Consider the following 72,089-nt stretch of genomic DNA (forward strand, 5'->3'; position numbering starts at 1 on the left):
ACTTTTATGATGGAAATGTTCTGAATTGGGCAGTTTTGTTTCATTGTTTACTGGAAAAATGTTCAAAGCAATAGGAAGGTGTATCAAAGAGCACATGTATGTTTCATATGCAAGGGGCCTATGATTTGAAAACAGCCCAAAATTAATTTTTATATGTCACAGGTAAAATGTATTTTCTTTGAATGTGGGTTTTAATGTTGTTTCAATGAGAGTTTCAAGGGCAGAGAAGTTTTAATGCCAAGTTTGTTTAGCAGATGTCTTAGTGTTTGTGCTGTAAAATGCAAAATAAAACTTTCAAATGAAGTTCAAATCATCATAGAAGTAAATCAGTATGCACATTAGTGTTTATGGTAAATGGAGTGAAATAGCAAAGTAATGAATCATTGGAATGGCTGCAGGGGGAGGCTCCATTCGACCATGGTTTTGTGAGGGGGAAGGGCAGCAAACTTAGACAGCCCCAGCTGAACTATACCTCCCAACTGTCCAGATTTTCAAAGAATGAATAGGTTTTTTGCTTCTTATTTTTGGTTTGTTCCTCATAAAATTTGTTGTTTTCTGGCAAATCATTTAGGAATTAAGTCACTAAATAATGACACACTAGTTTCAGACTTCATAACCTACAGAAAAATGCATGCTAAAGTAAGACCTGTTCTATCAACTGTCCCAGTTTATACAAGAGCAATTTTTAGTACTGTTTATATGTTCCCCCAATATATTTGGCCTTGTCCAGATTTATTACATTAACAGGTTGAGAGGTACATGCAAATTGCTTTATAGAATTAGGCATAGCCAAACCTCTCAACTGTCCCTGAATTTGGCTCAAAATGTTGCTCTTCCCCTAATAATCCCTCTGCAAAATAGCAATTTTTGAAGAAAACATGGAGGGTTTACAATTAAGAAATAACTGTAATAATCAGAGTTATAGGTTACTTTTATTTCAGAAATGCATGTAGACTCTTTTATTTTGTCAGCTGCTCAAGTTAGCATTACTATTGTACTAATATTAAAGTGTCCCTTCTTTGACAGGTTCCCAGCTGTATTGTGTGGCTATTTTATATTGTTGCATCACATTTTTGGTTCATTTTTATAAAACTGTGTTTTTTTGGCAAATTAGTGGTAAATCATTAAAGACTGAAGTTAGAAAATAATGACAGGCATTTGAGTTTCAGATTTCATATCCTTCAAAAAATTCATACTAATGCAAGACCTATTCTATTATTTTTCTAAGTTTATAAGAACAATATTTAAAATTTGTCCTTATTTTTGGGCCTTTGTCCCACTTCTATGTATGGCTTTGCCCAGATTTCTTGCCCTGAGGGTGAGAGGTATGACAAATGTGTTGGGGCCAATCACCGTCAGCCAGAGACATTTCAAATTGTGACATACTTGTTGCACCCCACACCCCCATGTAGTGAGTCTAGATGTGTCCAAGCAAAGCAAGGATCAGTTATGCAGTGTAAATGTGCAGCGTATCCCCCCATACAAGGTAGACACAAGTACTACAGTGGCTTTTCATCTGTTCGATTTTGCAGAATGGTCTGGTTTCTGTCATATTTTTGTACTATTGATTTATGCTTATTACTCAGTGCCTGTTGCTCTGTGTTTTAAGTAGCAATGCTTTAATGGCTATCAAGTAAGCTTGTCTGAGATCATAACATGCAAGTAAGCTTTAATAAGCATACTGTTAAAGAATTGCCATTGTTGAAGCCTTTCTGTTGTTGCCATGCAGAGAATACTTAACTAGATAATGTATAAACATTGGATATTGAAATGCATATGACAGTATTTGTAGTAAAGGACAGGATTACATTATTTTAAGAAGCTCATTACACTTGTTGGAGACTTCTAGTGATCTCTGAGGGCTTTACCAGTAATCTAAACAGAATGCCATTCATGTGTGGTCCATAACCTGTACAGTAATAATTTAAGCAATGTATCTTGAGCTTGTTTCTTGATTGCTTTTCATTTTTACTTTGATCGTGTTTTCCCCATGAAACAAGTAGATAGTTGTCAGGCAGCAGGTCTGTTTTGGATAAGAAACATTTTTACAAGTGGGGACATCACAGAGATTGCTACTTTCAGCATGTTACTTGGTGCTTTAATAAAGCTGAATATAAATTATAATTAGAACTGCAGTGCAAGGTGCTTTAATAAAGCTGAATATAAATTATAATTAGAACTGCAGTGCAAGGAGAAGTAGTTTGAGTTGAGTGCTCCTTGTTTTTCTTATACTTGATTTTGACTGGCATTCCCGTAATGTATTTAAAAAGTAATTCATTTTTTCATGCCTCACAACATTTTTGCTACCATCTAGATATTAAGTAAGCTGTCATGCAGCCAATACATTTAAATATTTTTATTCTTTTACACTTCATTTGTCTTGATTGGACTCTCATAATTAGGGTTTGGCACCCAGGGCAGCATATTTAATTAAAGTTAGTTTTTGTGGTTTTGAGCATAGCTCTTCCCCTTTCTAGTTGGCCGCACCTCTTCCTATTGATCCCACCCATTCAGCTATCCCCTGCAGCCCCCCTTTGATTTGAAGTCACCAGCCACCACTGCCTTTAATATGGTGAGAAAGCCTGGAACAATACAGTTGGAGCTGGTTCTTTTGATGTGATGCTGACCAATCTCTGTACAGTTCTATTTTTTACTATGTTCAGGAAAACATGCCTGCAGACCACTTGTGAGAAACTGACATTTTCCTTTTTAATAAGTCTGTTTGTATTTTTTGCTAGCTTAGGAAGCAAACTGTTTGCAGGACAATGTTTAACTTGATTACTTGTTACAGCATTATCTTAGCATGTACTGTTAGTAAGAATATGTGTCCACTTGTCTGCATACTACATCATTGTAGTATTACCTGTCACTGTCTGAACATTCTGTGACTAAAAATGGTAGAATTACCTGACCAGAAGGGTAGCTAATTTCTTTCTTACATTTATATGCTTCTACTACTGAGCTGGAAACCATGCCCTCTGCAGGTTATATAAATGTACTTCACAAATGATATCCAAGCCATTTGTAGTTACCTTCTGGTTTGGGAGTAGAGGCATGTGAACAAGACTTGTACTCAGTGACAATTTCTGAAACCATCCCTGCAATTCCTTTGTCAGTGATGGCAGCAGAGGAGGTCTGAGGACTGAACTTTAGCCTGATTCCATGATTTTTCTCATGTAGATCCTTGCATAAGTAGCCATCAGGATGAAAAAGAATATTAACACCAGAATATTCAGGAACATTCTGTCTGTAAATAGATTTGTTTACATAAAATATCATTTTAACCCTGTCTTGCAGGAGAGAGAATGCAAATCTTTGTTTTCATCTAAGCTCCTTGAAAGCTCTTTATCTGAGATGGCATCAGATCTTTTATCCACATGTTTGAGATAGTATTCATGCTAAAAACATTTGAATCTTTTGAAGTACACATTGGAAGACCACTAGGGATTCTGACTGAATTAGGCAGTCATTCATGTAAGGATATATTTAGCATCCCTTTAGTTTTAGGTTGGTAAACACTGTGACTAAACAATTTATGAAGACACTAAGAGTTGTAGAAAGATATAAAGGAAAGATAGTAAAATGAAAATAAGATATCCTGATCCAGAAACTTAGAAATGTTCTGTGGGTTGTCAAGGCAAGGATTTAAAGGTACATGTGCTACATGTCTGGAGTCACTAAAAAGGCTTCTTATTACAGGAGATGCAAGAGAATCTGCAGGTTTTCTGTCCTGGATTTTTTTTATTTATAAAATTGTTCAAATCTGACAATTCTAGGATAGGATTCCATTGTTTGTCTTTCTTTGGAGCCGTGAAATAACCATAATGAAACCCTACCCCCCATTTCATATTCTGCAACTAGTTTTGTGGGCTGAATTATGCCAAATCAAGAATACCATGGTAAGCTGATGTTTTGGTGTAACAAGAATATAGCCTTTGATTGGCTAATCGCAAAACTCTATGAAGTAATCCCTTTGGCCGTACCTATCTGACCCACTGGTCTGGTTTTCTGCCCCCAGTAAGATGTGAAAAGAGAAGCTTGTGCCTATTTGGCACCCTAACTAACCTAAGCAGTACAAGTGATGGTGGGTTTCTCTCTCACAAATGGGTAAGGAATGATCTATCCTGTTGTGGTAAGTCTTCTTAATGTTGTTGCATCTGATAGTGTTCTCTTTTGCCAGACCCAACAACGTAGTTTGTTGTTTGCCTACCATTATTTTCCTGAATACTGATTACAAAGACATTTTCCAAAAATACGTCTTCAGAATTCACTATTAACTCTTGACTTTAGACTCAACAAGCAACTCATTGTCGTGTTTGTGTTTATCACTATGTTTGTTATTTTAAATATTTTCCTTTTCTACAGCTTTAAAAAAAGATTCTTTGTATCAGAGGTTATATAAAATGTATTACAGAGGCAGAACGGAGAGGATAATACTCTCATGCTTATATCCACATCCTAGTACACATGGCTTGAATTTAATCTCTCGCATACTTACTTTACACCTCTTTTTTGTTAACATCTTTACTTGTGCACTTCATGGCTTTTTAAAACACAATTACTTCTACAGTGCTTCCTCACATTATTTCTCATTTCATTCATTCCCATTAAATTCACAGTAGACTTACATCCTCTTAATTTAATGCTGCGCTTTTAATTTTATTTGCTCTGCATAGATCCATAACTTTCGAAAAGATCAAGTCTGCTTTACTTAATATCCTATCCTCCATTTCTTATGCCACAATCTTCTATCTTTTAATGGTTATGCATCTCAACAAAAACACAGTCTTTCTCTTAGTTCTTCAGATTAGTAATGTAAGCATCCCTAGTCTATGCAGAACCTTGCACCATTTTAAAGGACAGACTGCAAGTTTTTCCTAGGCTTACAATGATTGCTGAACTTTTTATAATTACTTCCATTTTGTTCTTCATTTCAAGAAAAGAAAAAAAAAACTTAAATACCTCCAGTACTTCTTTTTAGCCGCTTGGGGAATACAGTACACTGCACCATTTCAGCTTTTTTGGTTAGTCAGTCAGTGAGGAATACATTTAATTTTTAGATCCAAGACTTTCATGTATCTGTTAAATTTTCTTGTACTGCTCATTAGAACAATTTGCTAACTGAAAATTATACTTGCATACTTCTAAGCACATCAACTTTCCTTCAACTATATTTCTTCACATTTGATATTATAAACTATCTAGATACTTGTCTGATTGCTTCATAAACAGCACACTGTGGATGGGTTACTAATCGCCATGAGTTATTTACTCAGACTGCTTCTGTAAAATGTACCACATGACTTCCTGCTAGTTATTACTATTTTAAAAGCTATATAACCTGTATACTACAGAGGCACTTCCTGGCAGGCTAATTGACAGTATCTAACTATGCTAAAGAGGTACCACTGATGATATTTCTAGCACAATATTTATTTATTTTATTTTACATTTGTTGGCCAGGATAGTCTGACTGGGCTAACAACCCCTTTTCAATGAAGGCTCGGGAAGAAAAGCTTCAGTAGTACTAATACCAAACAATTAACGCCAGAAGTAGTCCTAAGGAATGAACCAGATAATGTGTGTGTGTGTGTGTGTGTGTGTGTGTGTGTGTGTGTGTGTGTGTGTGTGTGCGTGCGTGCGTGTGTTTTGTATGTGTGTGTGTGTGTGTGTGTGTGTGTGTGTGTGTATAAACATATATTGAAAAATTCACTATATCAAAAGGCAGCTGATTGAACGCAACTTGTTGATCAGCAGCCTATCAAAATCTATTGCAAAAGAAACACTTTTTTTGTGGGGGAGGGGTAATCACACTGTAGTGGGGAAAGAGCATATTCTCTGAGCTCCACTCTACTGTGATGTTGCACAGAAAAAAAGCCAGCACGTTTGATCAGATGATTTTCAATTAGCTATACTGGCTTTTTTCAATTCGACAATTGGAAATTTTGACCAATTGCCTGTAACCCATATATCTTTTTCTCTCTGTATATCTATATCTATCTATCCATCTATCTATATTAGAAAAGTAAATAAAGTCATAAACACATCATAAACATATCCATATCAAGTGGGAACACTCTGCATTAGCATCATTGTTCCATCTGCCATTGATACTAGTACTGAGTCAGTCATGCTCAAATATCATTGTACTGGGCTGAATACTCTGTATAGAAATATGACTTGTAACACCCTTGTTACAGTTTGTTTAGTCATGACAAGGGATCTAGAGGGCTCTTTATTAAAATTTTAACACTTGAAATTCCAAGTGCCAATATGCCAAAAAAAAAAAAAAAAAGAAAGAAAAATAGGAAATGCAAAAGAAACGTGAATCTCAAACATCCTATTCTCCTTTAAACATCTTTTTTGCAATGTGACTAGCCCCCACTGCACCCACCAATGTGGAGATAAATCCTACACCCTCCAAACTTATATATACTAACTCCAAGATCACTATATCTTTCAGAAAAGGAAATGTTCAGAGAAATGGCCATCTCAGACGTAATATATATAAGTCTGTTTTTTTGGCAATTCAGTCCCCATGTTTTATGACTTGTATTGGGTCCTAATATTTCAAATGATTACTGATTTTTACTGAGTTTTAGAGACACATTAAAGATGTATTTAAAACACACAGGCATGGATGTCATGTTTTGAGAGGATCTGGCCACCAAGCTGTCTCAAAGGCCCTCCATCAAAAATGGCTTGCTTTGAAGACAGCCATCTTTTTCTGAATGCCAAAAGAAGAGTACATAGAAAGGAAATCTGTACAACCAGCAGCCAGATTTTTAATATGGGAGCATATCCAGGTTTTGGAGATGGAGCCCTAATATTAGGAGTAGATTACTTTGTCATTTTTAGACCAAACATGCAAATCTGTTAGAGAATATATTTGTACTAAATCTCAGTTTCTAGTGATTTTACCAATTTATGGATGTATGTCTAAAGCTAATTAGATACTTATTTTAATGCCTGCTGTATACTTTAAGCTAACCATTTGACAAATTCTGACAACTGAAATATTTCACTCTTCTTCTTCTTCTTTTGGCTTTTCCCAGTTAGGGGTCACCACAGTGGATCACCTGTCTGCTCATGATTGGCAGTGGAGTTTTACAGTGTAGAGTTGCCAGCCCAACCTTCCACAGAAGGCACACACATGCCTGCACTCACACCTAGGGCCAATTTAGAGTGTCCAATCCACCTACATGTCTTTGGGATGTGGGAGGAAACCGGAGCACCCGTAGGAAACCCACGCGACCACAGGGAGGACATGCAGACTCCACACAGAAGGCACCCCAGTTGAGAATCGAACAAGAGGACCTCTTGCTGTGAGGCGGCAATGCTAACCGCTGCACCACTGTGGCCGCCCAACTGAAACATTTCACTCTATATTATGTAAGCAGAGTACTGACAAAAATGTATTTCTAACAATGTATGCAGGCTAGCAATTCATTATCATTTTACCTCACACATTCCTGTCAATGGACTTTACTGCTATGTATTTACTTTGTTCTCTTTTTTCTCTAGTGTATTTCTTGCTCTCCTTCCATCCTTCCTCTGTCTTGTATTAGCTAATAGAATAGTGGAAACCTTGAGAAGTTTTTGCTGATCCCTACTTACATTCCAGAATTGTGCATTAATATATATACATCCGTGTATGATTATAAATGGCTACATTATGGATGGTTATTACAATGCAAAATGAAAATTACATGATAAGTGTTTGCTTCTGTTATAACTGTGCAAATGTTTACTTCTTAATATTTAAATGCATTTGTAGTCATTTTATGTTACAAACTGGTTCTGTGGAATAACTGTAGTGGCTGAAAAGAGGTTTGAAACAAGTCCGTTTACCATCTTAACAAATACATGTTTTATATATATATATATAAAGTGTGTGTGTGTGTGTGTGTGTGTGTGTGTGTGTGTGTGTGTGTGTGTGTGAGTGAGTGTGTGCATGTGTAAAGATATAGATATAGGTACAGATATAGGTATAGATATGCACACACACATGCAGAGCAGACAAGTTTCAAAGAATGGCAGCAAATTTGGCACAGGAACTACATGGCAATGTATATGAAGCTGTTAAAATGGACTATAATGTGTACTGTGTAGAAGAAAAGCAGAAAAGAAATCATAATAAAAACACATAGTTACAAAGATGATGAAGAAAATGCAAAGTACTGTAGGATGGGACGAGGGCAGATGAACTATGAAGAGTAATGTCTTCAGTGAGCATGTGATGTTTTTTGGAATATTATGCCTTTTTAAAATTTTTATGGATGAAAATATAAGAGTACTCTTCATTTCATCAACCAGAGAACTTTATATTGATATTAGCGAGCTAAAACTATTCTTTCATAAACCTTTGTATGAGCATAAGGCGCCTCATAGTCCCCATTCAGGGTATGCATCCTTGTACCCTACTCACTTATTGCAGATAATCCCAAATTTTCTGAACCTCTTTGAATATAATAAAAGTAGACATGGTTACATATTGCCATAGCACTATTTGATCAGCCAATTTTAACTAAATAGTCTCTGATAGGCTATCACATAAATGACTTATTCCCTTTTAATTTGTTAACAATACCTAGATAATTCTAGAAGTGAAGGTTAGGAGGTAACAAACTTCTGGGAAACAAAATTTAGATTGAGTGACCCATTCGCTCTTAATGGCTTTTTGTGTCTAAAATATGCATTTACAGAGAAGAATTACTGCTCTTCCCTATCCATTTTAATACAGAGTCTTACTTTTACATTGTAGTTTATTTTCACCAAGATGTGCATACTTTGTTGTTTTATCAGAACATGCATCTTGGACACAATTAAAAGGTGAAATGCAGTTGAAATGCTTATGGTATTCTGTATAAGACTCTTCTTTACCAGTAGGGGGACTATTCAGAATTACCAGTAGATGGAGCCATCACCTCTTGCTTTAGAAATTAAGATACAAAATGGATAGTACTAAGTGGTCTGTAGAATTTGCTTTAGAAATTCCAGACTGCCTTGTAGCGTACCTAAACCCATATTAGAATTTCTTAGTTTATGTAAAGTAAACTTGGTTTTAATAATAGATGTAGGACAGTTGTAATGGAGTATTTAATACATCTATTAAGTCCACATATTTTAGATAACCGTTTTTCCCTTATATATTGTTATGCAGTCAGTTTAAGATTATTATGATGCAACATTTTAAATGCTTGAAAAATCCAGGTAAAGAGGGAATGCAAACATTAAATACTGTAGTTTTAACAAACTTTTAGAAAAATAGGCATTTATTATAAGCCCACTTAAGAATGCTAAAATGTTCATTAATGCACGGTAAGCAGATACTTGCTAACAGCAGAAGATTTTGGAGTATACCTACATTTTATGTGTGTTGTGTGCACTTTCTCCTGCATCTGCATCAGTTTTCACTGTGTGTTCCAGTTTCATCCCACACCCCAAAGTGATGCTGTAGGTGAATTTGCATTTCTGCAAACTGCCCACAAGTGCTGCCTTGCGTGTGTGTTTGTGTGTGTGTGTGTGTGTGTGTGTGTGTGTGTGTGTGTGTGTGTGTGTGTGTGTGTGTGTGTGTGTGTGTGTGTGTATGTGCATGTAAATCCTGTGATAGGTAGCTCATCTGCCATGTTCCATATTTATGCTGGGATTAGTTTTGGATACCAAAACCGTACAAAAGAAGTTACGTATATAAAATAAAATAGCGAACAGCTCCAAGCTACATCCCAGATTTATTGAAGGTAACCGCTTTTGGAGCCTTCATCAGACAAAGTACAACATGACCAACACAGTTTATATAACACTCTTGATTAACAATTAATGATGATTAAACCCATTATCACCTCATTATGACTTGTAACACCATTTTAAAATACAAACCAATTTTAAAAATGCAAAACCATTTAAAAACTATTACCATAATATTATAAATTGGCATAACATGCCAATCTCTTATAAAATTTTAACTTTAAAACATTGGTTATAGAAATGGTCTCTTTCAGACCTGGTTTTACTGAAGCATTTAAAAGTGTTTGCCACCAGTATTCTTTATTTTCAAGATAGGTCTTCCATGGACCACCCCTGGGACCCACTTTAACTTGTTCTAAAACTACAAATCAAAATTTATGGTCCTGGTTCTTTTCTATATGCCTGTAAAGTGCATTAGTACTTTTCTTTTTACTAATCTCATAGAGATGTCCATAAATACATTGCTTGATTTTCCATTCTGTTTTTCCTATATAGTAGGAAGAACAGTCATGACACTTTGCTGCAAATATAATCCCCTTGGTTTTACAATTGAAAGTACCAGATATGTTAATATCCAACCCACCCAACCTGATTTTGTCGCATTCCATAATATTAACACATTGGTTACACATATTACATTTTTTCATCTTCCCTTGTACTTTATTTAATAGGACTGAACAAGAATCACACCAGTCTTTTAAAATGTTGTCTCTTTTATATATATAATATTAGGTGCCATACCTAAAATATTACTCAGTTCAATATTACTTAAAATAAGAGTCCAATCTTTCTGTATAATCTGCAAAATGGGCTCACTGACTTTGGAAAAAACAGTAATAAAACTCATTTTATCAAAACTACCATGAATACTGCTATTAATAGTGGTTACATTTAAGCCAGATTCCAAAATGAGGAGGGATATGCATATTGTGCTCACATATTCAAGTGGTATTGGTACTGTTTGAGAAATTGTTAAAAGGAATTGGCATATTGTTGTCAGATCAACATTTAAAGGAAGTTCTGGGTCCAGAACCACAATTTCCTTTTTGCAATAATCAGTCACTTAAGCATGTTTTGTGTTTCAGGACTTTCCATAAACCTTCTTTGCTTCGTTCCAATCAGCTAGGTACGTTCCTATGCTGTTCCTGCGAAGCCTGCAAGTATGTTTGTCACTAGTAGTATCAGACTTTCTGCCTGTAATTCTCATAAAGACGTTTTTTATGCTGACTGTATGAGTGCCAAAGCTGTTTACTTGTCTTTGTGTCAAGCATATGACTCTGACTATGTTGGTAAAATGAACAGGATGCTGAAAGACAGGATTTTAGAGCATGTAGGGGATATCAGGAATAAGAGTATGGCTAACACTTTAGTGAAACATTTTGTGGAATGTGGTGCTGCTCATTGTTTTAAATTTGCTATCCTAGAAATGTTAAATAAGAATCTACGGGGTGGTGATATTGCGAATAAGATGGAGTGCACAGAGCTACACTGGATTATTAAACTGCGAGCCAATGTCAAACCTGGTTTAAAATGACAGTATTTCTTTAAGGCCAGTACTTCGTAAGACTGGCCTACATCATTCAGCTGATTGGTTCAGCAGGTTTGTTTTATGAATGAGCAGCAGATGTCACTATTGATGTCATATTTAAATTATGTGTCTGCTATATGTGTTTTTATTGGTTGGTTCTTAGATTTCTGTATGTTGATTGCTGCAATTCTCTTGATAAGGGCTTTAGTATGTTGTGTTGCATTAAGGTCTGAGGAAGCAGTCTTCTGTGAAAGCACTTACCTTTTTGTTATTAAAGTTCTTGTTTTATTTCTACTTTAGTTTGTTTTTATTATGCTGTTTTTTGCTGCTCATTGCTGTGGTGGTCAAAGTCTTCTTTTTGGATTTTAATCTATTTTGTTTGTTTCTTACACCACACATGCTGTTTGTTCTGTCTCTTATTAAAGATCATGCAACTCACCAAAGTTATTGTCTATGGCTTAATTAATCAGATCAATAAGATAAGCATATTGTCTCTGTAAGACCTTTCACTTTTGTAAATTGAAATTAATTCTAGGCTCACAATATTTCCTGAAGTTTTCTGTGGTTGCTGCTATCTGGTCTTTCTTCCAGTTCAAGAAAAGTAAATATGTTAAATGCCTTCAAGGCTTATTTTATAGCAATGTGCAGAGATGTGATTCACTGTTATCATTTAATTCTTCATGGGATGAATAAAATTTTTTGGGTCTGAGATTCAAGATGGCCGCTGTCTAGTTCGCGCCTTATTCACGACGCTCCTCACTCTTAATTAGTTTCCGTTATCATTATAATCTTTTTAGCTAGGAGTTTCCACAGAATTTAAAATATAAACCAACTGGGATCGATAATATATAATTGTGAGCAACCTACAATCAAAAATAAGCAAACTTTTAAATCTTATTGTAATTCATCTTTGTTGGGCCTTTGAAGCTTATGCCATGTGCATACAAGGGACTGTTAATTGTATCCTGACTGTACTATCACAATCATAATAAGGCATGGCTGGTAATTCAGACAACATGGAGACACAGACCACTAAGGCCAAATTTTCTTCTTTGCTCTCTCCTGAAAAGGATACTGGCTCAAAAAGACTTAGAACTACTAAACAAACTGTCGAATGTACAAAAACAGGTGCCAAAGAAAAAAATGACTCAATTTTCCATATTGAAGAGTTGAAATTAGCTCTATCTCCTATTCATAAAGCTATACAAGGTTTCTCAGAACAACTTACAGACTTTGGTAAATCAATTAAACAAATAACCGAAAGGTTAGATATTCTTGAGAGTAAAAATATTACCAGTGAAATTGAAATAGGAAAAATCAATAAAAATTTGAGTGTCAAAGACTCTCTGTTAAAGGAAATGCAAGACAAACTCGTAGACCTTGAAGCTAGAAGTCGCCGTAATAATATTATTATAAGAGGTCTGCCAGAGACATATGACAGTCAGAATTTATTGAATATCACCAGACAGATTTGTCTAGCACTCTTAAAATTGGAAAGCAATACTGAGGGTCTCATAATTGAGAGAGCGCACAGAGCCTTGCGTATGCGTCAGATTGGTACTGCACCTAGACTCATATACATTAAACTGTTAAATTATCAAGACACCCAGAACATTTTGGAAACAGCTAGGAAACAGAGACACTTTGAATGGAATAAACATAAACTTTCATTCTCTCAAGATTTACCATCAATAATTAAAGCAAATAGACAGAAACTGGCCCCTTACTGTGCTGACTTGATCAAAAGAGGTGTCAAATTTCAGATGAGATACCCCAACACACTATCCTTTACTTATGAGGAAAAAAGACATCTTGCTAGTACTGTGCAGGAAGTGAAATATATTTTTCTGAAGTTATTCAAGGAATTACCTGCTACAATTTAAATTTCATTGAATAAAAAGCTGTTTAATCATATCGACTATCCTTACGAATCTCACCTTTTCCCGATGTTAGCAAGAGGAACTGCGGATTCATGAATTTTGCGACGCCTAGGAGACAATTTCAGTGAACACACATGAGCGTTTTAGTCAAGTAATGGATCGAGTTGGTGATATTCTCCATCGTTTTAAAATTACTTTATCAAATTGCCTAACTTGCCTTGTAGTATCGTTCTTGTAACCTTGGGGAATTTGGTTACATATATGCTTTGTCCCAGATTAGTTCTTCAATCTTGTCGATAAGGTGGATTTTTATTCTTACTGGTTGTTTAGTTAGAGATGTGCGACAAGATTTTTTTTCCCACAAGAACTTCCGGCGTAATACAGAAGGCTCGCACGTCCGACGTCTGTAGGGTATGCCTATCTTGTTGTGTTGCTGGCCATATATGATAAATTAAAGGATTTACCAGAAATATATAATTACTCATCTTTAAAAACTGTATTCACTCAGAAACATTGTGGAACACTTTATACGGACAACTGAAATAATATTTCATATAAATATTCTAATAGTTGTTATAGTGAAACTACGAACTGGGCATTATTTGGAGCAATTGCAAACTGAAGCCTCGATATTATATACTTTATTGTCCTCTGATGCCTAGGCTAAATGATGCCGGCACATGTGTTTTTGGACTGGTTTAAACTTGATTTAGACTTTTAATGGTTTTATATACAATTGAGAGGGCTCATCAAGCTACAACAAACTTGCGATATATTTCACTGGTATTGATTTTGGTGATGTAATGATTCCCAGTTACAACTCATATCTGGGTACATAAGTATTATAACATGTTATTCTTATATTTTACTCCTAGTCATTATTATAATATTGCTACACTATACAGTCAACCATAATTTATTCAGGAGTAGAGTTTAGCGAGTGATATAGGGTTCTAGTATGGTGGATATCTTGTTTGTTTTAGATTTGCATATATGTACAGTTTTTCTAACCATGGTAATAGTCCTTTTTAGGACTTTATATAAGCTTAGTACATTTATTGTGTTTATTTTGTTAACCAAAACTTTTTTTTTAACATTTCTCTATACTCTTCCCTTAGTTAGGGTAGGGTGGGTAGGCACCAGGGTAGTTTGGAAGGGGTATTATGAGGAAAATATAACAGTATTTTTGAGTTGTTTATTTATTCAAGCTATTTTTTGTAATGGGACTAGGTTCTTATATCTTTATTTCACTCTGATAATATGGAACATTTTCTCCAAGGGTTTAAACCTATAAATATTATATAAATGATGATAAATATTGATTCATGGAATGTAAGAGGGCTACATAATAAGAACAAAAAGTCCTTACTATTTCATCTATTATTTAAATACCAGGCAAATGTTTGTTTTTTACAAGAAACTCATCTCTTTAGAGAAGATTGGTTCAAAGATGAAAATAAGAAATGGATTAATAAGATAATAGCATCAGGTAATAGTTCTAATTCAAGGGGAGTGGCCATTATAATTAAAAATAATTTTCAGGGGAATATCATAGATTTGAAGTATGACACTGAGGGAAGATGATGTTATTTTACCTCTTGTATTCAAAACATTGATAAACCAGTATTATTTTTTAACCTGTATGGTCCTTGTGATCACCAACATAATTTCTTTCTAAAAATATACAATATTCTTTCTTCATACAAAGATCATTATTTCATTTTAGGTGGGGATTGGAATTCTATTATTAACCCTGATGTTGACAGGACTAGTAGTTTGTCCTCTTATAATTATCAAGCTTCCATTGCTCTGGAAGAATTAATGCTTGATTATGACCTTTTAGATCCTATCTCATTTATAAGAATCTTTCAAAGAAAAGAAATGTATACTTACTACTCAAAATGCTATAAAGCATGGTCAAGATTGGATTTCTTTCTTATTTCCAATCCTCTGTCACATCTAAAAATTGACTTTTCCATAGAGCCCAGATTTTTTTCTGATCATTCAAGAATATCCCTTAAGATCTGTCTAGATTTAAATAAATCACATACAAATACTCAGAATTGTTGGACACTTAATAATAATTTACTTTCAAATAAAGATGTACACAAGTTAATCAATGAAATAATACATGAAGGATATCTTAATTTAGATACAGTAGAGATTCCATATGATATACAATGGGCTGCGTGTAAGGCAAATCTTAGAGGTATGTTGATTAACAAAGCTTCTTTTATTAAAAAACAATATAAGGAAAAAGAAACCTTTCTAAAACTTAAAATTCAAAATTTAGAGATTCAATACAGGTCAAATCCTAACCCTTCTTCTTATGAACAGCTTCTAGAATCCCAGAAAGAATTAATGTTATTACATCAACATAATCTGTCTATAATAGAACAAAGACTCTTAGCTACTTATTTTGAATGGGCGCACGTACCTTCTAGGGTTTTAGCTAGAATAATTAAAAATAACCAAACCCTTCCTAGGATACCACCCATCCAGTATGAAAACAAGATTTATAATTCAAATTCGGAAATTTTGCAACTGTTCACTTCCTTGTTCTCAAAAATATATTCTAAAAAAACTGATCCTATGATTAAAAATCATATAGATAGTTTTTTATCCTTTCTTAAGTTCCCTATGCTTAACGAACATCAAAGAAATTTACTTGCAGCTCCATTAACTCTTCAGGAAATCGCAGAGGTCATTGACAGACTTAAAACTGGTAAATCACCGGGTCCAGATGGTTTTACAGCTGAGTTTTTCAAGTCTCATAAATCAGTCCTATGTCCATTCCTTCTAAAAATTTTCAATTATATAACACTAAATGGTATATCAGACTTGCACTGGAACACCTCTAAAACCATCCTTATTCTGAAAAACAGTAAAGATAAAACTGACCCTAACAATTACAGATCTATTTCCTTAATCAACATTGATATAAAAATCTTAACCTCTTTATTAGCAAATAGACTTAAAAAGGTCCTTCCATCTTTAATTTCTTCTGATCAAACAGGTTTTATGTCACATAGACATATTTGGGACAACACTTTAACACTGGATTCTCTTATACATTTCGCCAAATCTGATAAAAGCCCTTTATATGCATTAGTTCTTGACGCATCCAAAGCTTTTGATAGAGTCAATTGGGACTTTCTTTTTCAAACTTTAAGTTGTTTCAATGTACCCAACACCTACATAGATCTGATTAAAGTTATTTACAAAGATTCTTCTACCCTTTTATACATAAACAGATGTACATCTAATCCTATAAAGATTACTAATGGCACAAGACAAGGTTGCCATTTATCCCCTTTTCTTTTTAATTTATATTTAGAACCTCTTTTACTGTATATAACACAGAACACATTTCATACGATTCCAAAAATTTTGAATACCCAAGTGTGTGTATCTGCATTTGCAGATGACTTAATGATATACTTTCAGACACCTAGTACAGATCTTTCAAAATTTATCAAATCTATTAGCAAATTTTCACAGACGTCAGGGTATCAGATTAATAACCAAAAAACATATATATTTCCTTTAAACCCATCAGCTCATAAACCACATTTTTTTCCTGACTCAGCATTCCAAATCACTTATGCCATAAAATATCTAGGGACCCAAGTCGCACATAATAATTTTTCTACCTTTCAAAATAATATGTCTAAAATATGGGCAGCAGTACTGCTTGATATTCATAGATGGGAACAGCTAAATCTACCACTTCTTTCAAAAGCGGCTATAATTAAGATGAATATACTCCCCAGACTTTTATTTCAATTCAATGCCACAGATCAGGTAATTCCTAAATCCTTCTTTTCCAAGATCAATAAGGATTTGGCTAGGTTTATTTGGTTTCCTAAATCAGTTAGGATTTCATATACCAACTTAATTTATCCCAAATCTAAAGGTGGTCTAGGCCTTCCAAACTTTCATCTTTATTATTTGATTATTTCCACCAATAAGCTTTTATCCATTTCAAACTAATTTCCCAGGAGTAATATCTACCATCCTATATGGGCAAAAATATGGCACCAACAAATCCTAATTAGGAATATTAATCCAAATGCTCTCCCATTTCTTTCTATGGATACCATCAATTCCTTTAAAATATCTAAATTCTTAAAATTTAAAATTAATTCATTTCAAACATTGTTAAAAATCATTAACCTAGGCAATATTTTTCTACTAATGCAGCCTCTTCACTTAAATCCAAACATTAAGTTAAATAACATACCTATTAACCTCTCAAAATTCCCTCTCATTAAAAACTACACAGTCTGGGACATATTACAATATAAAGATGAAACATTAATTGATTTACGTAAAATTCTTAAAGTAAATATTATTTATACTCCAATCTTAAGACAACTGAAAGAAATAGTTACTGCGAACTTTGCTCACATCAAATCAGACATACAAGCCTTCAAAAACTATGACATAGTAATACATGCCTTATCACTTCCAGAAAAAATGTTATCTAAAACATATAAGCTCTTAACTTAGATAATTCATAACTCAGATTGTCTTTTCTCTAATTATTGGGACAAATATAATACTCAAATATCTGTTGATCAGAAATTATCAGCTATTAAGAATACATTAGAATACTCCCCCTTCAAGAAATTCTTCTACACCCAATTAATGATTAATAATAATGCATATTTCACCCCATCAAAACTTAACAAATTTGATAAAAATAAATCAGCATCATGCTCTTGTTGTTCTTCACCCAATGCAGATCTTTTACATATTTTATGGTCTTGTTATCACTCACACAAACTTTGGACTTCCTTAAAAATCCGTTTACAAAAAAATGGGTTACCATAAATCTACTTTGTGTTGGGAGTTGGCAATACTACACATCCCAACTATCCACCTCAGTAAGTTAGACATGCAAGTGATAATTTATATTTGTTTACTTTTAAAATTTTATATCACACAAAATTGGCTAGACCGTACAAAATTAAATTGGAATAATTTTAAGAATATGGTCTTCTTATATATTTCAGCACAAAAAACATTAATGAAAAGTCCCAAGAAAATGGCTCAATTTAACAAAATTATTGTAAAAATTCTATACATTATAAACATTGAATAATATCTTATTTTAATTCTAGATAATACTTTACCTAGTCCACATTTGCAAAGTTTTACTTACTCTTACCTATATTTTACTCATAGTTATCTGTCTTTTGGTTAACATATGTAAATATTGTAGATAGTTAATGTATGTTGATTATAATATATGAGACATTTTTACTTTTATATAATTTATGCATATCAATTGTCTCCTAACATGTTTCAAAGTATACCTTCATTTGGTTGTTGTGTTTATCATTAATTAAAATGCAATAAAAAGTTTTTTGACAAAAAAAAAAAAATTTTTTTTGGGTCCAAACTTTAATTTTTCTACAAAATTTCCTTGCACTGAATTAATTCCAAATAGTTAAAGTTGGAGCATTTTTCTAACTGAATATTATGTACATTTACTTCTTAATACAGACAATATATTTCTTTACATCTGACACCATGTAATGATATCTGGATATTTGACTGACTACTTCTTCAACAACACAGTTTGGATGGGTTACTAGATTGTTTCTGTAAAGTGAACCACATGACATGTAACATCCTGTAGCTAGGCATTAATATGTCTAAGCCAAATAACCCATATACTACACAGGTGCTTCTTGACAGACTTGCTGGAATTCTATAAAGTCCATAGAGAAGTTCCGTTGATTATATTTCTGGAAAGCCATGTGCACTGTAGGAAGATCTTGCACTAACATTAGTGTTCCATTTGTCATTGTTACTTGCACATTGGTGCACAGATATTACTCTGCTAGACTAAGTGGGTATGGAAGTATGATTTGTAACATCTGAGATATTACAGTTTCAGTTAGTGATGGCTAGAGATCTAAAGACACACTGAAGGTGTAATGGAAAATTTCAGATGTGGACATCAGCTAAAAAGATCTAGCCACCAACCTGTCTCAGAGGCCCTCCATCAAGAAGTGACTTGCTTAGAGGAGAAGCATCCTTTCCTGGAACACAAAAGGTGGGAATGTAGAAAGGACTGATGCACAACCAATAGTCCGCATTTCCTTGTGGAAATATATCTAATATTTTTTACAACTGGATCCCAGTAATAAGACTAGATTCCTGTATCACCTGTGGATCCAGTGGTGAATCATGTTAAAATATTTTTTTTTAACTGAGAATCTCTAGTGACCTAGTAATCCAGGTTCTGGTAATCTTACCTACATAGGGATATATTTTGTATGATATACATATACCAATACCTACCTATTATATACCTTGCACCAACTGTTTTGACACCTGCCTTAACTTATAAAAAAAATCCTACTGTATGTTATGAAAATATTGTAATGGCAATAGTGGATTTCTAACAATGCAGTCACCCTAGAAATTTGTTGTGATTTAACCTCATAAATTCATGCCTATGCCCTTCACTATTTTTTCTTTACTTAGTTCTCTAACTTCTCTCTCTCTCTTTCTCTTCCCTGATCATGGACGTTACTGTTATATATTTTTTTGTCCTCTTATTTTTCACTTTTCTTTTTGCCTCTGTCTTGCATTGACTAATAGATATAGTATTGGAAACCTTGATTTTTTTTAGGGGGGTAGTTTACTACTTAGATATGTTTGAATTATTCACTTATGGCTATCTTTGTATATATTATCCGTATGTAGTTGCAAATGGCTACATTAGGGAAGTCTGTTAGTCCAAACAATGAGAAATGCATGCTGATCCTTTTCCTCTGTTTTAACTTTGCAAATGCTCACTTCTTAATATTTGTATGCATTTGTAATAGTTGCACATTGTCTTATATTGGCAGGGATTTATAAAGATGTACTGCATTGTGAAAGCCTTAACAGGGCCATTTTCTTCTCAAGGTAAGCCTTTGTGATTTTTAGACCCTCCACCACCACTAAGGTTTTCCACTTGCAGGGACCTTAGCATGGAGGGCAATCTCATGGGCAGAGCTGCATGAAAATGCAACAGTCTGGAAGAAACATTAATGCTAATTAGTCACGTGCTAAACTTGGAAATGCCAGTGGTTCTACATGTACATGTTAGAGTGATTGCTCAGCTGCATAAAAGTTCACTGTTGAAAGAAAAAGTGACCACCATAAAAACACAGTGGTCATCCATTCACTCTTATGGGAGTACTTGAGGTGCAAAGAAGTGGGGGTGTGGTGTGTCTTAATGTTTATATGTGTGTTGATGTGCAGTTTCATTCATGTTTGTAGTGGCATGAATGTATGCATGTGTGTGAAATTGTGCTACCTGGGTACTTGCAGTAGGAGGTTACGTAGGGAATCAAGAATATGTGTGTGTGTGTGTGTGTGTGTGTGTGTGTGTGTGTGTGTGTGTGTGTGTGTGTGTGTGAGTGTGAGAGTGAGTGAGTAATTGAGTGAAGGTGGTTACCTTTGCTAATATAGTGCATGGGTTGCTAGGGAGAACACTATAGCTGTCAGGTACAACCTCACTAGTGTTGGACCGTGTACAATACACAGACACGTTAAGCCGATAATGAGGTCTTTCTAAATGCAGCCATAGCTGTCTCTGAATTGCATTTTCTCACTGCTGCAGTAATTTACCAACTTACTGTAGGCAATTACCAGAAGCACTGCATCTTTTTTTGAATTCCAGGGATTGTCTTTGCCAAATGGCTCTGGCTGTGTCTAAAAAGGGTCTTCAGATCAAGCTACTTGCCTGCTTAAAAATGTTAAATGAATATTGTGGTATACACAAATTTAGCGCAGTCCAGGAATGCAGAAGGTCAGATGGTAGTGGACTTTGCGAAAAGGATGGACATGGCTGTGGTGAATACGTATTTTAACAAGCGGGAGGAGCATAGGGTGACATACACGAGTGGAGGAAGATGCACACAGGTGGATTATATCTTATGTAGGAGGGCCGGTGTGAAGGATATTGGAGACTGTAAAGTGGTGACCGGAGAAAGTGTAATTAGGTAGCATAGGATGGCGGTTTGTAGGATGACGTTGGTAATCAAGAAGAGGAGGAAGAGTGTGAGGGCAGCACCAAGGATCAAATGGTGGAAATTGAAAAAGGGTAATTGTGAGGTGGAGTTCAGGGATGAGTTAAGACAGGCACTGGGTGGCAGTGAAGAGTTACCAAATAGCTGGGTAACTACAGCAGAGCTAGTAAGGGAAACGGCTAGAAAGGTGCTTGGTATCACATCGGGACAGAGGAAGGATGACAAGGAGACATGGTGGTAGAATGAGGAAGTACAGGAGAGTATACAGGCAAAGAGGTTGGCAAAGAAGAAGTGGGATTGACAGAGAGATGAAGAAAGTAGACAGGAGTATAAGGCGATGAGGTGCATGGCAAAGATAGAGGTGAGGAAGGTTAAGGATAAGGCATATGAAGAGTTGTATGAAAGGTTGGACACTAAAGAGAGAGAAAAGGACCTGTACCGATTGGCTAGACAGAGGGACTGAGCTAGGAAAGATGTGCAGCAGGAAAAGGTGATAAAGGATAATGAGGGAAACATACTCATAAGCGAGGAGAATCTGTTGAGGAGATGGAAAGAGTACTTTGAGGGGGTGATGAATGAAGAGAATGAGAGGGAGAGAAGGTTGGATCATGTAGGGATAGTGAATCATGAAGTAGAATGGATTAGCAAGGAGGAAGTCAGGATAGCTATGAAGAGAATGAAGAATGGAAAGGCTGTTGGCCCAGATGACATACCTGTGGAAACATGGAGGTGTTTAGGTGAAATGGCAGTGGAGTTTTTAACCAGATTGTTTAATGAAATCTTAGAAAGTGAGAGGATACCTGAGGAATGGAGAAAAAGTGTTTTGGTACCGATTTTTAAGAATAAGGGTGATGTGCAGAGCTGTAGTAACTACAGAGGGATTAAATTGATCAGTCACAGCATGAAGTTATGGGAAAGAGTAGTGGAAGCTAGGTTAAGAAGGGACGTGATGATTAGTGATCAGCAGTATGGTTTCATGCCGGGAAAGAGCACTACAGATGTGATGTTTGCTCTGAGTGTTGATGGAGAAGTACAGAGAATGTCAGAAGGAGTTGCATTGTGTTTTTGTAGACTTAGAGAAAGCATATGACAGGGTGCCTAGAGAGGAGTTGTGGTATTGTATGAGAAAGTCAGGAGTGTCAGATAAGTATGTAAGAGTGGTACAGGATATGTACGAGGGTAGTGTGACAGTGGTGAGGTCTGAGGTGGGAGTGACGGATGCGTTTAAGGTGGAGGTGGGGTTACATCAAGGATCAGTTCTGAGCGCTTTCTTATTTGCAATGGTGATGGACAGGTTGACATACGAGATCAGACAGGAGTCCCCCGTGGTCTATGATGTTTGCAGATGACATTGTGATCTGTAGTGAGAGTAGGGAACAGGTGGAGGGAGACCCTGGAGAGATGGAGATATGCTCTAAAGAGAAGAGGAATGAAGGTCAGCAGGACTAAGACAGAATAGATATGTGTGAATGAGAGGGAGGATAGAGGAATGGTGAGGATGCAAGGAGTAGAGGTGATGAAGGTGGATGAGTTTAAATACTTGGGGTCAATAGTTCAGAGTAACGGTGAGTGTGGAAGAGAGGTGAAGAAGAGAGTACAGGCAGGATGGAGTGGGTGGAGAAGAGTGACAGGAGTGATTTGTGACAGACGAGTACCTGTAAGAGTGAAAGGGAAGGTCTACAAGAGGGTAGTGAGACCAGCTATGTTATATGGGTTGAAGACAGTGGCATTGACAAAAAGGCAGGAGTTTGAGCTGGATGTGGCAGAGTTAAATATGTTAAGATTTGCACTGGGTGTGACGAGGTTGGACAGGATTAGGAATAAGTATATTTGAGGGTCAGCCCAGGTTGGAAGGTTTGGAGACAAAGCCAGAGAGGCAAGATTACGTTGGTTTGGACATGTGGTGAGGAGGGATGCTGAGTATATTGGGAAAAAGATGCTAAGGATGAAGCTACCAGGTAACAGGAAAAGAGGAAGGCCTAAGATAAGGTTTATGGATGTGGTGAGAGAGGACATGCAGGTGGTTGGTGTAACAGAGCAAGATGCAGAGGACAGGAAGAAATGGAAACAGGTGATCTGCTGTGGCAACCCCTAACAGGAACAGCTGAAAGAAGATGATGATGATGACACAAATTTAGCGCACTCCATTGGTTATTAGAAATATTTTAGCTTTATTAAATGCAACCAAAACTGCTAATGCAAACTCTTCTAAGATAACATGGAACAAAATTAATTTCTTGCTTTTACTGCAACTCCTTACCCAGCACCACTGTCCTGGGCATACCTTTCAACCACTTAGAAATCTGAATAAAAAAACAAAATAACGGGGAATGAAAGTCTGAAAAGCAGGGAAATTTTAAATATTACTCTTGCAAACTTAGAAAGTTGCAAGAATAACAGATTTTTGCATTAGCATGCATTTTCTTAAGGATATGAAGTCTGAAATTGAGATGTCTGTCTTTATGCAGTGGCTTCAATCCTCAATGACTTTCCAGAAAACCAGAAATGTTATAAGGCACAGGCTAAAAATATGACAACATTCTTCAAAATTCTGGACAGTTGAGAGGTATGAGTCTGAGGCACATACATACATACATACACACATACATACTTACAAATATTTCAAGCACAGGTATTAACGTCCTTCTAGCTTGCCAATATAGCAAAACACTTGTTCCCATAATAAGTGTCCAGGCAGTTCTTAAAAAAATTTGTCTAGGCTTTTTAAAAAATATCTAAACTAGTACTTGATTTAATGTAATTTGGTAGTCTGTTCCATGCATCAGCTACTCTGTCAGAGAACCAATAAGTACACTTCTCAATCCTATAGAATCTTTTTTATAATTTCTTCCAAGTCTTTTGGGTTTCTAATGCCATGACGGGAATGGATCCCATTCCTAAGTCAAAGTATGATTAAAGTTCATGAAGTTAATATTATTTCAGTCTTTGATGTCAGCCAGAAGTCCTCTTTGTAGCACCCGCAATGTGCCTGGTAATGACTCCTTCTGCAATTGGTCCACGGTTACATGTACTGGTAACATATCTAAATAAGATTGTAGATTCTTTTTTTATAAGACCCATTTCTCCTACTACTATTGGAACTCTCTGGGTATCTTTCTTTCACATTGCTGTTGTTTCTGGCTGCAAATCCTGATATTTTATACCTTTGTGTGTGTCTCTCTCTCTCTCTCTCTCTGTATGCAGGACACTGTAGTCAGTGTGTGTGGTGATTTTAGTGATCAATGCTACTTTTGTCTTCTTTTTACGGATCACTACATTTTTTTAGCATCTATCTTTTGAACTGTTGGTAATGGGTGATCCCATGTGATGTAGACTTCATCATTTTCTATGATGATTTGTGGCTTATGTTTCCAGTGTTTTTCAGCCACTTCAGTAGCATAATGTTTGCACAATCCCCAGTGAAACACTCTTGCCACATTATTATGCCTTCCAGTATACAGTCCTTCTGCCATTAGTATGTCACAAGTAATAAAGTGTGCAACAGTTTCCAATTCTATTTTACAAAACCTACATTTGTTTCTCCCACATGTTCAATGGACTTTGTAAACCAATGTGTACGCAGCCCACTTTCTTGGGCTGCCAATATTAACCTTTCATCTCTTGGTTTGAATTCACTTCTCCTTAACCATTCCTGCTTTCGATCATGATCAACATGAGGTTCTTCCCAGAGTTTTCTATACTTGCAACTATATTTATTTATTTTCCACATTTCTTGCCTTCTCATCTGGTCCTTCACCTTATATTCTTCTTTTTTGTTTCTTGGCACATTCAGTTGCTGCCTGATTTCTATCTACTTCTGGTTGATTTCCATTCCTGCTTGATGCCAATATGCTTCTGCTAGACTAAGCAGAGATATCTTCTACATAGATTGTCTAATGATTCTCTAGTAATTTTTAATAACCTCAAAGATTACAAGAGGTAGTTGTTTCTAAATGACCTACATACCTGAATAAGATCTCCTCTTAGATATCTATAAGAGACACTGTACAAGTTCAAATATTTTAGTCTTTCAAAATAACTTAAATTTTCACATCCATGGATGCCTTTGGTATATTTCCACTGTATTCTTTCCAGCTTACTCATGCTTGTTTTCTTATAGGGTTTCCATATTGTTATTCCATACGCAAATTTGGGTCTAATGTAAGTAACAAACAATAATTTTATCATTTTTGATATCCTAGACTTTATAAATCTTTTTATACAGCCTATAGTTCTATAACTATCATTAACCAATTGGTTGATATGATTAGAAAAACTCAAAGCTGGATCTACCCATATACCCAGCTCATTAAATGAGCCTACACTTTCAATCACTGTGTGCTGTATTAAACATTTACCTTTCAGTTTGTCTCCCAAATCTAATATGCTTAGTTTTTGATGTATTTATCAGCATATTATTCTCCTGTGCCCAAATGGTCAATTTAGTCAAATTATTTTGCAGACGTGGCTTATCTGTAATACATGTAATCAGTTTACTAAATTTCAGGTTGTCTGCATATAGACTGTAGAACACCTCAGATGAAAAAGTTAGGTCTGAAAGATACAATCTAAACAAATAAGGGCCTAGGACAGAGCCCTGTGGGACAGCCCGACTGTAACCAAGAATTTCACCTGTCCAGTTGCTGTATGATACCTGCCATGTACTATTTGTAAGCCATGCAACTATATATCTTATCAAGAGTACATCAATACCTAGTTGTTCTAATTTATTGAACAGTGTTTTGTGTATGACCTTGTCAAATGCTGAAGTTAAATCTATATAAATTACATAACAGCAACATTTTTCATTCATAGCTGTTATTATATTGTTATAGAGCATCATGTTACAAGTGGTAATAAATCTATTTTCAACATATGCATGCTGATATATGGTTTCAAGTCCCAACCTATACATTTCTGACAATAACTTATCCAATATTACCTTCTCCATTATTTTTCCACAACATGAAAGTAGACTTAAGGGTCTATATAACTCTGGGTATGTCCTACTCCCCTTTCCCTTAAAGGCAGGTTTAATAAGCGCATGTCTCCAGTTTTGAGGAATCTCCCCATATTTATATGGGGAATATTAGATGTAATGGTACTGTAAGTTATTGCTGAAGTATTGGCAGGTCATTGTTACTAAGTCTGTCTCCTCCCTGTACTTTGTTTGGATCCAGTTTGCACGGTTCTTTTTCATTACAATTTGATCTGAATCTCTGGTTACCTGGATATCACTAGGACAACCTATCACCCCTTTTGTGGAACTTAACTGTTTTGAATAAGATTTTGTAAATATATCTATAATCTGTTGTCTGAGAATAAATTTTAGAATCTGCACACAGTTTATCAATTTGTATGTCTTTACTACTTCCACATCTTATGTATCTATAAAAAGGTTTCCTGATATGCTTTATGTATAAATTTTCTTCAAATTTTTCTTTATCTTGTCTCACACTATGCTTAATCTGTTTGTCCAGCTTGTTTATTTCAGTTTTCAAAGTTGTAGTTCAATTGTTGTCTCCATTTCTTATATTTTTTGTCTCTCACCTTAATCAGATATCTTGCTCTTATGGAACTATATCCCCCTCACGTTGTATGCCTAGATCCTGATGTTAAACAATTTTATAAAAAATTATTTCACTCAATTTCTCTTTCAAAACTTTCCACATTCCATCTGCAGTTTTTCCACTGAACACCTCACTCCAGTTAATTTTACATAGTGACTGTTTTGCTTCCATATAATCTGTAATTAACCTTCTGTGCATTGGTTTAGATTTGTACTTCTTTTTAACAGTAAAGATCAATAAATCACAAACCAAGGTAGGATTGTATAGATATGCAGTGGATTTTCTTCTCTGCAGTCTGCGTGAATTTAAAGCTGTTTAGGCCCCTTGGGATGGCTAGAGCTTGCCTGTCTAAAATCTATCCCCTTCTAAAAACCAACAGTGAAATTAGAGGTAAAACAACAAAATATGAATCAAAGTAAATCTTATTAACAAGCTATCCATTCCTACCTACAAACACTGAAAATGGTGATAAATAAAATATAAATTCAAATAAAACGTCTCTTACCAGTCATCTTCACAGTACATCAGAAACCAAGGTAGGATTGTTTAGATATGCTCTGGACTTTCCATTAGAGGATACCTTCAGTGTTTATCAGGGCCACTGCCCTTATTTTTATATACCACTTTAACAGAATAATTGGCTTCATTAAGAAACCTCTTGTGGGAACCCTCTCTAATTAACATAGCATATAACTGTCCATTTTAAAAGAATAGTACTATTTTTACCATGGCTTTATAGAAATAATTGTATTTCCAATATTTAAAACAGCATTGTTTATAATAGGCGACAGTTTTACATCACTGTGACATACCGTTCAGTGAGAACCACTTCATTAATGTTACAATTTGTAGGTATATTTCTGTGTGTGTGTGTGTGTGTGTGTGTGTGTGTGTGTGTGTGTGTGTGTGTGTGTGTGTGTGTGTGTGTGTGTGTGTGTGTGTGTGTGTGTGTGTGTGTGTGTGTGTGTGTGTGTGTCTATATATCTATATGTAAATCTATATATCTGTATGTATATATAATTGCAGTTCATAAGAGAGAGGAATCAAAAAGGTGAATTTTTGTTTTTCTTGTTTTGCTGGCTGCTGGGCTGCTCTTTGTCTCAGACTGTGGTACAGAAGAGTCTGGGAATTTGCCCTTTCCCTGCTATAACCCTATTTTGTAATTGATCTACATAATTAGCAGGTGTTTGTGTGTGTGTGTGTGTGTGTGTGTGCGTGGTGTGTGTGTGTGTGTGTGTGTGTGTGTGGGGGGGGGATGCAGGGAGAGCTTGCCCCTGCATAAAATAGCATTTTTATTTTCACTGAAATTTTTAAGTTTTCTCTTCTGAGACTTCGCTGTTTCTTAAGACAATTTTATATATATATATATATATATATATATATATATATATATATATATATATATATATACACAGATGTATTTATATTTACTATATGTCTATATATAGGTGTGTATTTTAGTATGGTATGTAACATCCAAGTTCGAAATATCAGTGCACATTACATTGATTTCTGCATGATGAAGGCAACTTTAAATGAAAAAAAAAAAAATCTCCATCTGTGATTGGCAGACTACAGTTATGTTTGGTAGCCCTAAGCCCAAACCTTGCCTCTGTCCCTAACCCCAATTCTACACATTACCTTACCAAAAACTCCCTTTCCTAATACTACTACTACACACACCCACACACATATATATATGTGTGTGTGTGTGTGTGTGTGTGTGTGTGTGTGTGTGTGTGTGTGTGTGTGTGTGTGTGTGTGCTTGTGTGTGTGTGCGTGTGTGTGTGTGCGTGTGTGTGTGTGTGTGTGTGTGTGTGTGTGTGTGTATGTATATGTATATATATATATATATATATATATATATATATATATATATTATATATATATATATATATATATATATATATATATATATATATATATATATATTATATATATATATATATATGTATGCAATTTTTTGAAAAAGTAACTGAAAAGCTGGATAGTGGTATGCTTGCTGTATGAGCAAACTCAACTATTTATTTATTTATTGGCATTTGTTTACAGGGATAGTCCTCTGGGCCAAGCAGGTCCCATTTTTCAGTGGAAGTTTATGTATTTGTAGTAGGTGTTGGTTTTCAGATCTTAAGGACCTGTTATGATTATAGTGTGAGAATAAGGAATTTAGTGCAGGGCAGTCCTGCGGTTTTGTAACTATTCTGTGTATTGTGGTTACTTGGGCATAGGTGAGGTAGTGAGGGAATTCAAGCCAGTTTAGTACTTTTATGGGTGTGCAGTAGTGGGTGGAAAGGGGGGAGTTTGTTGCGAATTTAGCTGTTTTGTTATAGCATGCTTCTGATTTAGTTTTGAGTGAAGATTGGAGATTCATTAGTAATGTGGCACCATAAATGTGAAAAGGAAAAAGATAAGTGGAAGCTAGTACTTGTTTTGTAGGAAGAGAATGGAACTTTTTATGTCTGTTAAGAAGGCCTAATTGTTTATGAGTCTTACTGATATTATTTTCTATGTGTAGGTCAAAGTTTTCATCAGTTATGACTCCTAGCAGTTTGGTATGGGAAACTAATTCAATTTTTGTGTTGCTCAAGGAGAATATGTTGCTGATGGGAGTAGTTTTCTTTGCAGTGAATATTATGAATTGTGGAGCCATATTTCAACAGTGTTAAATGCAGATTGAGTGACGTGCTGTAGCTGTGTTGGATTTTCAGTGGAGAAGATAATGATGGAGTCATCTGCATATTGTAAAATGGACCCTTGATGATATGATGAGTGGAGGCTATTGATAAAAACATTAAACAGTAAAGGACCTTATATGGAGCATTGTGGAACACTGGTGGGTTGTGAATGTATGGAGAAATAGAGTGTTTCCATTTTACAGCAGGTTATCTGTCAGCCAGGTAGCTATTGAACCAGCTGAGAGATGGAGTAGAGAGTCCAATGTTAGAGAGTTTGGAAAGGAGGAGTGAGTGAGTGAGTGAGAAATAGTATCAAAGGCCTTAGATAAGTCCAAAAATAGTGTGGAGATGATGTTCCCTGAGTTACGGGCTTTATTGACTAAGTCCATGAAGGATATTAGGGCTGTTGAGATACTATGGCCTGGTTTGAAACCATGCTGAGTTTTCGAAAGGATTTGGTTGCTGAGGAAGAAATGTAGAATGTGCATGTGTACACATTTTTCTAGGAGTTTGGAAATGGGGGATAAAATAGCTATGGGGTGGAAGTTGGGGATATCATTTGAGGTACCCCCTTTGTGGAGAGGTAGATTGTGTGCTTTTTTTCCAAAGGTTGGGAACATAGGATTCTTGGATGGATGTATTTATGAGTATTCTAATGGTGTAGGCTATAGATTCTGCAGCAACTTTTAAGTACTCCATGAGTAACCCATCTGCTGCAGTAGAGCTTGGCTTTAGCTTTTGAAGTAGTCTTTGTATGGTTATGGTTGGGACAGTAGTGAGTCTGAGTTCAGGCAAGGAATTGGTTGTAGTTAAGTCTGTATGAGGGTTGAAGAGGACTGGGTGTGTTTGGGGAGAGTGATTTGATCTAGAGTGTTTGTAGAGGTGAGTGGAGTCTGGGGCTGAGTGAGTTGAGGAGGAGGAGTAGAATGGTCAGGAATGTTTGTTGTAGGGAGAGGTTGTGAGAAATTGTCTGTAATATTTGCTATGGTGTATATGAAATGGGAGTTAAAGAGACTTACTATTTGATCAGATGTTCTGTCAGGGTGGGAGGCAAGGGTAACTTTTTTGTGCCTGGGTTAAGAAGAGTATCTAGATCTAGTGGCCTTTGACACTATTCCCCATGTAAGCATTACTGACAGACTTGCAAAATCTGAATATGAATTCTTATATTGTGGACTTATAAATTTGAATATGAATTTTTATATTGTGAGGTGAATAGATAACTGGATGTCTGACAAAACTCATGTGGTTAGAGTTGCAGGTGCCACTTCCAAAAGCAAAAAAGTTACCAGTGGTGTACCACAAGGCTCAGTTTTGGACTATCTCCAATTTGGCACTTATTTCTCAGGCCTTCACGCCAGCACTTCTGGCCTATGGTTAATTAAGTTTGCAAATAACTATAAATTGGGTATCATTAGTCAATCTTTAACTGACTCATAATTGCTCCAACATGGGTTAGTTGATGCAAGAAAAACGGTCTCAAATTAAATGTAAAAAATATAGCATAGTCCATATTGGTGAACAAAACAGTTTCACTTACCTTATAGGTGATTCACCCCTCAAATCAGACAATGTTGTAAGGAATTTTAGGCACTCTTGTTATAATTCCTTATCATTTGACCATTATGTCTCCACAGTAGTTTGAAATGCCTTTTATGTGTCTCATCTAATTTCAAGGGCATCTCCACTACACCCAAAGAATTCCCCTTTACTCATATCTTATCAGACCCATTACTGAATATAACGTATCTTTTGACATGTATTTGTCTAACGTATCATACATCTTGAGAGACATCAGAGATTAAAAAACTAAAATAACACTGACCTCAACATTTTTAGTTATCTTAGTTATCAGGATAGACTGTCACATTTCTCTCTACTCAGTCTTTTACAGACTCTTCCATGGAGATCTGTGACCAAGCCTTTTCAGCCAAAAAAGATCCAAGCCTATTTGGAGTCCTATTCCTGATACCTGAAACATTTTGTTAAAGGAACAAAACATTCATCAGCAGATAAATAAAACTTGTTAGCAAGGTAGCGTCACATCCCAACATATTCCTCATAACAGGAACAAACATACACTATATGGCAAGCCAAGTAGCACCCTTGCCAACTTCAAGATCAGCCTAAATAATTAGATGGGCAGCATCAAATTCTTCCCTGATCTATCTTGTCCTGCAATCCTTGAAGCTGGACGTAACTTTTGAGTAGGGTTTTTTTTTGGTTAAACTTGTAATGGTCTGCAGACTGATTGGGTTGTTCATAGTTAAGTATTAGACACACACTTTCCATACATAATCACACATGCAAAACACTAAAACTATCACCATACATAACCCTTGCTCTAATCTTAACCAAGAAACACTTATACTCCAATATCTTCAGAATCACAAGCACACACACACACACACACACACACACACACACACACACACACACACACACACACACACACACACACACACACACCAGTAAACCTATCCCCTTCGCTAGCCCTTATCCCAACCCAAACCCGCAAACACTTGTACACACACTCTCACCCCTTGTGCTGAAATATTTGGTATACCCAAAAGTTTCAGAATTACAAAACCCACTTACCATAACAGGAAGTACATCCAATACATCAAAGGAACAGTCGCTGTTCTTACATTCAAAATCTCTTGCCATCGATAAAACAGGGATGTTGATAAAAACAAATTTAAAGGCGTGCACTGCAAATATTTATATATAATGTGTATGTGTGTGTGTGTGTGTGTGTGTGTGTGTGGGGGGGGGGTCATTTATTTAATCAAACATTTGTAATGTTGAATGTGTATTTTACCAGTTTATGAAATCAAAATGACCAAACAATGCTGGTATCTTTTTTTTGGACGTTACGGTACAGCGTGGAGAGGGAATTTGTCATTTTCCTCTTGGACGTAGATCTCAAAGTTGGTATGTGTAAGTTTCCGGGTGTGTGGGTAAGTAGTAGTCTTGCCATCTGCATAAAAGATAGTTTCATTAATTTTTCAGGGAGATTTTGCATTTTCAGTTTTTAGGGTCAATATTTTGAGATTCAAACATTTGAGTAGTCAATGTTATGCCATAGATCCATATTATATATATATATATATATATATATATATATATATATATATATATATATATATATATATATATATATATATATATGTGTGTGTGTGTGTGTGTGTGTGTGTGTGTGTGTGTATATATATATATATATATATATATATATATATATATATATATATAGGTCCACTTTATTTCAAAATAGGTCCACTTTTAATTTCAAAATACCGATCCCAGAAAGTTGAGATTTTGGAATCTCGAAATTAAAAAATGAACAAATAAAAAAAAAAAAAACAGCTAAAACAATGTTTTTGCAGGGGGGGCAATCGCCCCCTGCACCCCACCCCCCTACTTAAATATACCAACTCTGAGATCGCACTACAGTGAAGAGAAGAGTAATGCTTCTGTTCCGCTTACCATTCTCTTCACTGTAGCGCAATCTCGGAGTTGGTATATTAAAGTATGGGGAGTGTGGGGATGCAGGGGGGCAAAAACATTATTTTAGTTGTTTTTTTTTTTTTGGTTCAGTTTTCATTTTCGAGATTCCAAAATCTCGATGTTTCGAGTTCGGTATCTCAAAACTCGAGATTTTGGTCTTGTGGGTTAATCAGGGTTAATCGACGTTGGAATAGCAGCGTTGGGAAGTCTGTTATCAACAACAGACTTCCCAACGCTGCTATTCCAACGTCGATTAACCCTAATCAGACTAATTCAAACCAGAACAATGGTGGACTTGACGCTTTTTTAAACCCTTTATCCATTCAATGGCACGCTGATGTGAGGCGCACATCGGGTCCAGGTACCTTTAAATCACAGTTATCTAATTTTGAAGTTAAGTTAAAGAAGTTTAAATCTTTACAAATGGATAATGCTTTTTTGGCAAGTTCCATTGAGTTCAAACAAGTGCCGAAAGGCTTAAGAATATTTAAGTTACCTAACGGTTTCTTTGCTGGTACTGATGGATTTAATGAGTTGCTTGAATTTTTTGATTGTACGGGACTTGAGCTGATGAGTATTATCATTCGTAACAACAATAAAATGTTAGACTCTTTAAAGACTGAACTAGGGCTAATCAACAGCAATATTACTAGAGACTTGTTGTATGAACCCCACAAGCAACAATATGACAATATTTTACACAACATTGACAATTTTGTGAGCAAGGGGTTAGATAGTAAGTCTTTTAAGCTTAACAGAGACATGCATGACTATGCTAACCACAGGGTCTACTCTCATTTTAGAGACTACAAAAGGGTACACAATTCTAATACCTTGGGCAGCGGGGGTCCTCTATATGAACCACCTGAGAGTGACAACTATATTGCCCAAGACCATATAACCAACTGACATAACAATCATGATTTTTTGACCGATACAGATGTTTTTGAAGAAAACGGGGATTTTTTAGACCCTCCCCCACTGAGTCGCTCAGAACGTATTCGAGAGTGCAATCAAATCCTCAGAGGGCAACCCTCATGGAGAGGACAACCACAGAGGTCGTACAACAACAGGAGGAGGTGGTCTCATTCCAACTACAGACCCTAGTTAACTTTAAAAGTTTTGATATTAACTCTTTCGACTTCAACACGGAGAATGACACTTGTCACAATTCACTTGAACTTACTCCTTACCGGACTAGTTCCACACCCAATAAATTTTCCCAACAAGTTTTGGTTTGTCACAACCTGATGGATCCTCACACAACTATTTTGTTACAGGACCAATTACCTAACACTGGTTTTGTTGATACGTTTTCTTTTGGGTTTGATTCTCATTTCACACCCAAAGATATAACTATTTACAATAATGATTTTTCTTGTGGTAGCTTTAATTTCGATACTAAACTGATTTGTATTATGGTGAAATTCAACAATGTATGTTTATATAATTTCACTGATTTGGTGTTGACTGACAATTACGTGTCTTTGTTTGGAAAAGGATTTACTTCTGTTCCTAGGTTTAAGAGTGAAGTAGCTAGACTTTTGGTTAATCGTAGGTTGTATACTAGGCAGTTGAATTTGCAAATGTAGTTTTCTAAGAACCACAATATGGTGAACCAATATGCAATAGGGCCAAAAAGAAAAAGTACCTTTATTCTCCCAGCCCATCCATGTATACAAATTTTCGAGTCTATGTGTGAGTCTCAGATTAGAAGGTTGGATAAAATAAGAGGTCATGAAAACGACAATTTGACTACTGGTGAACGTTTTTGTTTACGTGAACTGACATCTTCTAACCAATTTAGGGTTATGAAACCGGACAAGGGTGGGGGAGTCATCATTATGTTGTCCACCGACTATTCCAACAGAATGTCCAGCCTATTAAATGATACTAACACTTATATTAGAGTATCACGAAATGAGATGTACACGGCTTACTCAAAAATTGACTGGCTACTGTATGAATGGCTTATGGACGGTGTGATAGACAGTGATGAACATCATTATTTACAGGTTGATGCTCCAGTGACTCCCTCTATTTTCGGCATTCCAAAGATCCACAAGAGCCAAAATGACCCCCTTTTCGTCCTGTTGTCTCAGCTAAAGGCTCTAAAACTGAAGCCATGGCTTCTTTTGTGGATTTTTATTGTAAGAACATTGTCAACTATTTTCCACACATATTACGTGACTTGTGGCATTGTTTAGAGGTCATTAGACAACAACATTTTTCCGAGCTCTTTACCATGGTTACTATAGATGTCATTAACCTTTTTTCTGTGATACCACAGTCAGAAGGTCTTGACTTATTTAGGACTTGCCTTGAGAACAGTGGAGTTTTGCATACTGTTAAGCAAGCACTTCTTGTTGACCTTATGGAACACATCCTATCTAATAATTTTTTGTCATTTGAGGGAGAACTCTACAAACAGGTCACGGGTGTAGCTATGGGGGCAAAATGTGCACCAATTTAGGCTAATTTAGTGTTGGCACAATGGGAAGTAGAGAAAGTTTTTCCTTCAATTTTTATGCAAAATGTGGCACTATATCTTAGATACCTTGATGACGTGTTGATGTTTGGCCAACTGAAAAGATATATACTTTTGTCAAACACCTTAATAACACCACCAACTTCTTGAAATTTATATTTAAGGTACACGGTAACATTTGTAATTACTTGGACATCTTACTGTATACCAAAGAAGTTGGTGGTGAACTCAGGGTTGAGTCAAATATTTTTCGTAAAAAAACATACTCGAACAATTTTTTACACTTTCAGAGTTGTCATCCCCTTTTCTAAAAAAGGAATGTTGTCAAAGGCCAGATGGTTAGACTGTCTAGATTAGTTAGTGAGGATGCTAACTATGTTGTGGAGATCAAGGGTCTAGTTGACATGTTTCTAGAAAGGGGATACCCACCTGATTTCTTAAACAAGATTAGAGGTGAGGTGGATCGTAAAAGACCTTTAACATTCAAACCAATATTACAAGGTGGGTTACAGAAGGAGACTTGTGACCTGAACAACCAAAGTAATACTAGTCCTTCCTTGGCCCATGATAACTTCAAGAGAACAATGGTTTTACCTTTTAATGGTCAAGCTGACATTGTAGTAAATATTCTAAGAGAAACTTGGTATTACACTATGGATCAAGACACCACACGGATTATTGGGAACTCGCCCCTTGTTACTTACAGTAGGGGGTCAAATTTAAAGGAATTGTTGGAAAGAGATTATTCCAACAATGGATCTTATAAGAGTTTTAATATGAAAAAGTGTGGTTCCTGTAGTGTATGTAAATATATTAACAACGGTCCTTACGTGACATTTCACAATTTTTATAAAACTATCAATTGCCCTGGCAACTGCAATTGCAACACCAGGAGGGTAGTTTATATTGCTACATGTTTGAGCTGCACGTTTTTATGTTGGGAAGACTATTAGAAAACTAAGATTAAGAATTCTTGAACATGTGAGAGACATTAAGAATAAAAGGACGACTAATGCTTTATATATGCATAGTTTGACCTGTGTCAATTTTAAGAAGTTTTTATTTTTTATTAATGATAGAATACCTGACAATGACAGAGGGGGTGACTACAAGATTTTGTTAGAAGTTAGAGAAACTATGTGGCAACTAAGATTAGATGCTTCTAGACCCCCAGGTATTAATGAAAATATTTATATGTCTAGTATTCTAAAATATAGATCTCTTTTTATTTGAAAACTAATTGAACTATGTTAGAAAAAAATTCTTAATGATTTTTAGAGTTGAATGTGTTTAACACGTTATTAATTTAAGTTATTTTTTGAATGAATTTTTTTACTTTTTTGGTTATTCGTTGTATTCATTTATTCATTTTTTTGTTTTTGATTTTATTACACAGGTTGTTTTGATTCTAGAGTTGTTTTCAAAACCAGTTTCACAATTTTAACTATTTTTTAAAAAAGGTTTACGAAGGTTTTGTTTCCTTTTTTTTGTGTTGTTTAATTTACTTTGTTTATTTAACACACCTTTTCTGATAGGTTGGTTTTTAGGGCGGGATTTTTTTGAAATTTATTTATAGTAGTTGTTTTAGTATTTGGTTTTACCACTCTGATGATGCCTGTTTTAGGTGAAAGCGCTAAGTGGTTGTTATTCATGTTTTATATACGTTATTAATAAAGAAGATCTGGGATATTAATTCACTTCTGCTCATTTTTTGCTGGTTTTCTTGGCTGGCTGCACCTTGGAACTACATTGGAGTACTTTACTTGTTTTTTCAAGTACGGTTATCAGTAGCTTCCCACCCTCACCCCCCTCTGAGGATGCAGACTACTATGCTGAACAGTAGACCAGTGCAGTATACAAGCAACTGTACAACTGCATGGACTCAGCCATACCCAACAGAACTAAAACCTGCACATCAAGAAAACACAAACCTGCCTAGTGGACATCCTCTATCTAACAGGCTTTACAACAAAAGGAAGAAACTGTTGTCCAAGGGTAACAAGGAACAAATTCCAAACTGGAAAAACTCCCTCCTCAGCCTCAACAAGCAAATTAGATCACTAGTGAAAACCTCCAAAGCCAATTATGAATTGAAACTAGCTTCTGAAACAAAAGGAAACCACAAAGCCTTCTTCAGCTATGTCAGGAACCTCCATGGTAAAGCCCAGGTTTGTTCCAAATTAGTACTTAATGGTACCACTTACCTGATCCTGCTGACTTAGCCAACCTGCTAGCTGATAGGCTCATCGCAAATGTCACCCCCTATCTCCCTTCAAAGACCCATTTGACATCCCCAATACTTGTCCCACATTTCACATCTCTGTAGAGCAAATGTTAAAGGCCCTATCCAAAGCAAAGAACACAACTTCCATGGAACCTATTAGTATCCCAGGCTGTATTCTGCACCATCTCCAGCAAGAACTAGCTTTCCCATTGAGCACCCTGTTCATCCACAGCCTAATTACAGGCTTCATTCCTGCAGAGTGGAGAACTGCCATTGTCATCCCCTTGCACAAAGATGGTGCCACTATGGACCCAGGAAACTATTGCCCCATTAGCTTGACAGGTCTGATCTGTAAAGCCATGGAGCATATTATTATAATTATGGATCTCATAAACAAGGACATAGGCAATCTCCAAGCACTTGGCCCCACCCAATTCAGATTTATTAGGGGCAGATTTTGCCTGTTGAACCTAGCTGACTTCTTTGAGACTGTTACCAAGGTTCTGGATGAGGGAAAGTCAGTGCATACAGCTTACCTTGACTTGGCCAAGATCTTTGACACAATCCCCAACTCAGGCATCATTGAAAAGCTAACTCAACTTGGCATAAATCCCTATTTTGTCAGGTAGGTGCCAAATGGCTCACCGATGGGACCCACAAGGTGAAAATAAGCACCACCACTTCCAACAGCAGACCTGTCCCTAGTGGTGCTCCCCAGGGAATTGTCCTGGGACCCCTACTGTTTGGCATCTACGTCTCAGAGGTCCAGGCAAAGACAAAGAGCCCATAGCTGACCAAGTTTGCAGAAGACTGTAAGTTGGGTGCTATCATTGTCTCCCCAAATGATGTTAACATACTGCAAGAGGGTCTCACAGCAACAAATAACTGGTGCCAAAGTCATGACCTTAAGTTAAATGCAAAAAAATGTATTATCATACAATTCACAAAAGCACGGCCCCTACTGATTACCACATCAACTGCAACCCCCTTAGCACACAACCTGTGATGAGAGACCTGGGTACTCAGGTTGACAACAATCTCACATTTGACCATCATGTAACGGCAGTGATCAGAAAAGCCTTTTACTTGGTTCATCTCATAAGTAAAGGGATTTCATCCAGAAAAAAGGAGGTTATTACCTCCCTGTACTCCTCCCTCATTAGGCCTATAACTGAGTATAATGCCCCATATGGTATGTACCTCTCCAAACACCTGCACCAATTGGAAAGGGTACAGAAATACCTCACAAAGAGAATCCATGGCATCCAACACCTGTCCTATGTGGGCAGGCTCAAATCACTATTCCTCTACACGGTGTCATACAGATTGCTCAGAGGTGATCTGTGTCTTGCCTACTAGACAATATCAGACCCTGCCCTACTAAAGATGCCCCATATCCATAAGTCTAACTCCTCATGCATTACCTGCTCAAAAGGCCTAAATCTAATATGCGACATCAACAAAACCTGCTGGAGAGACAGGTTTGTCTGCCAGAGGCTGCCCCATCTCTAGAGAATAGACTTCTCATACATGTCAAACAGAGTACATTGCTGACCCTCTTCAAGCGCAACCTTGATGAGTGAATGGGAAACCACAAATTTGTCCCAGGGGTTCTACATTTGTCCCTTATTGACAGGGACTACAGATGCTGACTGAGGTTTCTTTTTTGGGGATAAACTCTTGGCTAGGTTTGTAAAGGTCTCAGGGTCATTAGCCTAGTAACCTCCTATGATCCTATAATTAGGAGCTGTCATTGAATCCCACACTGACACTAATGTCCTCCAGGAGGGGCTGATACAGACAAACAACTGATATCAGAGTCATGGACTAAAACTAACTGCCAATAAATGGATAATAGTATCCTTCAGGAAGTCATCCACCCCTGGTAACTATCATATTGACAACACACCCCTTAGAGCTGACCCAATAGTCAGGGACTTAGAGGCACATATAGATAGTAATCTAGCCTTTGACCATCACATGTCTACAATAGTGAGGAAATCATTCTGTGCTGTGCAGCTTATAAACAAAGGTATGGTATCTACTGTAAGTCTAAGGAAGTCATTGTTCCACTGTATTCAGCATTTATCAGACCTATGATTGAGTACAATGCCCACTTTGGTATGTACCTAACCAGACATATCCAACAACTGGAATGTCCACAGAGGTTCCTCACTAAAGGAATACAGGGCAAATGTCCTATGCAGACCACCTCATGGCTCTATCCCTGTATTCTGTCTCCTACAGGCTTTTGAGGGGAGATCTATGCCTTACATACAGGACACTGTCAGACCCTGCCCTGATGGACCTCCTGCATATCTGCAAAACAACCAGTACCAGAATTACCTGTTCTAAAGTCTTAAACCTTGTCTGTGATATACATAGGACCTGCTGGAGAGACAGGTATGTATCTGAGAGATTTCCCCATCTCTGGAACAGGCTCCCCATCCGTTTGAAGCAGAGTTCCTCCCTAATGCAATTCAAATGCAACTTGGACATTTGGATGGAGAACAAGAAATTCATCCCTGGTTTGGTACCTATGTCTCTACTGGACACAGGCAAACCTGTAAGTGGTTCATCTCCTAGGTCCTAAGTTGTAAATGTTTAATCTCCCAAGCACCTGCTTACACTTATCAAGGGTATCAGAACTTCTCAGAGATTTGGGATGCATGGCTAGGCTTAAAGAGGTCCTTGTGGTCGTTAGCCTAGTAAATACCTATGAACCTATGAAGGATGTTTTCACTAAAAAAAGTGGTTGTAATTGTGTATGTGTGTGAGTGACTGTAAATATGTGTACCTATCTGTATTTCTAAAAATGTATGTTTCTATGAATATGTTTGTAAGTATGTCTGTCTGTCTGAGCTTCTGAATGTGTGTGTGTGTGTGTGTGTGTGTGTGTGTGTGTGTGTGTGTGTGTGTGTGTGTGTGTGTGTGTGTGTGTGTGTGTGTGTGTGTGTGTGTGTGTGTGTGTGTGTGTGTGTGTGTGTGTGTGTGCGCTGACATTAAATACTTACATAGCATGTTTTGGATGTGAAACACTTCCTCCAACAAGAATTGTAAATGCTACAGCAAGTCTGAAACATCAGGTGAAGGAACTATTTCACATCAAAAAATATTTAAAAAATTACATAGTAATGAACAAATGATCAAAGAAAAAACAACAAAAAAAATTACAAATCAATTTAATAACTATCCCATGCTGTAAGGCACAGGTATGTCCCCCAGGGTGTGTGCTATTGTGCAAATAATGCCCTTTCAAGGTCTGTGGCATTGGGCATCAGAACACCCTTAGCCATGCCTCAATTTTACAGTAACACACACTGTCAGGCACTATTGCTTGCTTGTTTGACCAGAATAGGTTTTGTTTTTACTGTTTTGAGTGTAACCCAGGCTGAGTCTGGAGATGGTCAGGTGGAGGCCCTCTCCCTCAATAAATAAATATCAATAAATTATAAAGATATACAATTGCAAAGAGAAACAACATGCATAGTACAGTATTTTCTAAGAACATAAGTCATGTAAGATCAGGATAATGAGGAATAACTTCACTGAGCAGGTGGTAGCATTTGGAATATTCTAGCATATAAAGTTTTTTAGGAGTGCAAGTATTACAATAAAAAATGAATATCCATGTCAGTAATGGCCATTTAATCAAATACTTTTTGGTTGAGACTGGGGAGTTAAAGATATGCTTTCCTGACACTGTATGTGGGGATAAGGACCATAAATTCATCATCCAGTAGTTACAGCCTTGCACTCCCCTTGCACTTATTCTATTCAACCCCAAATTTCCCGATGCTGTTTGAAAGATATAACTTCAGATGTTTGTTTTACCAAAACACTCTTTAGTCAGACAATTTGGACTTAATGAGCTTTGGTAGGTTGCCATTTAAATTAGGTATTCCCTTTAATTATGCAGGTAACAATCACTGTGTAGTTCTACAATTGATAGGAGACAACAAACGTCTGGGTAAGCAAAATACAGATGTGGTGATCCATACACCCTTAACAGCTAGCTGTCAGTGTCTACATATGCACTTTCTGAAAGCTCTTCTTTGGCCAGTTTTGTATCAAATGTTGTTTTACAATGCAGCTTATTTTTGCACAGATGTGGTCCTTACTTGCTTTATTAGGCCATGCATCTTATACATTTATTTGTCAGACGGATTGTTGTTGGTAGTGCATATAGCATTGTGTATAGTTACAGTACCTCATTTACAGTAGGTGTGCTATTCAAAATAGCCAGTAGATGCCACCAGCACCCTTTGTTTAGAAAACCACAGCCTGCTCCATAGCATAACTAACTCTTGGTATAATTTCAGAGTGATTAGAATTTCTAGATTTCTGTAAAGTAAATTGGGTTTTAATAATAGTTGTATGGCAATTTCAATGCTGTATTTTAATGCACCTATTAAAAACCACATACGACACATAAGACAGCTCTGATGTATTTTTTATTTTCGTTGTGTGTCAATATAAAGTAAATGGAGGACCATTTTGATGTAACATTGTAAAATACTGAAAAATATCTATTAAAATAATAAATGCAAAAATTAAATAACATAGCTTTATAATCCCAATTAAGAATGTTAACATATTTGTTAATACACAGTAAGCAATAGATATTTGCTGGCAATAGACAATTATAGGATTTAATTTCATTTTCTGTATGGAGTCCACACTCTCTCTGTATATCTGCATGGTTTTCAGTGGGTGATCCAGTTCCTTCTACATCTTAAAGTCTTGTTGTAGGAGAAATGGCATTTCCGCACATTGTCCATAAGTATGCATGTTGTACGAGTGTGTGTGTGTGTGTGTGTGTGTGTGTGTGTGTGTGTGTGTGTGTGTGTGTGTGTGTGTTGTGTGTGTTTATATCCTGTGATAGGTTGGTTCCCCATTCATGAATACTTATTTTTTCTGCCGAGTAAGTGCTGGGATGGTTCTGAATCCCCCGTGACCCTGAAATGGATTAAGAGTATAATCAAAGAATGAATGAGAATTATTGTTTTTTTTTATTTCATACAATTTTTTAGCAAAGCTCTTACAAAACATGTAGTTTTATTTCATCTTCCTGTATAAATAAAGCAAAATAAATATATTCTGATCGCATGAGCAAGAGGTCTGCAAAAAATAAATGTGGCTATTTTTATTGCTAGCATACAAAATAATCTAACATGAAAAAATAAATGTCATATTAGGAAAAAAGTCTGAGTTAGAGAAACATTATAGTAAGTAAAAATGTCTGATAGAATATACAATTTGATGACAAAAAACAATACGCTTATGTCTTCTGGCAGTTTCTTTTATGTCTTAATAATGTATCTGTTAATTAAGCAATGGCCTTTTCCTTCTCTCTGTCCATTCTTCAGAACACATTTGTATGCAAACCATTCAAGCTTTTATATTTGACCCCACAACTCTTTCAGGAAGGCTGTTTTTGAAGTCTGATGTTCCTTCTCTAGAATGTTTTCTCTAATTACTATTGATGACCTTCTGCAGCTTCCCATTGTGCCTGCTTGTTGTGCACATTCTCTAAAAGATGCCATGACCGTAGATACAGTTTATTACTTTAAGATGCCATGACCGTAGATACTGTTTATTACTTTAAGATGCCATGACCGTAGATACTGTTTATTACTTTAAGATGCCATGACCGTAGATACTGTTTATTACTTTAAGATGCCATGACCGTAGATACTGTTTATTACTTTAAGATGCCATGACCGTAGATACTGGGCAGGATTCACGATGGCTTGCACGGAGTCTAAGAGTTGTGTAAGACTCCATGCAGCTATAGCGATCCAGGAACAGCCCGAAATACCATGTAAGAGATCAGCTAAAATGTCTCTTACACGGGCAGGGCGTGGATATGCTAATTACCTCACTTGCAGCCGAAAGGCATACAAATGAGGTAGATTAGCGATCCACGAAGCTGAAACCAGCCCATGTAAGACTCGTGTTAGGTGCAGAAATGTACTGAGTTGACAACTGAGTACGTTTCTGCAAATAACACAATGGAGCCATGTCAGCTCCAAATAAAGTGTGCATATGTGTCAGGCAGCATGCCAATGGCCAAATATGTGGCCATTGGCACGGTAACCCGATGCAAACATGAAAAAAATTTTTTTGATCGGCGATGTGTAAACGCAGCGCAGCCCCGAACAAACGGGCTGCGCTATATAAAACATAAAAATAAAGGTTATAAACCCACAAATGTGGGTTTTATGCAATGCATAGATTTACAATGCAGGGACTAGCAGACTAAAAACAACATGGCCACCGTTTAGTGGTTGCTAAGGGGGGAAGCTGATTGTAAGACACGTAACTAAGCATTAGTAGGCAATCCTATGTAAATGAGTGGTAGGATAGTGAATCTCACTGTCACATAGCAAATGAGTACATTCCGTGTAGTGTAAGAGTTAGATAAGGGGGAGTAACAAAGTAGGAGATAAGTGACATCACAGGGGGGAATGTCAGAAAGAAATCAAGCTCATTGGAGCAAAGTGGTATGTGAAAGATGTCAGTCACACAGCATAGAAAGAGGAGTGTCAAGAGATAAGCATGGGAAAGTCAAGAAATGGAAGGTGTACACTGTGGCTAACACCAACGTTTTTTGCTGTGCGTGCATGCGCGCTGGGAGGCGCGAGTAAGACAGAGTGCGCACGTGTAAGCGTGAGTGCGCATGTGTAAGGCAGAGTAAGCATGTAGGAGCCTGGTTAAAGATCTGTAAACCTGTTTGCACTGGTGTGCGCGCATTTTAACCTGAATAAGCAGATTCTAGTCCATGTAAGCATGTGTGCGCACGTGGTAGCCACTGTGAGCGTGTTTTCACTGGTATGCGCGCTGCTCCACCCTGAGGAAACAGAGAGGAAAAAGGAAGCAGAAGAAATAGTAGGAAGCTAGCAGGGAATACTGGTAGAGCTAGCAGTTGAAAACAATTAGAAGCAGGCAATTACACAGGCAGAATACTAGCCCAGCCCAGCACTTAAAACACTGCAAACAGCATTGCAGTATATTTCTCTCAAGAGACACTGCAAGACAGGAGTAAGCTATTAGAAGTGAAAACTGAAAAAGCTGCACTCAGACCAAACATGCTAGGGGCTGCCATAGCTGTTATAAGGAGACATAGGAGACTTGCTGAGGGTGGTGACAATGCAAATGCTGCCAGACAACCCACAGTGAGGAGACGGAGAAGAGTGTACAGGCCCAGGGTCACCTACCAGGGGTTACATGAGCTGGAGATAGTGGAGCACTATAGAGTGGACAGAGACCTCCTGCAGCAAATTGTTGAGCTGTGCAGGCCACGCCTCACACACAGAACCAACAGAGGGGAACCCATCCCAGTGCAAACCAAGGTATGTGTTGGCCTAAGAATACTAGCAACAGGTACCTTCCAGAGACCAACTGGTGATATGATGGGGATTTCACAGGCATCAGCATCCAGGGTACTGCACCAGTTCCTGGATGCCATGTCGGCACATGTCGGAGATCATGTATATTTCCTCAATTCCCATGAGGCATTGGCCAGCAATATGCAACTCATCCAGCAAATAGCGGAATACCCTGAGGTAGTGGGTGCAATAGACTGTATGCATATACGCATCAAGGCACCAGATGGTGAGCGGGGTAGGGCCTACATTAACGGCAAGGGCTTCCCCTCCATCAACTGCCAGGTCATGTGTGATGCCCAGGGCATAATAATGAATGTGTGTGCTGGCTGCCCTGGAAGCTACCATGATTCCCATATCTGGCATCTGACGCAGCTGTACCAGACATTTGCCAATGGGGACATCCCACATGGTCACTTAGTGGGGGATGCTGGATATGCACTGGAGCCGTGGCAGATGACACCCATCAGAAATGCACACACACCTGAACAAGAACGCCATAATGAGGCACACGCACAAATACGAAATGTAATAGAGCGTGTGTTTGGGCTGCTCAAGTCACGGTTCTGGTGCCTGGACACATCTGGTGGAGCCTTGCAGTACTCACCAACTACATGTACCCAAATTGTCATGGTAGGTGCTATGCTACATAATATGATTCTGCGAAAACAGCTGCAGCAGGACCAGCATAGGGGCGGGACAAACAGCCCCCCACCATTGCCAAGGCCATCACAGGCAAAGCGTGACTCAGAGGAGGAACAACCTGAGCCTGCCCCAGTAGGCAGAAGGAGGCATGCCCAGTATGCCCTGGCCTTGGCAAAGAGGCAACGCATAGCACATACACTGGCTCAGTAGGAACCCTGGGAATGATACCCCTCTCTGACTCACTCATATAGTAAAAGGGACGCCTAACATGACACAACCTGCTTTCAAACATGTACAGGGAGTGTAGTATGTGCATCCAACATAGGCAGCCCTGCAGCACCACCTGAGGCATTATTGCCATGTGTTAAGCAATGGAACACCATCTAGTATATGCAAACATGATGGTCTTGCCTAACATCTCACCCTCACCAAGCATGATGCCACACTATGAAGACAACAAGATCAAGTACAATAATTGGCTGAAGTATTGCTGTTAGTCAAAGGGGAACAAATGGCTGACAGCCTGGGATGACATGCCGAGCAAGACATGATGCTCCACCTGCTAGGGATGGCACGCACCCAGCACACCTGGCTGTGTGGATACTGGCAAAGGCTGTTGTCACCCCCACTGTGCCTTGAATAGGTAAGGCTGGAAACACAAACCCACCACCATAGGTAGCACAAGGGATAACAACCTGGACGTAATGCTACCCAATGCCAGAAGTCTAAACTGAAAAATGCATGCAGACCAAACCCACCTCAGCATGGAGAATGGTAATATCTGTTCTGTAACAGAAACCTGGGTCAAGGCTCAGAAGAGCACCCTAATACTACCAGGTTATTCCTTATACCATGCTTTACAGCCCCAAAACATGGAACAAACTACAATAGGAGTGTGGCTATCAATAATTGTCAAGGATAACCACACCCCCAGGTTGGTACCACAGCAAGAAGCAGCATGGACTATCCACGGGCAAGTAACAGTGGCTCAAACTGCGTCCCAGTTTGCAGCCTGCTACAGACCACCCTCCCAAACCCAGGAACCCCAGTCAGCCTTCCTGAAGACACTGCAGAGTATGAATGTCTCACCAAATACCAAACAAGGCACACACAAATTATGACATAGGTGGTAATCAATTATGTACGGAAGACGTAATCAGGGACCTAGGGACACAAGTGGACAGTAACCCGTCATGTGACACTTACATTGCCAAGGTGGCCAGGAAGACCTGCTATATTGCCCACCTTAACATGAAAGGATGCACATGTAGATCAAGAAAGGTCACTGTGCCCCCATACTCTTCTCTTATCAGGCCCATACTTGAGAACAATTCCCCATTTTGGATGTACCTTGCCTGACACCTGCAGCAGTTAGAAAGACCCCAAACGTACCTCACCAAGAGGATAAAGGGTCCAAACATTTGTCATCTGCTGCCTGGCTGAAGAACTCCCAGCCCAATTCACATGCATACTGCCCAGTCAGAGGCGATGTATGCCTGATGTACAAGGCCATGTCCAATCCAAAATGAATGGACATGCTCCACTGCAGAAACTCCAAATCCAGCAGAGACACCACAGTGAGATATCTGAAGCTCAACACATAGATAAATGGGATGTGCTGGAGGGACAGATTCATAACCCAGAGGCACCTTACACTCTGGAACAGAATCCGAGTCCATGATAGGCTGAGCTCCACACTCATACTCAACAAGAGAAATCCGGTCAAGTGCATGGGAGATAGTAGGTGTACACTGGGGGCCATCTCTGTGTCACATCTAGTAAAGTAAACCCTAAATGGGCATGATATGCACATTGCAAGGGGTGTCGAAAGCCACACACAGTCTGTCTAGGCTCAAACATGGCCAGGGCAGATAGCCTAGTATGAACCTATGAACCTATGACGATACAAATTGTGCAGGACACAAAGGATAATCACACAGCTGTCCTAACTGATGGTAGGAACCATGGTGATAATCCACAGATATGCTCTGCATTACTGAAATATCACAAACAATACACCAAACCCATACACATTGCCAACATCCAACCTAACAGATTCTTTGCAAACTCCCCACCAGCACCAAACTGCCAAATATCTATCCCAGCAGAGTGCTGGCCCCCTGACATTGCAGATGCTGAGGTAACAGCCAGCATCTACAAAGCACACCACACAGCATCAATGGTACCAGATGGTGTCCTGGGTTGTGTCCAACAAGAACTGTAAGAAGAATGGAACACCAAATAGCACTACTGCTCACTCTCAGTCTTACCACAAGATATGTACCCAAAGAGCAGTGTACAGCAACAGTGGTCCCTCACCACAAAGGTGGTGCCTGAATGGATACTGCAAACTATTACCCCTCAACCCTAACTATCTTGGTCGGCAAAGTAATGGAGAGGATGATCATGGACTCCAGGAATAACGAGATTGGGTACCTACAGACATTGGACCCTACCCAGTGTGGCTTTCATAGGGCAGATCCTGCCCCTTAAACATGTCTGACTCATGTGAAACACGCACCAAGGCCATTGATGAGGGGAATGTGGTCCACACAGCCTATGTGGACCTTGCTAAACCCTTCCATACAATACCCCAGTTGTTCAGTACAGATAAGCTCACCAGCCTAACTATAAACCCCTATCCAAGTAGATGGGTTGCAAACCAGCTCAAGGACAGAACTGACCTGGTCAGAAATGCTGCAGCCATGTCAGACTACAAACCAGGTACAACTGGCATCACACAAGGCACGGTCCTGGGACCTCACTTGTATAGTATATATCTCACATAGGTACAGGCCAACATGGAAGGACTGTGTCTGAACAGGTTCGCAGATGACTACAAACTGCCCACCATATCAGACCCTCCAGCTGACACAAGCATCCTACAAAAGGCACACATAGAAACAGACAAGTGGTGAAGTAGGATGTGTGCAATTCTATGTGTAAGAGAAATGTACCTTTTGGCAACTAGTACAACACACCACATACTGCATATTCCACTGTCTAAACACTGATGATGTCAGCACCCTATAAGTACAGCAGGAGAAAGCAAGCCTCCCAGTAATGCAAATAGCATGCTCTGCTACTACGTCTCTCACAAGTGTCATAACACAAGACATGATGACATGTATCCTACAAACACCATGTGTGTTTTAAATCACACAGTTTGTCCATGTGTGTGGGGTGTTGTTCCCAATATTGCACGACATAGATTATATCAGTAATGTCAATGCACACATGATGTATGTGTGTGTCACATACACATATGTACCTGTGACCTTCAATAGTTCCCATGTCTGAAGCCTGCCTCATGTAAATAGATGGAATTTGCATTAGACAACTTTATGACTGTGGTTTTCTGTGCAGGGGCTGCATGTGGTATGTGAATATACAGTGTGACTTGTATATGGTGTCATCCTACCAGCGAGGGATACACGTCTGGTCTGGAGCATATAGTCCACATGTTGTTGATGAACAGGTGCAGCATGTTTTTCACCTCTTGTGGGAGTGGTAACAAGTTGTTCCATAGCAATTCAGTGAATAAATGCTAGGAACCTTTCAGCTAGGGTCCTGGAGCTAGAGTAATGCTCACACTCTATGTTTGGGTGGTTGCAGTCTACCCATATAATGGTGTTTGTAGAGACCATCATATTCCCAGTGTTGTCAGGAAGGCCAAGTGGGTTTCCTGGGTATGGGAGGGTGGTGTGTGCCAGGCTATGAACCTGAAGGCAGTCTAACCCACTGTTAGTTGCACATGGATAGGCTCTGATGCTTTGTGCTGTGCCACCAACCTGGAGGTGTGTGTATCTGTGGTGCCTTTGGATACTTCCCCCCTGTTCTGGTTTGGTGCATGTTTAGGGGATGACAAGCATGGTATAAGGTATAACCTGGCAGTGATGGTGTGCACCTGGGAGCCTTGATCCAGGATTCTGTTACTGCACAGATATTGCTGTTCTCCATGCTAAGGACAGTTTCCAGTGCATGCATCTTGAGGTTTACACTGCTGGCATTGAGTAGCATTACTATTAGTGTCCTATCCCGTGTGATATCTGTGTAGGTGGCTATGTAATTTGAGCCTTGCATAAAAAGGCACTATGTGTGTAGCAAGAGCCTTTGCCAATATACAATGGCCCATGGGTGACAGGTGCAAGCTGTCCCTAGCAAAGCATCGTGGCATATCTAGCATGTAATCCCATGCTGACAGGCATTGGATCTCCTTTGAATGACACCGAAACATAAGCCAATTGTAGAAATTGATCATCCTGTCTACATATTGTGGCAGCATTCTTGGTGAGGGTAAGATGCTACTCAAGGTCAGGGTCATACCAGCCTGTGCCACATGCTCAGAGAGCCCCTCTATGTCCCCTATCATGTAGTCCAGGGAGGTACGTCACAGGTCATTCACACTGGCACGGACAATGACTGAGTCATATTTGTACATGCCTTGGAGTGACCTGTATGCTTGTGTTATGTGGTGGATCATAGTGCCTGACAGGCATCTCACCATGACCTTCTCCTTGTTCAGCCTGGTGAGCAGGACCTCAGTGTACCTGACGATAGAGGTTCCTATTACAACTGTAGCAGGTGTGTTGTTTAGCCTTACGGGCTGTGATTGTTCAGCACACAGGCTTTGTGAGCTATGTGTTGCACGTGCTCTGTTCTGGCATGACGTTTGCTTGTGTGTCTGCTTCGGAGGTGTCTGCTGCTCAGGCAGGATGCTATTCTGAGACTCCAAGAATGTTCCTGTGTGTTTATGTGTTTGGATTGCTGTTGTTGTAGGTCTATGTGAGACTGGTATTGTATTCACTGTAGTATCCCACTCCACCTGACAGGTTATGCCAGTACTGAGTTAAGAGAGCTTATCCCCCAGTTTGGCTATGTGGTTGCATCTCTCACATGTGTTGTATGTTTATGAGATGGGGAGAGGGTTGTCTGTGTACATGAGGCAGCTGTAACATTGCCACATGACTCACAGATTCACCAACTGGACCAGAGAGGAGATTGACAAGTGACCTTTGCACATGCTACCATAGTATTGTGAATTCCATAATAATTAACAACACATAGGGCCAATGGGGAACAAGGTACTCAAGGTGAGTATGTGAGGGTGTAGTGCTTCTGATTTGTTAGTGCTGGCATATATAAATGCTTTTGTGAGCAAATGCCAGGTGAGTCATATGCAATGTGTTACAGGCAACCTACATGCAAACCGGACAAACAGTGACGTTCTGTCAAGTGAGACATGGACATCAGTACAGTAAGCAATACAGATGTCACTAGGGATCCACAGAGGCACTGTAAATCTGCATTGCAGGTGGAATCAGTGTTTCAGGGAAATAACAAGCAAACATGCTTACAAACAAAGCTACAGTCAGCAGGCCTGGATCTAGTCTATGCTACAACAAACAAGGTGTACCACTTCCAGTAGGTAACAGTGCAAATATGCAGGCACTATAAGCCTGTACCCAGAAATTCACAGGTCAGACGGGCAGGGTCCAGCCTCACCTCCCACAAGTGTACAGACCATGTACCTTCGTAATATAGAATAACCAGCCTGAAACCCAAGTGCTCATACCTGAACTAATACACATTTCGAATAACAGACACTGAGCCCTCACTCAGCAGTTCCAAACTTAGTAGGATGTATGCTACCTGTCCTGGCACCACAGTATCTTTGACATTTATGGAGACTCTCCCTCCTGTCATAGTTAGTTCTGTGTTTTGGGGCTGTCAAGCATGGTATGAGGTGTGACCTTGTAGTGCTAGGGTGCTCTTGTGAGTCTTGAACCTGTTGTGTATTACTGCACAGATATCAACATCCTCAAACATCCTCATTGCAGAGTCGAGTGTGGACAGCATGCAACTTGCAGTTTACATGTCCATCATTGAGTATCAATACTTACATTTTCTTATCCCCTGTGCTACCTATGTAGGTGGCCTTCTGTTGACAGCCTTACCACCAGTATGCAAAGATGTGCAGACATTACACTATGGTAATTACTATGGGTGTACAAAACAATACAATGACAATCATACTGTTACTGCATCAGGCATGCTGGGATATACCCACAATGATATCATTACACTGTACTGTTGACAACATGATACTATTACTACACTTCTATGTAGTCACCCTGTGCATCAGCACCATGTTAACCTGTTCCTGCACCAATGTTACAGATTGCAGGAGGTGGCACAGTTTCATCATATGCACAGGGTGTGTACTTGGTATGCCTGAGTCTGTCACTGATACAACCAATTGACATGTATGTGTGTGTGTGTTGGTGAGGGATAGCAGTACAAGATGGGGCAATGTTGATGCAGTGTGTGCGTATATGCGGTAGCCCTAGGTGTTATCAATTTGCATGTGTGTATGCATGCACACAGTTCCACCTCATGGCTGCCATATACAGGTGTTTGTGGACAGCCACAGACTGTACCTGCCAGGTCATACAGATCACTGTCTCTGGCCACGGACATGGCACCTGTGTCTGGCAGGGGTGCTACGGACCATATCAGGTACTAAGCCAGACTGGGTACTGTCATCAGAAGCAGGTGGTGGGTGACTGGAGACAGGTCCCTGTTGGGACTGTCCAGAGCCACGTGCACATGGTCTCCTGGGGTGGTCTGATGACAGCACAGACCCAGCATTGTTGGGGCTGCTGCTGGCACTATGGGAGTGGCCGCAGGCCTGTTGTCATCCGCGACGACTGCCAGCTGCTGCTGTTGCTGGCATACGCCCATGTCGACGCCTCAACCGTCCACCATTGCTCTGGCTCATGGACATGTAGTTGTGGAACAGATCTAATGTGTCCCCCCAATGTCTTTCAATGACCTTGGTGAAATTACGGATGGCAGCCGCAACATCACACATACTGTCATTCATAGCTGTGTGACATGCTCTCAGCTCCCTCAAGACCCTGTCTGGTGTACCGTTCCATACGTGACTGTCCCTGCATTACAGCCCGAAACATAGCTGAGGTTGAAAGACCTCTGTGGGCACGTCTGACAGGGGCAGTACGCCCACGTATGCTTCCACGAGAACCCCTGGACATCTGCCTGTGTGGTACCATGTCAGGACCCTGGCCATGGCTGCTGTGTGGGGATGCATGTGCCACTGATACCACATTACCCTGGTCAATGCCCACTGTATCCTGTCCATCACCTAGGGACATTGGTGACAAAGGATGTATTAGCAGGATGACTGTGCACATTGATGGGGTCGACAGCTGTGTACTGTCAATTGGCTGACCAACGACGGACCCTGGCACACCTCCCTGTGCCATTACACAGGTATCATCATTATCAATATCCACGGCAGCTGATTCAGGTTCCCTGCTGCACAACACCAGAGCAGCACCAGAACCTGTGGGAGTAAGACAGGAAACACAGTTTACAATGTGTACACAATGTTACCACTGAAACACACAGGCACACATGCGCGCATGCACACATGCACACATGTACACAGGTGCACATGCACACATGCGCACATGCACACATACACACAGGTGCACACATGCACATGCACACAGGTGCACACATGCACATGCACACATGCACACAGGTGCACATGCACACATGCACACTCCTCAGTATATGAGATATCAACACACAGACACAAACACACCTTCAATCAAACACATAGCACTACTGCTTGAGCCTATTATTACTATTAGTATCAAGAGTATTGAAGGTATTGTTATTACACACTCACCAGCATGGATAGGCTGCCTTGCTGTTACACCAGAGGGACCTGCAGAAATGAGACATTTATTGTCAGTGGGCACAACTGTGCCATTGATACTGTGAGTATGATACAGTTCAGTAGTACTGTACTACCTTCAGTAGTTTCTCCACTCTCCCTCTATTGTACCTGTGCTATCTCCTAAGTGGCACTCTCCTCTTCTGCTTTTTTCTTAGCTGTGTTTCTCTACCTCTGTTTCTCCTTTAACACTTCCACACTCACCATCTGCCTTATCCTACCTGACCTACTGCCTATCTCCCTTCATACTGTTCTGTTCTTATCCCCTTACTTGCCTTTTTGTTACTTCTATACTTGGACATGCTCCTTCTCCATTCTATACTCTCTGCATATACTCTTATACTGCCTTCCTCTAATCTACTTTCTTTCTCTAGTGTACCTAGTCTGTATTCCTTCAATCTCACACCTATCTTCCATACTCACCTTCCTTTACTGATTGTCTACTTTCCTATCTCTCCTTTAGTTGTTTCTACCGCTCCGTTGCCTCTTGGCTCACTCGCCTCCCTCCTACCCCAATTCCCACCCACCCCCAGGGGTCCTACATTTAACTTGCCTCTAAACACACCTCTTACTTCTTACACCCAATCATACTCAGCCTCACATATTGTGTACCACCCTACACTTAGCCACACCTACTTACCTACTATAACCTACCCCACCTCTCTCTCACTACCACACCTAAAATATCACAACTACCACTTGCCCTACACTCCCACAGTACCTCCACCTACAACACACCACCAAACCACATTCAAACTTACAACTATTTTATCATGACTACACCTATCCTCCAGTCACAACTGAAATTACCTATCTCCTTCTTACTATTTTTCCTTCTCATTACTACCTACCTCCTAACCTCCTATGAACACTCCATAACTGTTTCCCTCTCACTTCCCTCAAAACATACCAGTACAACTGCAACATCCCCGCCTCCATCCTTCTTACACACCTCCTCACAATACATCTACCTACTTGCTAAATACCATAGGCTATTACACTGCAAACTACTGAAAACTAAAACAAAGAAAATATTCGACACCCTCCTAAAACATAAACTTGAAAACTATTTTACACTACTCCATCTACTACTAGATGGTGACATACACCCCAACCCTGGCCCTCAAGCTACTACTACCAAAACACACAAGAATCATATCAAACCCTTCTCTTTCATCCACTACACCCTCTAACTTATTATCCTTGGCCCATCTCAATATAATGAGCATCTGTAACAAAATTAGTCAACTCCATGCCCTATTAGATGTACACAAATTTGATATTCTATGCTTATCAGAAACTTGGCTAAAACCTTCAATTAAGGACATTGAAATTACTCCACCTGGATATAACATTGTTAGACTTGACCGCACCTCCAGGAAGGGAGGTGGAGTAGCTATTCTATACAAAACAAACCTGAAGCTTACTCTTCTTGACCTTACCCTTACCCAAACAAATAATGCTGAAATAATCTGCTCCAAAATTCAAATTAACACTACTAAAGCAATAAACATCATCTGTGCATACCTCCCCCCTGGAAATAACATCCCCACTTTAGAACAACTTCTTGAACAGCTATCTAATAACCTCCCTCAAGAAACACTATTCCTTGGGGACTTTAACATTGATTGGAAATCTTGTAACAATGCTAACCCTACTTCCCATATAAACCTTTATGGCTTCAAACAACTAATTGATAGTCCCACTAGAATAAATAATAAGAGCAAAAAAGAAACCACCTTAGACTGGATTCTTACAAACTCCCCCCTACAAACCTACCAAACTGGCATCCTTCCTGATGACCTTAGCGATCACTCCCTCACCTATGTCATTAGAGCTAAAACTAATCTAAACTTGCCTACCTCTCATAGAACACTATATTCAAAAACAATTTAATCCTGAACAGTTTCAAACAGAACTTTCACAATACAACTGGACCCCTCTAAAACACCTCTCACTTAACAATGCCGTTGAACATTTCAACTCAACATTCCTTGCAATCTTAAATCGACATGCCCCAAGTCGTACCATTAGAACAAAGACCAAAACAGCACCTTGGCTAACCTCTAAAACTAAACAAAAAATTAGACTGAGAAATAAATCTTGGAAAAAATGGCGCTCCTCTAGAAACCCAACAGATCATCAAACCTTTAGAGAGCTCAGAAACAATACCAAAAAAGCCATCCTTTCGGATAAAAAGAATTATTACTTTGAACTTCAGCAATCCACCAAAAAAGAACCAAAAAAGTTCTGGTCTACTATCAATAATCTACTTACCCCAGGCAAAGTAGTTACACCCAACCCACATAATTTAGACCCTGATAATCCCTCTTTAATAGCCAATAACTTCAATACCTTCTTTACTACTTCGATACAAAGTCTAGCTAACCATCTATCTCCTGATGCTTCCCAACTGCTCTTATGTAACATCAACAATTCCTTTCTTCCCCTTCAACTTCAACCCATACCTACCTCCTACATACAATCTCTTTTACAAAACTTAAACCCACTACCCCTCAGCAGATAAACTTCCTGCTGAATTCCTTCAAGTAGCAGCTAAATCTATTGCCTACCCTGTTTCTATCCTAATAAACAGATCCATAAAAGAAAGTACTTTTCCAACAATCTGGAAGATATCACATATCATACCCTTACACAAAGGAGGTAAATCCACTGACCTTTCTAACTTTAACCTATAGCGCTACTATCTCCACTAGCTAAAATCATGGAAAAATGTATACATAAACAACTACTTAACCATCTCCTTCATAACAACCTACTAGCTAACACTCAACACGGATTTAGACCTTCACATAGTACTACCACTGCACTACTTTCTTTTACCAACACCATCAACTGTAACCGTAACAACAACAAACTAACCTCTTCTCTTTTCCTAGACCTGTCAAAAGCCTTCGACATGGTCAACCATACACTTCTTCTACATATATTAAAATCCCTTGCCTTGGATTTCTCTTCCTTAACCTGGTTCTCATCCTATCTTGAAAACCGACAACAAGCAGTACTATGGAAAAATTATCTATCTGCTCTACTACCTATCTCTTTAGGAGTACCTCAAGGATCTATACTAGGCCCACTCTTATTCTCTATCTTTATTAATGATCTCCAATCATCTATCCAAAACACTACCTGTATACAATATGCAGATGATTCCACCATTATTTGCACAGCTTCCACTCAATCTGAACTCCAGTCACTGACACAATCTACATTTTCTACCGTCGAACAGTGGTTCTCAAAAAGATGTCTTCTCCTCAACCCTAAGAAAACAAAACTATTACTATTCTCACCTACCCACAAATCTTCTCAACTAAACTTTACTATTACTGCAAGTGATAATTCCCTGATCTCCCCCGACTCTACTACCAAACTGATTGGTGTTACTATTGATAATCATCTTAACTATGATTATCACATCAATAACACTATAAAAGCAGTTAATAAAAAGATTGGGTCACTGTATAGAATTAAACCCTTCCTTACACCTGAAGCATGGACCACCTTAGCACAATCACATCTTATCTCTACCCTACTGTATGCTTCCTCTATTTACACTAACCTCTCTAAAAGCAACCTTAGGAAACTGACTACATCCTACCACAATATAGCTCGTTTTGCCACAGCATCCCAGTATAGAACTCACCACTGTATAGACTTAAAACACTTACACTGGTTGGAACTTCCTAATAAACTTATCTATCAACAACTCTTAATAACACATAATATTCTATATCAACCTTCAAAGACACCTGCTCTTAGTAACCTCTTGACCCCCTATAATAACTTGAAACAGCTGCGCTCCGCCGAAAAGCTACAAATCAACACAACTAGAATTACAAATTCTGCAGGTAACTGCCTTTTCTCCAACTCAGTAGGCAAAATATGGAATAACCTCCCCTCACACATTACCTCTCTCGGCTCCTTTCATCTTTTTAAAAAACAACTTCTTTTACATCTGAACAACTTCTGGCTCTGCTCTTGTACCAATCCAGACTAATCTAGTATCTTCATTCTACTATCATAATTCCTTATGTCAAAACTGCAATCTTTCTCTGTGATCACGAATGTCTCAATGACTGTACTGTTACGACTGTAAAAAAAAAAAAAAAAAAGAGGGACAAACATTGTCTTTTATAAGTATGTACATACATTTTAAAATATGTAATTACCCCATCCTAACATAATTGTACTGTAAAGAATTAATGCCTTTCTCAATAAGTAGATAGCACTATGTGTTTTTTATTACTTGATCTAAACTAATATGTATCCATTGTTGTTCACTGTCTGTGTCTCAGGCATTTATTGTAATTGTTTAATTTCTATAGCCTTGTTTTAATCTGAGGAGCTTTTCTCCCCGGGCCTCCACTGAAAATGGAAATTATCCAGCTGGACTAGCCCGGTCAACAAATGTAAAATAAATAAAATAAAATAGTACAACAGTTGGCTTTCACAGGTCTGCTGCTGATATTGAAAATATCACTCTTGCACAATAATTATCTAGATAACAGCTACAAACCGAGGACACACCTCACACATGCATAAACTACCAGTGTACAGAACAGTGAACTATACATATGGCATGTTACCTGCACGCTCAGAGTCCTGCTGCTGGGTGGCTCCAGCCTCCATCATTATGCATGTATGCTGCTGCTGCTGTTGCTGTTGGGCTGGAGCCACAACATTTAGGAGTAGTCCCTCCAGTCTGGTGAGGGGGGGTGTATAGCCGCCCCATCACCCGTGGCAAGCTGTTACCTGTGGATATCCGACGCACGCTGACGGACATTTCTAATTAAATCACTGCAGTGATGGCGTACCTGCTCATATGTCCGGTTATGAGTGCCTATGTCATTTACCCGACGGACCAGGTCTTGCCACAGTGCAGCCCTCTCCTGATGGTTCTGGCTGGTGCGGGAAAAGAGTATTGTGAAATCCCGCACCAGGCTCTGGTGTATCTCCTCATCCTCCGCAGCGGAGTAGGTAGGGTTTCGCTGGTGAACCATAGCCCTGAAAAGGAAAAGAAAAATATGTCAGCAATATATGTCAGCAAAATATGGCACACATAATACACATAATACTCGACTGTAGTGATATAACTTAACTTCCATATATATATATATATATATATATATATATATATATATATATATATATAGCATCTGTCTGTCTATTGGGGGATACACATGTAAATGACCAGATATCAGTGCTCAGCCGACAACTGTGCAACAGTACCTGGCACACTCCATAAGACACACTAGTATACAACAGCAGTCAGCACACTGATTCAGGTCCAATGCACAACCTCACACTGGGGGTTTGTATCAAGGTACTGTATGGGGAACATTATCAACCCATGCACTGCATACAATGCACGTTACATATTTCACTGGTAATGCACACTACTCTTACTTGCCATAACCCTACCTACACCGCAGTCACATACAGGGTAACACAGCACAACATATGGCAATGTAGTATGTTTGGATCGCATTACCTCACACATCTGTCTCTGGCCTCACACCAAGGACACACACTACCATGACAGACAGACAGTCATGGTGAGCAATCACACCATTACATAACATGCACCCAGTCACTGGCACACTCATTCCACCTCACATAGTTGGTTTGCAATGGGTTTGTGGGTGTGCATTGTGTCTTAGGTAGGTAGTATGCTATTGGCCCTGGGCCTACAGCAGCATACTGTTATGCTACCCTGTCCCTTGTGACACATGTGATGTGATCGTACCTGCTCCTGTCAAACAGTTACACAGGGTGACTCATATGGCATATTACCTATTTGCATAACATTCAGCAGGGGTATGTCTGACATCTACTCATGGGGAGCCTTGCTTCTTAATGCTGTGTGGTTTACTCCAGGGTATGTCTTATCTGTGGTAGGAACCTGTACCTCCACCATGTGCTGTTTACTGCGGTGACAAGGACGACTGACATAGGTCATTTAGGTTGTGGATGTTGTCAGGTGTTACCATGGTTGTTGGACAACTGTCATGGGTGTGACTTAACTATGTATATCCAGCAGTGGTAACCTCTATCTAGGTAGTATGGGTGCGCTCTGTGGTCTTGTCAGTCACTCTGCATAGGTAATGTGTTTGAGTGCATTGTCACAGTTTCTTACATATGACTGTGTCCTTCTCCATATCTGTAGCTGTCATGGGAGGTACATACCGTGTAGGACATTGTGGGGTGTAGAGGGGTACAGTGACCTACATGTCCATAGTTGACACACCATGTCTGCTGACACATACCATGTACAGGTATTACAGGACTAGTGTGCCACTGTGAATATCAATGGGGAGCCTATTGTACACTTGTTGCCCCTGTTCCCCCCTGACACATGCAGTGGTGGACAGGCAAGCACATATGTGGTGGTTACTGGTGTAAGTGTTTTGGAATGGGGTATGGTACTCCAGTATCCACACTGGTGTTTACTCCATGCCTTTGTCACCAGGCACCTGTTGCAATACATCTGCATACATGTGCCTCACTCAGTATATATATATATATATATATATATACATATATATATATATATATATATATATATATATATATGTATATATATGTATATATATATATATATATATATATATATATATATATATATATATATATATATATAGATATATATAGATATAGATATATAGATATGGAGAGAGAGGGGGAGAGAGAGAGAGAGACAGAGGGAGAGAGAGAGAGAGAGAGAGAGCGAAGGGGTGGGACAGGGAGAGATATATAGTCATATACAGACATATCTGTAGACAGTCAGATCTGTCTGTATATGTATATGTATCTACATATATCTATATATGTATGTGTGTATTACATATATATGTATGTACATATTCTATCTATCTATATATGTCTATGTATTTCTACATCCCTCTCTATGTATACATATATGCATATTATATATATATATATATATATATATATATATATATATATATATATATATATACATATATAGATATACATACGTATACATATGATATATATATAAATCTTTTTATTTACACATATGTATACACACACTAATGTACTGATAAACATCCATTACTGTATAACCTACATTGTACATTGCACTACAACCTACATTGATATGTGCACATAGTTACCTTCACATACATATGTATGTACAGCCTTCAGTGACAGTTGCAGTATGTCCCCTGCCCTATGCACATCTTCATATACATAGATACAGACCAATAACACATATGGAGGGTTCACAGTATGTAGACTATTATATTATTACTTTACATTACCTGTGTTTGTTACAGCTGTTTGCGTTGGCTTTGTGATGGTTGGCCTGCTGCTGCTTCTCATGCCAGCTTCAGTTTGGCTTGGCAGTGTCAGGTTGTGATGACAGCTTGTTTGTTTTGTTGTTTTAAATTTTCTTTCTTTTCTCTCTCTCTCTCTGTCTCTACCTCCAGAGGGTGCAATGAAAGTATTGCATGTGTGGACTGGGAGTACAGGATGCTTTTGTAGGTATCTGCACATGTCCATGTGATGGCCTCTGCACCAATTGTTAGCCAGCATTTACTAATTGCATGCAGCCTGTTGTGTAGTGATTGCAGTTCGCACTGTGATTTCAGGACAGTGCTATAAAAAGGTTTGTTAGGTAGGCGTAACCCTTTCAGATTATCAGTGTGAGGACCATGCTGGTATGCTGTGGACACTGTTCTGTGAGTGTAACGGTTGGTATGTCTCTCATATTTCAGGCTGTGTTGTAGACACTGCAATGCATGTTGTACTGTAACCTGAGTATTCCTTCCTCCAGTTTCCTCTTCTCAGTGTGTATGTAAACTGACACCTAAGACTAGTAATACTGTGTATATGGGTGTGTGTGCTTTCCTGTGGGACTTGTGGTGTAACTGGTATATAGCAGTGGCTCTTGCAATTTGTTGCTATGGCTTCAATATTTGCCCTTTACATTCACTCCTTGTATGCCTGCTAGGTGTCTTTACTGTAATGTGTTGCTATGGCTTTCCTATTTTCCATTTACATTCACACCTTGTAATGCTTGCTATATCTGTTTGAGCAGCAATTCCCTATGTGTTTGTTGTGGTAGGGTGGTACTGCATTCAGTGTGGTCTGGCCATGGTGTGGGCCTTGACACCTAGAAGGGTATTTGATTATGCTGCTGAGCAGGCCTCAGATACTCTCAGGTGCATCTTTTATCAGCCTCATGGAATGGTACATATCAGTGGGATATACCCATGAAATTTTCTGATATTCTGCAGTTGTGACTGTGGGTTATTTTGAGCATATGTATTACTACACCATTTGTGACGTGCAAATGGTGCATACTTTCAGTAATTCATAGTTACCATTGCATGTGTTGTAACACCTTTCTGCCTACTGTTAGTACGTTTCACAGGGAGTCAGTGGGGCAAAGTTAACATTTGTTTTCAAATCAGGGACATCCCTGTAACTCAGTCACAGTTGCTATGTCTGGGCTCTTAGCTATTAAAATATGACAGTGTTTATCCTGCTCTGAGTATGTGTGTGGCTTGCAAGGTGCTACTGTGACATTATTACCTACTAGCTACCAACTAGCATGGCTGTTTCTCTTCACACACTAATATTTTACAAATCCACTAGATTTGACAGTAAATGTACATGACATGCTTTGTGTACTAGACTTCCTATATTCCCTTTACATTCATTCCTACTATTTCATGATATATTTCTTTCAGCACAATGTTCTTGTATAGCAGTCATGGCTTAGTGGTAAGTCATGCAGACTACTGTTTCCAAGGTCCTGAGTTCGGGACTGACAGTGGGATTTTATTTTGCTTCTGAGCAGACTACAGGCCTTGTCATTCAGAGTGACTAAGGCACTTTTAAGCAGTTGTAAGCAGGGTAGCGCTGGTTTGCGCGGAGCTCACGCATGCACACTGGTGTTTAGCTTCGCGCACACACGTGTAGCTAAGCGCACACAAGCGCATACCCACTTACAACTGCTTAAAAGTGTTTACTCTTGCGCACACACACGCTAATTTCTTTGAAAGAAATGAAAATGGGGAGACAGGAAAGTGGTGAAAAAGGGGTCACAAAGAGGGTAGGACAGTAGGGAAACAAGCTCAGGATTTGCAGTAAGGGTGTAAGAAAGGCCCATAGCTGCACATTTCTTTATCAGCAACAGTTGTGCATACATGTGTAATTTGGTGTGAAATTTGAAGCCTTCCACCCCTGAGAGAGGGGTGAGGGCAACAATATTTGCTATACAGCCATTTGTAATTGCCAGTTCACATGTCCAGCAGACATGTCTGCGAAAAGGGCAGCTATGTATGGGGCGTAATTTTTTTGCGGGAACAGAGTGCCCTTTTTTTTTTTTCAGGTGAGAGTGGAATGTCAGGTACGGGAAGTAGGTATAGTTGGAGAGGTAGGTAGGGGAGGTTAACAGACAAGACAAACAAGATGCATACAGGGGTGGTGTATGACACATGTGGGGGGGAAACACAATTGACGGGGACGGATGTTTGGATATCTCGAGCCCATGAGCCCACAGATGGCAACAGTGGAACTGAGATCCCCACCCATGGGCAGTTGCCACTGTGCCTTCACTGCCCAGGACGGAGCTGTGCTGGGGGCTGTGTAGGATGGGCAGCAGGTACGCCCGTGAGTTGTGCCACCCGTGCCTCAAGCTGGCGTACGGGCTCAAGCACAGAATGCCTGATCTCCCTACGCATCACAGTCCAAACACTATGGAGGGTGACTGGACGGTCTCCTCCGGCCACGCTTGCAGAGGGAGGACGAGCCCCATCCCCTGCAGCGCTTCCAGCTGAAGGTGGCACAGGGCCACCGGAGGAGGGTCCAGCCTGGGCACTAGTGCCAGGTGCACTCGCCAGCTGAGGTGGGAGAGGTGTGTCCGCAGGAACCCGCCTTCCCTGTCATCCTATGTTTTGCAATATTTTATGACAGTTTGGGTTAGTAACAAACAATACCATTCACAATTAGTTGTAACAGCATGCATTAGTATTCCCATTAACCAAACACCCATAAATTCAAGACATTGAACAGCAAGCATAACACATGCATAATTTGAACAACAGTACACAATCCAACAGCATGCAGGGTTGATTGATGGCAACAGGCCATCAGGTTTGGATGTATGAACAAGGCACATGCATCAACGTACATGCAAATATGTATGAACCAACAGGACAAATGTCCAGGGGAATTAATTGTGAATACACATACCCATTTTATGTGGAATGGATTATTTGTGGTTATAGGGTAGGGTGAAGAAATATTTCATTAACAACTTCAAATACATATACATATGCTGTACATTTCTACTAGCTGCAGATATATACACCCTACAGATCTGACTACAGTTTCCTATGTGTAAACTTAGGCATGTTGGTGATGGGAATGTTACTGCTACATTAATATACATTGAATTTTTATTCATACACATTAATATCTGGCTCTGTTCAGCTACAGCATCCTGCTACATTTAATTTATATGGCTCTAGACAACTGTGGATGTTTGGTATTTCATACAACCATACTATCTGCATATTGCAAAGGTACAGCAACATATCCAAATTGTGGGATAGACATTCCAGCTTCAGTACTTTATTGCACACATTTCACTCTTTGGTTGTGCCTGTCACATTCATTTCATTCTGTACTGACTGCAGTATACTTTATTCAGGAGTTATTACAACTTTCTTGGTGGATTTTTTTATTTATTTATTTATTTATTTATTTAACATTTGTTGACCGGGAATGTCCGACTAGGTTCCACAGAGCCTGTTTTCAGCGGAGGCCCGGGGAGAAATGCTCCAGATGCATGTCTTTGGAATGTGGGAGGAAACCGAGTACGAGGAAACCCACGCGAACACAGGGAGAACATGCAAACTCCACACAGAAGGCACCCCAGCCGAGAATCGAACCGGAGAACCTCTTGGATTCATACCTCTTTCTCACACTCTCACTTTTATTTTTACAATTCAGGATGGTACTTAATTCTAGGCTTTATTGACATGTTTTACTTGGTTACAACAATCCTTTCCAACAGTCTCACTTGTGTCATGTTTCAGATTTTAAACGGGGATATATTTCACACATGTGTTTTAATTTACAGCCTGCTGCAGGTTATGTACTATTACATTACAGGTGGAACATCTTTATTTCAGACTTGTTTCATTTTTATTTTTGGATTACAGGCTGCATCACACTTATGTAATCACACAGTACTAGCAGAATCTCTCTTACACTGTTACTTGAACTTTTTATTAATAAGTGACTACACTGCACTCTTTTGCAAGCTGTCATACTTATATTTTTTAACTGTTACAGGGAGAGAATTACTAACCTGCCTGGTGACGCAACCGCACAAGCCTATCAGCATAGGCTCGATGATTCGCAGAACGGACACCTGCAGCTGTACTATAAATGAAAAACAAAACAATGTTCTGTGCCTCACCAAAGTCCAGTCAAATAAACCATAGTAAATATCCAAAAACAAATAAGACTGGACACTGCTCGAATACCAACTCCTTCTGTTTATTATACATATATATTCCCGCCATTCACATTTCTCGAACCCAATTTTTTTCTATATATCATACACCCCACTACCCTTTATGGTCAGTTGTCTGATGATGGCAATACTCATTCTGTGAGGTACCACTTTCTAATACCATTCTTAAATCTAACCTACCGGATTCCCTCCATACACCTTTTTGCTTACCCATTTTTCCTCCTGAATTCCATTTGTCTGCTCCCTCTGTCTTCTGACCATATTAGTCATACTTATCTGTTATTCCTTCATTGTATACAGCATTAGAACCACAATCATTCTCTGTTTTTGAATGTATCCATCCCCTTTACAATATTTCTTAACTTCCACTGCATGTATCTTTGACCCTGATATCTAACTGGGTAAAACCTTTAGAACCAGACACAGTATTCCAGATGTGGCAACTACTGTCTGTTCTTTATCCACATTATGAGTGATACTCAGTCATCTAAGATCACCTTACCAATTTTGCAGTATATTTTCTCCAGACAGTGTGATGCATCAGCCAGTTGCATATATTCATACACCAGTTACTTGCTTTATCCAGTGTAGGTTCACAGGGTGGCCAGACCTTATACTCAGTGTCAGTGACTGCCTGGCTGAGAAGCCACTCACTCACTCACTCACTCACTCACTCACTCACTCACTCACTCACTCACTCACTCACTCACTCACTCACTCACGGCCACATAGGTTCATAGGTAGGTACTAGGCTATCAGCCCAAGGGCCTACATAAGCCTAGCCAACAAGGTTCCCTGGCTTACGCCACCCAAGAAACTTTCCTGTGCCACTGTCGAGCAGAGACACAGAAGTGATCCCCAGGGTGTATTTCCTATTTCCCATCCACTCATCAAGATTTTTCTTGAAGAGTGCTAATGAAGAACTTTGCTTGACATAGATGGGTAGCCTGTTCCAGAGTATGGGAAGTCTCTGGGACAGGAATCTATCCCTCCAGCATGTCCTGTTTATTGTGGTGACAAGGTTTAGGTCCCTAGAGTGTGTAGCTCGGTGGGATTTGGATTTATTTAGGTGTAGCATGTCCAACAGCTCTGGGTTTGACATAGCTTTATATGTTAGGCAGAGATCACCTCGGAGTAGGCGATATGCTACAGAGTAAAGCTGGAGTTTTTTGAGACGGTCAGTGTAGGGCATTTGTTTGATGCCAGTAATCCTCTTTGTGAGGTACTTCTGTGGCCTTTCCAGCTGCTGCAGATGTCTTGTGAGCTACATTCCAAAAGGGGCATTGTGCTGTATAATGGGTCTAATGAGTGTCGTGTAGAGGGGAACAATGACCTCTTTTTTCCTGGATGAGAACCCTTTTATGATGAGGTGTGCCACGTAGAAGGACTTCCTGACTACTGTGGCGATGTGACTATCAAAGAAGAGACTACTGTCCACCTGGGTCCCAAGGTCTCTTATCACACATTCGGTGTTAAGTAGATTGCTGTCTATGTGGTAGGTATTTCATGGCTACAGAGTTTTTACCAAAGGGGATGATACTGCACTTTTTGGCATTGAGCTTGAGACCATGGCTCTGACACCAGGCATCTGTCTCAGCGAGGCCCTTCTGTAGGATGTCTACATCATGTGGGGACTTGACTATGGCTCCTAGTTTGCGGTCATCTGCGAACTTCATTAGCCAGAGGCCTTCTGTTTTAGCCTGTACTTCAGAGAAGTCGATACCAAACAGGAGAGGCCCCAGGATGGAACCCTGTGGTACTCCACTTATCACTGCTTTGAGGTCAGATTTGGAGTCTGCAACTTTTACAGTGTGGGTTCTGTCAGTGAGCCAGTTGGCAACCCATCTTGTGACATAGGGATTTATACCGGGACTATATTAGAACACCAAACATTTGAAATGTCGAATGTTCTAATATCGATCCCTAGCAATCGAAAATACAAAACATCGAACATTCGGAACAGCGTATTTTTTCCTAGGGAAAAATTTGCTATTCCAAAACACATACACACAACACAAGCACACCAAACAAACAGCAATCCACACACATACACCTAAACTCGTACACCTAACCCTACACTAAACTATACATACACCACTAACTATCCACTTAACCTTAACCCAAACCCTAACCCTAAGGTCCATCACTGTCGCACAGTCACCTCACCCGCGCCCTAACCCTAACTCACCTACCTCGCCCTAACCCTCACTTCCACACAATCGCACACTTACCTGACCTGAGCCCTAACCCTAACTCACCTGACCCGCTCTAACCCACACGTCCACACAATCGCACACTTACCTGAACCCGACCCATAACTTTCCACAAGAGTGCTGAAAATAATGAATCAACAGAAACAGGCAACTGAATTCTTTCCCTAGGAAAGAATTCGTTTTTCTGCTTCTTCGATATTTTCAGCGTTTGCTGAAAATGGGTCGATATTAGAACACTCGACATTTCAAATGTTTGGTGTTCTAATATAGACCCTTTATACCTAGTTTAGTGAGTTTAGCTATAATTCCAGAATGGTGGATGGTGTCGAAAGCCTTGGCGAGGTCAAGATAGGCTGTGTGAACCACCTTACCCTCATCTACGGCTTTGGTGACTGCCTCAAAGAAGTCAATCATGTTCAGGAGGCATGTACTGCCTTTCACAAACCCGAACTAGGTGGGATCCAGAGTTTGTAGGTTACCAAGGTCTTTGTTTATGAGTTCCATGATGATACGTTCCATGGCCTTGCAGACCAGGCTCATCAGGCTAATAGGTCGATAGTTCCTGGAATCAGTGGTGGCTACCCCTTTGTGGAGTGGGATGACTGTTGATGTGCACCATTCAGTGGGCACAAAGCCTGATGTGAGGCTATTATTGAACATGGTGCTTAAGTAGGGAGCCAGTTCGTTCTGAAGTTGATGTAAAATGCAGCCTTGGATGTTGTCCAGTTCCATGGATGCTGTGTTTTTGGTTTTAGAGAGTGCAGCTTTTACCTGCATAGTTGTGATTACAGGGACTCTGCATTCTTCCTATATAGATATGGGCCCTTTAGGGGGTGAGGGGGGGTAAAGTTAGCACTGAACCTATCTGCCAGGATGTTGGCAATATCAGTTGGTTCTGTAATTTTTGTGTTGTTGTGCTGTAACTCAGAGCAGATCTGGGTGTTGCCATCAATATGCTTGACATAGCTATAGAATGCTTTGTGGTTTGATTTTGTTTTTGTAGCTGGCTTTGGAGGATCTTATAAGGGATCTCAGCTTCTTACTGAGGCTGACCAGGGAGCTCCTCCACTCATGGGATTTTACTCTCTTTTGCAACAGTTTCTTCCTTCTGTTGTACAGTTTGTTTATGGCAGGGGATAGCACATACCTGCAATTGTTTCTTTATCTACAGTATGGCTTTGGGATGTTGGTGGGAATCAGAGTACCTAGTGATCATCCAAACTGACAAAGAGAGGCCATGCAGTCTCTATACAGAAGGCACCCCAATCAAAAACAGAACCTGAGAACCAAATGCTGCTAGGTAGCTATACTGACTGCTCTGCCAATGTGGCTATCTCCACCATGAAAATGCCAAAAGGCTGTTGTCCAAACACTGACGATCATTGTTTCAGAGCACAGTTGACCCTTCTCCATAACCAATACCCTGCCACCTTTTGCAAGTCAAGTACTTGCTACTATGTTTTTGGTTTAATGAATGACCCCACATGAGGAACAGTGTGAAAGAGTTTTTGCTGATGTCTGTATAAATTATACCCCCCCTTTTTTTGTAATGTTGTTCTTCAGTTCTGATCTGTATTACATTACTCATCAGTTTTAGGTCATGTAGGGCAACTACCTCTCAAGGTTCCTTCCAGTTTTTGCTGGTTTACTCCTGCTTTCACTGTTCAGTATCATCTAGTTGCTGTGTTAAACTGTAGTTCATTAGCTTGTGTTAACAATGGACTGTGTGATGTAATACAGTCCTCACATTATGATGCTCTGGACTTTTTGGGGTATAATAATGTCTTGTATAATATGCATAATATATTAAATATACTAGACATGGGCATTTTAATGACCTTTCACCAGTCTTTGCTAGTCTTTAGATAGCTTTCAACAAACTAAGACAATGTAGAAAGAGAAAACAAAAACCTTCCTGATTCACAGCTTACAATAACAGGTAATGTAAGCTAACTGGCTGTCTCTTGACACTCCACAACCTACTGGGGTTGCTCTGACTACTTTAACGTCTTTCTTAACAGTACTCAACACCTTAGCTTTTAACTAAGTCATGGCCATGGTGAGTCTTGCAACTATGAATTAGACCACATATTAAGGCTGCAATGACAAGAGTCAAGTCTGGAATAAATTATTTAAAATTGCAACATTTCAGACATTACAGCTGTTCTGTAAAGATGAAAATGCTTTAACTTCTGTAACTTAAAAAATTATAAACACCCCAATGAATTATAGAACATGACTAAGATACTAATAAACATTAACATTAAAATTATTCTGTCCTCTTCATAATCTGTCTTCTTTTTTTTTTTTTTTTAATTCCTTTTTATTAGAGTTATATCAAAACAAAATGGAAACAGGAAAACGATTTAACAGAGAATAAACAATAACACACAACATACAGACCTACAAACATAAAACCTATATACAGTAATAACCTATATACAATTCTCATCTATATCAAACTATGCAGCATACAGAGTTATGACTTACAATCATGCCAGAATGTGTTCAGATATCAGTTTCCAAGTGTCCTTCTGGGTCCTTTTATTCCTCATGGAATACCATAAATATTTATGTGCCAAAAGCTGTTTACTAGCTGTTTGTTTGAAACCATCCCATGTTATTATGGACCTGTCTTTCCAATTTAGTGTAATGTAACATTTTATTAGCATAAATGTTGTTACTAGGATGTGCAAGTGATTATTCTTCATTCCTATAGGAGGTATGTGTAGGATAGCAAATTTCCAGGATAAGGTTGATTTTTCATATCCCATTTTCTCTAATTTGACTCTTAAGGCACACTAGAGTTTGTATGTACATTTACAACTCCAAAATATATGTATAATATCAGCTTCTTTGGAGGGGCAGAATTGGCAAAAGGGTGGGAGTTCTTTGTACATTTTATTTAATATTGAGGGCGTAAAATATGCATTGTTTAGGATCATAAGTTGAGTATATCTGAGCTTCTGAAGGAGAATGTCTTTGGAGAATTTCTGAATTGCCTGTGCAGTTATATTGGAGGTAATTGTAGGATCTTGTTTTGTCCAGTAATTGGAATGAATGGCTTCTTTCGTGTGTCTAAGTGAGATAATGAATTTATAGGCATTTGAAATCATTTTTTTTTCCGTGTCATTATATCCCACAGCGTTCTACATGTAGCTATCTGTTGGTCTGGGATGTCAGTATCCTTCCAAAATCTGTAACATAATTCTTTCAGTTGTCTTACCATAATTGTATATTTAGACGGGAGATTAAGTTTGTTTCTAATATTAGTTACAGATTCCTGCCTAAGTAGATGAATGTCTAAAACTGTTTTTTCTTTCAATAGTGGGTATGAATTCAAGTCAATCATCTTTTCATTTAGTTGAATATTGGGGTTAAGGTGTATAGGTTGGAAAGTATAAAAAGCAGTTAGTAGATTTAGTGATTTGAAGAGATTTTGTGTTATTTTAATTTGTTCCCATAAGTCATTTTGTAATTTGTATCTTCTTCTGGACATTCCCTTTAGAAATGGGAGGGCCTTGGGATTAAATTGTAATGTTTTAACATAGTTGTGATATAGTTTCATCCAAGTTGGGCACCACATATTGGTTTGTTCCCTGTAATTTGCAATATTGATTAATCTACTACCTTTGGTAATTTCATAATACAGTTTAAAGTCAGGCAATCCCACCCCCCCCCTTTGTCCTTTGGATATATAAGTTTTTGATAACTTATCCTGCTAGGTCTTGGATGCCAGATAAATTTTGAGAGGGTTGATTGGATGTTAATAAAAACTTTATTGTGTATCAGTGTATTGGTTGCGTTAAATATAAAAAGTATTCTGGGGAGGATATTCATTTTAATGATGGCTACTCTAGAGAGAAGGGAGAGTTTCAATTGTAACCATCTTACCAAGTCTTTTTGTATGGTGTCCCATGTTTTAATCACATTGTTCTGATAGTAATTATGTGCATCGGTATAGAATGTTATTCCTAGGTATTGTATGTGGTCACTGACTTTAATATTAGGTATAGTACCTACAGTTGGGTATTGTGCGTAATTATTAATTGGGAATATTGTTGTCTTATCCAAGTTTACCTTATAGTTCGCGAATTTAGAAAAATATTTCTATTGAGTTATTGATTTTGAAAAGATCTGTGTTGGGAAGAGAATAATATATATTTAAGTTGTCTGCGTACGCTGACAGTGAAATCTCAGTGTTAAAAAGGACCGGTATATTATGATATGTTCTTTGTTTTATTAGTAAAAATAAGGGCTCAATATATAGATTGAATAGGAAAGGTGATAAGGGGCAGCCTTGTCTTATCCCATTGTTAATTTTTATTTTTTGGGAGCTAAGTTTGTTAATTTGTAGAGTGGTATATGCTTTGTTGTGTAAAGTCTTTATATAGTGAATAAACTGTGTAGGAAAGTTAATTTTTTGCAGAATCAAGGTCAGAAATGACTTACTGATTCTATCAAATGCTTTAGAAGCATCTATAGCTAAGGTGTAGATAGGTGTTTGTTTCATTAGGGATAAAGATATCATTGCTTCAAGAGTTAGAGTTTGATCGACTGTTTGTCTCTGATTGATAAACCCGGATTGTTCTGGGGAAATAATTTTTGTAATTATTGTCTTAGTTCTGTTAGCCAAAATTGCTGCCATAATTCTCATATCCAAATTAATAATAGAAATGGGCCTATAATTATTAGGGTTGGTCGTGTCCTTGTTAGGTTTAGGTATTAATATGGTTCTGGATGCATTTAGGTGCAGATCAGAAATGCCCTCTTGTATTATGTGTTTATATAGGTGATATAGTATGAATGACATCTTAGAACTGAAGCATTTGTAGAATTCAGCTGAGAAACCATCAGGATCCGGTGCCTTATTATTTTTGAGGT

This window comes from Protopterus annectens, chromosome 10.part0 (assembly GCF_019279795.1).
Source record: "Protopterus annectens isolate FY-2018-M chromosome 10.part0, PAN1.0, whole genome shotgun sequence".
In the NCBI taxonomy this organism is placed as follows: Eukaryota; Metazoa; Chordata; order Ceratodontiformes; family Protopteridae; genus Protopterus; species Protopterus annectens.